Below are 72,089 nucleotides of genomic sequence, written 5' to 3'. Positions count from 1 at the left end.
GAAAAGAGACATTAACAAACACATAGCGTATGTAAACATCGTTTGGAGGATCAAAAAGAATAAAAAAAAAATAGTTTGCTTGGTTGAAGAAGCCAAGCAAGTACAGCTTATTGCTAAATCATTACACGTATACCACTTGGGCTGTCTTCACTGTATCAATATGTGCTTTGTTGTTTAAAGGAGAGTTATTTTGACATCTGATCTATCATTTTTTAGTAATCCAAGCAAAGCTAATGACTGAGATGTTGTTAGCTAATTGTTATTAAGAAGGCTATATCTGTTGTGGTTCTGGTTGACAGTCAGAGCTCTACAGCATCCAGTTATTTTCCGGGCCGCGTGTCAGCTTCCGGTGGCAGTGACACTTGACAGAGAGTGAACTTCCGGACTACGAAAGACGTGCAAACTGACAAGCGTGACCTGGGTTGTGAGGACGAGAGGAGAAGGAAATGACTAGTTAACATTGTAACGGTAGTTCTTTATTAAGTATATCAACAGTGATGCAGTTTGATATTGCATAATATGACTCCTTAATTTATCTTTCTGCTTTTGGAGATCCAACATCAACTCAGTGTTGCATTTTGTAGCACAATTAAGATATTTCTTCTCTGGCATACTGCCTACTCATCTATATACCTTGCTATAATCCGGAAGAACAGTGATATATGTTTACACAAATCAATTATTTTAAAATTATAAGAGCATATCGACTCAGAAGTAACGAATTCGCTTCTAAAGGAAAGGATATTTATTTTGACGCTTGTTCAGATGAGTTTGCAAAGAACATTATGTATGCAAATCGTTTTTCTTCAATCTAGACTCACTTTCGCATTCTATTTGTTTCATTTATTCTTATAATTCACTTCCATTATCGTTTCCTTGAACCTCTAGAGTACTAACAAAGAAATATTTAACTGAACATTGCTTTATATTTTATCATAAATGTTTGAGGGTTTTTTTCTTTTCTTTTTTTTTCAAAACACATATATTTCCCAAATTCCGGATTCAGAAGAGTTTCCATACTTAAACCAGTTGAAAATGCTCCAAGAGCATTGCCAGAACGAACTTAAAGAGAATGGAGATACGGAGCGGGAGGGATAACTGTCATTGTTCCTATAAGTACAAGTAAATCTTTTTATTCGCACCTTCTTCTCTTTCTCGCAAAAAAATAGCAAAATATCATATCTCTATGACTTACAGTTTTCGAGATATGGCTGCTTAAATATCTAGAAATTCGAACTTTTTTGGCCAATAACTGGAGAACGGTGGCCAGTTGGCCAGTAGACAGTTAATCAGTGGCCACCGGTTACTATTTGGTACCAAAATGTTCACCATCCTCTTAGGTATTGATCAACATCAATATGATCTATGTGTGACTTACGGTTCCCGAGATTGCTCCTTAAATCTCCCGAAGTCAGAACTATCTTTTGGCCAATATCACGGGAACGGTAAGTCGTATAGAGATGATATTGGTGTTAATCAATCCCTAATAGAATGTGAAACATTTTCGTACCCATATTAATTGATGGCCAGTATTTGGTACCAGAATATTTACCATCCTCTTAGGTATTGATCAGCATCAATATCATCTCTCTACAACTTATGGTTCCGGAGATATGGCTTTTAAAATATCTAGAAATTGGTCTTTTTTGGCCAATATCACGGGAACGGTAAGTCATAGAGAGATGATATTCGTATTACTCAATACTTAAGAGTGTGGTAAACATTTTGGTACCGATAATAATGGGTGGCCACAAGTGAACTGGCCATTGGCCAAACCACTGGCCAGTTGGACAGTAACCACACGTTACTGTTTGGTACCAGAATATTTACCATCCTTTTAGATATTGATCAACACCAATATGATCTCTCTATGATTTACGGTTTCTGAGATATGGGTCCTTGAATTTCTGGAAATCAGCCATTTTTTGGCCAATATCTCGGGAACGGTAAGAGTGACTCGAAAAATTTAATCACTTTCTCTGATACATTTTGATGCTCTACCGAATGCAGTGTTCCAACTTGAAAAAAAAAAAAAAAAAACAGACACACACACAGACATAGAGAATTCAGTAACGAACTTTTTAAGTTCGTTGAAAAGATGTCAGTACATAAAGGAGAGGATTTTCTGAGATGAAACTACGAAACTTGAGGGAATGACTCCTGAAACGAAGACATGAAGAAAATTATATAGCATCTTGAGTGCACAAATGTATAGCTCGTAGCTCTAGCGATGCTGATGATTGACTGAGCGATGCGGAAAGGGAAAATAACTTGAGAACTAAAAGCTAGGCCAAAGCTGGATAAAAAGACTTGATAATTACTTTCAACCCTAATCATAGAAAGTCGAACTGAGGCAGCGGAACTATTATCGTCAAAGAGAAGAAATAAATTTTATGTCGTCTGCTATGAACAATATTCTAAATTCGAATCAGTTAGAATCGAATAAAAATATTTACTAACAATGTGAGCAGGTAGGGGTAATGATTCGACATGAACATCAGTGGTGAAGCGTGATCCCACAAGTAGGGTAGGCCCGATAAACTAATATTCCCATTTGTCTCAACTACACATATTTTAAAGTAGAGTTCATACATACATATATATATCCTCACCTCGTGTTTTCATTTCCTGCACATTTGCAAATAGAGGAAAAGAAAATGAAAGTACATTCTTACCGTTAGCTCTCCAATTTATTGGATAAGCGTTTGTTATTTGTATCTCCCATTTTAAGGTAAGTACAATACTGCATTTAATTAATGCATCACTTGATAATGACTTCACTAGAAATGTTAATGCTCAGAAGGAACTTAATTTGAATCAACGCAAGATATTTAATATTGTATTCTAGGCAGTGGCATATTTAACGGGATGGCTTCAGGGCTTAAGCACTCACGGAAATTTTATCGCATTTTTTACTGTTTTATACATATTGCAGAATTTTCACATTTCCAGGAATAAAGTTAGAAAAGCCTCTTCCGAAACAAGCAAAACACCTCGAAACAAAATCGTAAATATACCACTGATTCTATAAAATGGAAAACTCGAATAAAATTACACACACACATTATTATTTTATCCGGTACGTTAGCGTTTGGTGAATTTATACATATGTTTAATTTATCAGACTTACATTTTACAAGCTATTATGGGCCACGCCTCATGTAGAGATAAAAAAAACAGCTACTCTGAATAACTCCTGAGAGTATATACCTAAATTAAACAAGTTATACGCAACAGAAATACATAATTCTACAGAGAAACTACTTACTCTGTGTTAAGGAAATCATTTTACAACATATTATCATTAAAGATGCCTCCAACGTTAAAACTAAACTCCCAGAGGCGAGCCTTCGTACCTTCTCAAGAATGCGTGCAATCCCCAGCGATAATAGCTTCGCTCCCTGAGCAGCATAGCCCGTGAACCTGTCTATAGCAAGCTGGTGAGGCTCAGACGGAAGGGTTTTCAAGTGTTTCCAACCTACATTTTTACCGGGAAAACGAAATATTGAAGTATTGACTTTATTTTATAAGAAATCAAAGACAAAGAAAATATACGGTAGAAAAAAGGGGAGGCCCGGCCTCAGAGCCTCATAGTACGCTTCGCCACTGATGAACATTAATGACAAATCAATAAGGTTTGTTAATGCAACTAATTATTATCGTAGGGGACACGATGGTTCAGCTGTTAGCTCTCGTGCATGGGTTTGCTGTTTCGATCCCATGCCATGGAAACGTGTGATGGACATTACCATATTTTTTGGTTTTCTTCGACTTTTTTTCGTTTCTTTCCACATTCCCAGTTTAGCAATTCTTTTTTAGTCAATTACTACCATTAATCATGTGTGTTTTTTACTAAAGGACACAAGCGCAGGACGGCATTTTTTAAAATGCTTTTAATTATTATGGCGTAACTGATTGGATGAAGATACAACTAAATGCACGCACAGAAATGTACGATGTAACACAGAAGAACACACCTGAAAATCCGTAGAACAGTTTTCACTTGGATTGGATATGTAAAATGATTGCATACATGTGCGATGAAAAATTGTGGTAAAAATGTTGCGAAGCGCATTGCAAGACTATGCAGACATCAAACATTTTAGGCCTGAGGATGAAGTGTATCAAGAACCCATTTATTCTTCCGAAGAATTAGAGGTTCACATTATCACAAAATGTACTAACATTTATAAAGTCCGGCAGTTATTAATTCGTTGATGTGTACTAAGCATTGAGGTTCATGGAAAACATTTTGAATATTCACTATAATTTGAACAGGCAACGGGTAAATATAAAAACATTGTTTACATATATCACTTTTGAACACATGACCATACATATTTTCATTTAAGTCGTACACTACTTCTTAGACTTGTTTTAAGCTGATTGCTAATAGTTCTCTGCAGACCGCCATTGTAATATTATTGCTTGCATCCCTCGTAATAAAAGTGACGTATATTATTCACAAAGTCAATATTTAGTTGCTTGTATTGTATTCGAAAGAAGTAAATCATTCAGTTTATTTCGGACTAGGCTGTAAATTGCGTCTTTGTGTGACCGTCATTATGTTCGACTGGATCTATTATTAAAGTTATATTCTAATAGATTTAGACATTTATATTCTAATAGATCTAGCACACAGTACTTCCTATTCTAAGGTTTTAGTCAAATCTACAACTTTAATTAAGGTTTTCTACGAGACAAGACTTGGCCTGTCTCGTCTCGAAAGGGTACCTTGAAAATGAGTCTCCTCTCGGAAAATGTCTTTTATTGGAAGAATTACGTCTCGTATCGCATCTATTTATAAAACTTTTGTCTCGTTTCATCTCGTTGGCAATCCCAGCTTTGATATATAGTGTGTATCACAAGTCCAGTTCCAAAGACCAACCCATTTATGGGTAAATATACAAACAAATAAAGAAAAAAAAGGAACGCTGTTGGAAATAGGTGGTTTTCACTCTAAAATCCTCTTCTTCTGCTACTACTAAGATGTTTTCCTACTTAGCTAGGGTCGACTTTTCGGATTTATGATCTCCACTGTTTCTATATTGTATCATCCACTGTGACGCCACACTGTCCCATATCATTCCTAAAGCAATGCCCCCATTTCTTCTTTAGCCGGCCTCGCTTCCAATTTATTACTGTAGCATCCACTCGGAGAGCCATATATTCCGAAGGTTTTCTTTCTACATGTCCAAAACAACTCAACCTACTTTCCTGTAGTTTTTCTACTACTCACCTCACCGTTATTGTTTCCCCGATCACTTCATTCTTGATTCTCTCGTTCTGCGTCACTCCACATATTAACCACAACATATTCGTCTCCAACCACAACATGCAACTTTTGTTCCTCTCTCTTCTTCATCGTCCAACAATCCGCTCCATATGATATGACAGGCCTCAGTATTGTCTTGTAAACTTTCCCTTAAGGTGTATTCGTACCCTACGGTCTCACAATACTCCTGCAGCTTCTCTCCATTTTGTCCAATGGCTGATAATTCTCCTATTTACATATTCTTCAATTCCTGAATTTTCCTGCAGTATTGAGCCCAAGTACTTGAATTTCCCTCCTTGTTACCATCTCTTCATCATCCAGTAGTATTCTTGTATTATTATTATTATTATTATTATTATTATTATTATTATTATTATTATTATTATTTATTATTATTATTTATTGAAAGGGCAATGCAAATATTCTGTCTTGGTTCTACTAATTCCTAGCCTTTAACTCTCCAACAATTATCTCCGGATATCTAACTTATCTCACAGTGCTACCTCGGTCTCTCTCACGATCACGATCTTCTCTGCAAGTAGCATATTCCAAGGTCCTAACTCTTGGATATCCTTTGTAAGTTTGCCCATCACAATCTCCAAAATTTATGGGCTTAAACTAGATCCCTGAGGAAGTCCTAAGTCCTATTTTAACTGTGAACACTCATGTTATTGCGCACGTGTTCTTCACTCCTGTCTTACATACATCACACATATCTGCAATATACAGATGAATGTGTTCGGAACAAACTTCCTATTCAGCATCCACTAAATATAATCCAATAGTTCTCTATCATACGCTTTCTCTACGTCGACGAGAACGTCATGAAAATCCTTCTGGAATTTTCTGTACGTTTCCATTGGCATTCTAAGTGCAAATATTGCATACGATGTCGACTATCCTGGCATGAAACCAAATTTGTTCTATGTTATTTCTGTCTGTTTCCTCAGTCTGGTTTTTATCACTCTCTTCCAGAGTTTTATTGAATGGCTCATAAGTTTGTTCCCCTAAAGTATCCACACTCTGGCATATCTCCTTTGTCTTTAAAACTCGGTACAACGTAGCTAATTATCCATTCCTTTCGGATATTTTTTTCTAATATCTTATTTGACAGCCGAATAAACTACTGCATTCCTTCTTTACCTAATCGTTTCCATGCTTCGATAGGCATATTATCCGATCCTGGAGCTTTACCACTTTTCATCTGTTACATGGTATTTTCTACTTCTATCATGGTCACAGTCCGAACCAATCCCAGATTTGGGGATAGATTTCTACAACTTTCCCTCGTGTTTTCTTCATTGAGAAATTTCTGAAAATTATCTTTTCCCATTTTCTTTATCTTCTCCTCACTTGTCACAACCTTATTATTTCCATCCTTTATGCAGCACACATGCGAAATATCTCTTCCTTGCATCTATCTTACTTTCGAAAGCTTATGTATTACATTTATCCCTGTTTTCTTTCCAGGTTGTTGTACAACTTATCGTAAGTCTTGCATTTTGCTACAATAACTACATTCTTGCCATTCTTCTTCATATTCCTTCAGATTTTGTAGATTGCCAGAGTTCAGTCATTTGTTGTACTGTTCCGTCTTCTCTTTCACAGATGATTGAACTTCTTTCCCCCACCTCATGTTTCCTTATCACCTCGTGTTTCCTCAGACCCCTTTGGTTTTTTCTCCCACAACTTTTCTTATTGTTTCCACTCTTATCGTTTCCACAACTCTTCTTCCTTCACTTGCAGTATATGAAATGTAATTTCCCTTTGATTTTTTTCAGCACTTTTCCAATGTATTTTCCACACCATTTCGTTCAAACAGGAACATTTTGTCTTCTTCCTTCGTCTTTATTTAATCAGTTTTCGGCTCTTACGAGGCGATGTATCCCCGTTAGAATCTCTTCTGGCATTAATTTACGGATCTTTCCATCGCATAGGTTTTGTCTCCTCCATAATACAAAGTATATCTGAGACCTTGAGGTCCCACTCTCATATGTAATACGGTGTTTTCTCTTCTTATAAAAGGTATTCAGGATAGCTAGATCGTATGATTCCGTCACTTGTAGTATGTTCTCACCATCATTATTTCTGTTTTTCAACCCGAATCTTCCATATTCTTATCTTGAACGTCTTATATGTCCATTATTTTAGATCTTCTACTAGGACAAGCTTCTCATGTGATGAACAATTCTGCATGGTACTGTATAACGCCATCCGAATTTTTTGCTTTATCTCTTCATCACACCCAACTTGAGGGCATAGGCTCTAATTATATTCAAGGTTTCTCTATCTGCTAGTACGAACTTTACTATAACAATCATGTCGCTTGCTCTCTTCACGTTCACCAATTTGTCCTTTACATTATTATCGAAGATAATTCCAACACCATTACTTCGGTTGTTGTTCCACCTGTATATGAGCTTGTATCCATTCATTATTTCCTTTGGTCTTGAACTCTTCAATTTAGTCTCCTGGATCCATGCTATGCATACCCTTCTTCTTAACTTCTACCTGTCGAGGTGCTTATGTTCCACATTTCAATTCTGATGTTCTGCTGTTTATAAACTCATTTCTTTAGCCTCTTCCGTCCATTGATAATATGTATTATTTCTCACGGCCTTATGGCGACAGGTCTAGGGTACGACCTAACATTTTTCTCATTCACATTCCTTTCTCGATCTGTGTTTGATTTGACAATTGCTTTGGCAACCGGCTTCTTATCTGACGTCAATCCCCAACCTAGAGAGCTAGTTTTTTTTTTTTTTTCTGTTGGAGTTTCTCCCTTAATTTGAAAGTAAAATTTACCAAAATTTATCAATCTATGTCAAAATTACAAAAAAAAAAAAAAAAAAAAAAACTGCAATCTACGTTCAAAGTTACAGACCTGCTACAGAATTTACTGATATACTAATTAAAGTTACCGACCTAGTACTGGAAGTCACGAAATTATTTCTCAAATTGCTAAATTAATAGATGCAATGTAAAAAAAAGAAAAAAAAACTACAATGGACTGCCCCAATAATATTTGTTTTGGATAAATTTCTCTGCGAATTAGGAAAAGTATAGGCCTACTTATGAAAAAAAAACCTGACTACAAAGAACCATTTATTGCAACCACAACAAACTTTCTTATTTCATTAAAGTATATAACTACGAATAAGAAAGAAACAAAAACCATTTACAAAACTGGTTGAGATTGTGGGAGTTAGAATAATTTTAATGAAATATTGTAAAGATTAACCCATCAGATGAAAGAGTTTTATTGTATAAAATGGCGATCAATATAAAAATACACTAAGCATTTTTCTAAGCATTTTCTTTCTTTTCTTTTCTTCTCTTTTTATTTTTTATTTTTTTTTACACATTTCAGATATACATGTCTCGCAGGTATTTTACTGACTCGTCACTGAAACGTTTTTGTGAATATATCATTTTACTTATGTTAACGTGTCAGTAGAGTTATATATGTGAACCTTCCTGCTTTTCTGATACTTTACGATGATAATTGTGGCAACATACTGTATCTAACGTTTTTTCTCATATTTTTCCATCCAGTTCGAACTTTTAGTTAATTGAAATTTGTTCTGTGAGGACCATATGAACACTATTTTCCCAACACCACAATAGTAAAATTATATAAATGACCTTTGTTTGAATACTAAACATTATATACTGGGTAATGCAATAATATACCAACAAACTGAAGGAGGCGACAATAACCATGAAATCAACCCCCCCCCCAAACAAAATGCCACATTAACATGAGTCAAAAGCTGCACCGTTTCACATTTTTCCAATCCTAATAGCCGTTTGGGCTTTCACCATACCACCAATACAGCATTGTTGGGAAACGCACTCGAGATGTTTTGGATTCCGTCACACAATAATATTAAAGTACATCGTAACCTTACACAATAATATGCACGTTCAGCGTGCCATTTTTGCGTGTTTCTACGTTCATTCGAAAAGACTAATAAACTTGAATAGTTTGTCCTTCATTTAACACAAGGCGCGTTACCAGTATGGAGCTCAAACGGCTAATGTGATTGAAAAAAATGGTGAATTGAAAATAAACTACCTATCTTCAACAACTTTCTTCTTCTTAAGTATGATTATTCATAACGGAATTGGCCTATGGCCCCGACTTTTGATACACTTTGTATAGGTTTACCTCTGCATAATCCCTAGCACATGACGTAATTTGTATATATCAGAACTCCCATGCTATTTATATCAAATTAATTTAATCATAATACATTTCATGCAAGTGACTACACTCTTAGTGAATCGCCTAATATTTTCTTAAAATGATCCTCCGTGCGCACACGTACGAATACACGGAGTTCCTTTGATCATGTTCCGAAGCTCAAAGCTAGTTGGATTACAAAGGTCTACGATCGAACCTCGATGGTTCGCTTTTATTTATTTTTTTCTTTATTTTCCGATATAGAGTGATATTTCCCTTTCTAGTATCGACAGTATATAATATATGAACTAAAATTTAACATGGATTTTCGAATAACATGTACTCTCAAGGGAGATCATGTGATCGCATAAGACCTGAGAATGCTTACAATTTAGCCACGATTGAGCCCAAACCCAAAAGATAGATTGCAATTTAATTGAATATCGTATACTCTGCGATTTCGAAACAATCCATTTGTCTGGACTCCCCTCTAACTTTCATAAATTTCCATGAGATTCCGCAAGCATTGAATTTGTTAGTCTTCTTCACAAATATGTTATTTTCTCTTTCCAATGTATTCCTATCTATACAATCTACGTATGCAAGAGCCTTGTTTGAACTGTTTGTTTTAATTTTATATTGAATATCTGAATATGCAGTTGTATAAGTAAATGATATAAAACTGAAGTACGTAAGTACATTATCTTTGGCATATCCTAACAAAAAAAAATGCGAAGTAATGAGAAAATGTGTACCAATATGATTAATTCAATCAGTGGGGTTGTATTTTGCACCCAACTTTCTTCATTTTAGTATGATTTTTATTTATAAGAGAGAACTTCAATACATATATAAGATATCCTTGGTAAAATTAAGGAAGCATGCACTTCCTTATGTCTTATAATTTTCTAAGGCAGCTCATCTCTATATATGTTGATGAAATACACTGTCTCTTTGTGTAATATTTTCAAAACCAACGACTGTATGAAACCATGAAGTTATACAAATAACGATGAAAAATAAATATATGTTTAAAGCATCCTGGAAAATAACCTATATTAAAGTGGAAATATGTTAGGATACAAAACTAAAATTACTTTTGAATAATTTGTTACCAAATCCAACATAACATTCTTCTTGAGAATCGAGTATTTATAATTTAATTAAACTTAAATTAAAATGACTTAATGACGTTCTAAACTTTCATATTAGCACCAATCAGATACTCAAATATTAAAAAGTATTCTATAGTCATATTTAGTACATTAGTATTAATTCGAATTAAATCTTTACTATGGAAAAATAATAAATGCATTTTAGTTAAACGGTACTGTTAAATCATTATGTTTGCTTGAACAAAGTTCTGGCTTAAATGAAAGAATAGTTTATTTTTACGTTTTAATGTATAAAAACAAACAAACAAACAAAATCTTCGACAATCATCAGTGCCATACCCTTCCGCATATGCAACCAAACCAAGTGAAATGTATGGTTGGTTGCATACCATTGAAGGTGTGCATTAATCGTATTCAACATTGACAATGAAATAACATCTATACAGTGTATGAAGACAAATTCACGGCTGTTGGACTTTCAATCTTTGCTACATGTAAGTGTCGGAAGTTTTATAGAACAGCTTTGATTCAGTCTCAAGAAAGGACAGACATGAAATCTTTGAGTTTTACGTCCCACGATTATGCCGGTGAGGCTAAAGGAGACGGTAATGATGAGTAATGAATGAAATGGTGTAATGAAGAAAGTGGGAGGAAACGGGAGAACCCCGAGAAATTCCCACGCACACGGTGTTTGTCCACGACAAGGTTCACTTGGCGGGGGTTGGGATCGAACCCGGGAACCCAAGCACCAGAGGTGAAAGCTCTACCACTGAGCCACCGCGGGCCCGAAAAGAGGATAGAGTTACAACCCACAACACTCTACCAAAAAGGGAAATGGTTGAAATTTACTACTACTTCTGGTTTCATTGTTTATCGCCATGGAAATAAAGCGGTAACATATAGCCAGAAGCGGCTATTTGCAAACGAGTCAGAACCTCAAGGCAACGTGCCATAACTATCCCGAACACTCTACCAAGATCGTAAATTGTTCATATTTAATACTATTTGCAGTTTCAATTGTCAAAGAGCAAAAACGGTAAGACATTTCGAGATGTGTTTATCTGCAATCGATTCATTGACCATATAATATGTTTAGCATTCTTTATTAATTATCTATTCAATTCGAAAGTGGTTCAAATTAAAATTTCAGGTTTCAATCTTTATCACCATAGAAGTTGAGTTGAGTTGATTTTAGTTTAACGTCCCGTTCAGTAGCGAGGCTATATGAGACGTGGACCTACTGATTAACGTGGAATCCGTACCACATGCTACCGTATTACTGTAGCATCCACTCGGAGAGCCATATATTCCGAAGGTTTTCTTTCTACATGTCCAAAACAACTCAACCTACTTTCCTGTAGTTTTTCTACTACTCACCTCACCGTTATTGTTTCCCCGATCACTTCATTCTTGATTCTCTCGTTCTGCGTCACTCCACATATTAACCACAACATATTCGTCTCCAACCACAACATGCAACTTTTGTTCCTCTCTCTTCTTCATCGTCCAACAATCCGCTCCATATGATATGACAGGCCTCAGTATTGTCTTGTAAACTTTCCCTTAAGGTGTATTCGTACCCTACGGTCTCACAATACTCCTGCAGCTTCTCTCCATTTTGTCCAATGGCTGATAATTCTCCTATTTACATATTCTTCAATTCCTGAATTTTCCTGCAGTATTGAGCCCAAGTACTTGAATTTCCCTCCTTGTTACCATCTCTTCATCATCCAGTAGTATTCTTGTATTATTATTATTATTATTATTATTATTATTATTATTATTATTATTATTATTATTATTATTATTATTATTTATTATTATTATTTATTGAAAGGGCAATGCAAATATTCTGTCTTGGTTCTACTAATTCCTAGCCTTTAACTCTCCAACAATTATCTCCGGATATCTAACTTATCTCACAGTGCTACCTCGGTCTCTCTCACGATCACGATCTTCTCTGCAAGTAGCATATTCCAAGGTCCTAACTCTTGGATATCCTTTGTAAGTTTGCCCATCACAATCTCCAAAATTTATGGGCTTAAACTAGATCCCTGAGGAAGTCCTAAGTCCTATTTTAACTGTGAACACTCATGTTATTGCGCACGTGTTCTTCACTCCTGTCTTACATACATCACACATATCTGCAATATACAGATGAATGTGTTCGGAACAAACTTCCTATTCAGCATCCACTAAATATAATCCAATAGTTCTCTATCATACGCTTTCTCTACGTCGACGAGAACGTCATGAAAATCCTTCTGGAATTTTCTGTACGTTTCCATTGGCATTCTAAGTGCAAATATTGCATACGATGTCGACTATCCTGGCATGAAACCAAATTTGTTCTATGTTATTTCTGTCTGTTTCCTCAGTCTGGTTTTTATCACTCTCTTCCAGAGTTTTATTGAATGGCTCATAAGTTTGTTCCCCTAAAGTATCCACACTCTGGCATATCTCCTTTGTCTTTAAAACTCGGTACAACGTAGCTAATTATCCATTCCTTTCGGATATTTTTTTCTAATATCTTATTTGACAGCCGAATAAACTACTGCATTCCTTCTTTACCTAATCGTTTCCATGCTTCGATAGGCATATTATCCGATCCTGGAGCTTTACCACTTTTCATCTGTTACATGGTATTTTCTACTTCTATCATGGTCACAGTCCGAACCAATCCCAGATTTGGGGATAGATTTCTACAACTTTCCCTCGTGTTTTCTTCATTGAGAAATTTCTGAAAATTATCTTTTCCCATTTTCTTTATCTTCTCCTCACTTGTCACAACCTTATTATTTCCATCCTTTATGCAGCACACATGCGAAATATCTCTTCCTTGCATCTATCTTACTTTCGAAAGCTTATGTATTACATTTATCCCTGTTTTCTTTCCAGGTTGTTGTACAACTTATCGTAAGTCTTGCATTTTGCTACAATAACTACATTCTTGCCATTCTTCTTCATATTCCTTCAGATTTTGTAGATTGCCAGAGTTCAGTCATTTGTTGTACTGTTCCGTCTTCTCTTTCACAGATGATTGAACTTCTTTCCCCCACCTCATGTTTCCTTATCACCTCGTGTTTCCTCAGACCCCTTTGGTTTTTTCTCCCACAACTTTTCTTATTGTTTCCACTCTTATCGTTTCCACAACTCTTCTTCCTTCACTTGCAGTATATGAAATGTAATTTCCCTTTGATTTTTTTCAGCACTTTTCCAATGTATTTTCCACACCATTTCGTTCAAACAGGAACATTTTGTCTTCTTCCTTCGTCTTTATTTAATCAGTTTTCGGCTCTTACGAGGCGATGTATCCCCGTTAGAATCTCTTCTGGCATTAATTTACGGATCTTTCCATCGCATAGGTTTTGTCTCCTCCATAATACAAAGTATATCTGAGACCTTGAGGTCCCACTCTCATATGTAATACGGTGTTTTCTCTTCTTATAAAAGGTATTCAGGATAGCTAGATCGTATGATTCCGTCACTTGTAGTATGTTCTCACCATCATTATTTCTGTTTTTCAACCCGAATCTTCCATATTCTTATCTTGAACGTCTTATATGTCCATTATTTTAGATCTTCTACTAGGACAAGCTTCTCATGTGATGAACAATTCTGCATGGTACTGTATAACGCCATCCGAATTTTTTGCTTTATCTCTTCATCACACCCAACTTGAGGGCATAGGCTCTAATTATATTCAAGGTTTCTCTATCTGCTAGTACGAACTTTACTATAACAATCATGTCGCTTGCTCTCTTCACGTTCACCAATTTGTCCTTTACATTATTATCGAAGATAATTCCAACACCATTACTTCGGTTGTTGTTCCACCTGTATATGAGCTTGTATCCATTCATTATTTCCTTTGGTCTTGAACTCTTCAATTTAGTCTCCTGGATCCATGCTATGCATACCCTTCTTCTTAACTTCTACCTGTCGAGGTGCTTATGTTCCACATTTCAATTCTGATGTTCTGCTGTTTATAAACTCATTTCTTTAGCCTCTTCCGTCCATTGATAATATGTATTATTTCTCACGGCCTTATGGCGACAGGTCTAGGGTACGACCTAACATTTTTCTCATTCACATTCCTTTCTCGATCTGTGTTTGATTTGACAATTGCTTTGGCAACCGGCTTCTTATCTGACGTCAATCCCCAACCTAGAGAGCTAGTTTTTTTTTTTTTTCTGTTGGAGTTTCTCCCTTAATTTGAAAGTAAAATTTACCAAAATTTATCAATCTATGTCAAAATTACAAAAAAAAAAAAAAAAAAAAAACTGCAATCTACGTTCAAAGTTACAGACCTGCTACAGAATTTACTGATATACTAATTAAAGTTACCGACCTAGTACTGGAAGTCACGAAATTATTTCTCAAATTGCTAAATTAATAGATGCAATGTAAAAAAAAGAAAAAAAAACTACAATGGACTGCCCCAATAATATTTGTTTTGGATAAATTTCTCTGCGAATTAGGAAAAGTATAGGCCTACTTATGAAAAAAAAACCTGACTACAAAGAACCATTTATTGCAACCACAACAAACTTTCTTATTTCATTAAAGTATATAACTACGAATAAGAAAGAAACAAAAACCATTTACAAAACTGGTTGAGATTGTGGGAGTTAGAATAATTTTAATGAAATATTGTAAAGATTAACCCATCAGATGAAAGAGTTTTATTGTATAAAATGGCGATCAATATAAAAATACACTAAGCATTTTTCTAAGCATTTTCTTTCTTTTCTTTTCTTCTCTTTTTATTTTTTATTTTTTTTTACACATTTCAGATATACATGTCTCGCAGGTATTTTACTGACTCGTCACTGAAACGTTTTTGTGAATATATCATTTTACTTATGTTAACGTGTCAGTAGAGTTATATATGTGAACCTTCCTGCTTTTCTGATACTTTACGATGATAATTGTGGCAACATACTGTATCTAACGTTTTTTCTCATATTTTTCCATCCAGTTCGAACTTTTAGTTAATTGAAATTTGTTCTGTGAGGACCATATGAACACTATTTTCCCAACACCACAATAGTAAAATTATATAAATGACCTTTGTTTGAATACTAAACATTATATACTGGGTAATGCAATAATATACCAACAAACTGAAGGAGGCGACAATAACCATGAAATCAACCCCCCCCCCAAACAAAATGCCACATTAACATGAGTCAAAAGCTGCACCGTTTCACATTTTTCCAATCCTAATAGCCGTTTGGGCTTTCACCATACCACCAATACAGCATTGTTGGGAAACGCACTCGAGATGTTTTGGATTCCGTCACACAATAATATTAAAGTACATCGTAACCTTACACAATAATATGCACGTTCAGCGTGCCATTTTTGCGTGTTTCTACGTTCATTCGAAAAGACTAATAAACTTGAATAGTTTGTCCTTCATTTAACACAAGGCGCGTTACCAGTATGGAGCTCAAACGGCTAATGTGATTGAAAAAAATGGTGAATTGAAAATAAACTACCTATCTTCAACAACTTTCTTCTTCTTAAGTATGATTATTCATAACGGAATTGGCCTATGGCCCCGACTTTTGATACACTTTGTATAGGTTTACCTCTGCATAATCCCTAGCACATGACGTAATTTGTATATATCAGAACTCCCATGCTATTTATATCAAATTAATTTAATCATAATACATTTCATGCAAGTGACTACACTCTTAGTGAATCGCCTAATATTTTCTTAAAATGATCCTCCGTGCGCACACGTACGAATACACGGAGTTCCTTTGATCATGTTCCGAAGCTCAAAGCTAGTTGGATTACAAAGGTCTACGATCGAACCTCGATGGTTCGCTTTTATTTATTTTTTTCTTTATTTTCCGATATAGAGTGATATTTCCCTTTCTAGTATCGACAGTATATAATATATGAACTAAAATTTAACATGGATTTTCGAATAACATGTACTCTCAAGGGAGATCATGTGATCGCATAAGACCTGAGAATGCTTACAATTTAGCCACGATTGAGCCCAAACCCAAAAGATAGATTGCAATTTAATTGAATATCGTATACTCTGCGATTTCGAAACAATCCATTTGTCTGGACTCCCCTCTAACTTTCATAAATTTCCATGAGATTCCGCAAGCATTGAATTTGTTAGTCTTCTTCACAAATATGTTATTTTCTCTTTCCAATGTATTCCTATCTATACAATCTACGTATGCAAGAGCCTTGTTTGAACTGTTTGTTTTAATTTTATATTGAATATCTGAATATGCAGTTGTATAAGTAAATGATATAAAACTGAAGTACGTAAGTACATTATCTTTGGCATATCCTAACAAAAAAAAATGCGAAGTAATGAGAAAATGTGTACCAATATGATTAATTCAATCAGTGGGGTTGTATTTTGCACCCAACTTTCTTCATTTTAGTATGATTTTTATTTATAAGAGAGAACTTCAATACATATATAAGATATCCTTGGTAAAATTAAGGAAGCATGCACTTCCTTATGTCTTATAATTTTCTAAGGCAGCTCATCTCTATATATGTTGATGAAATACACTGTCTCTTTGTGTAATATTTTCAAAACCAACGACTGTATGAAACCATGAAGTTATACAAATAACGATGAAAAATAAATATATGTTTAAAGCATCCTGGAAAATAACCTATATTAAAGTGGAAATATGTTAGGATACAAAACTAAAATTACTTTTGAATAATTTGTTACCAAATCCAACATAACATTCTTCTTGAGAATCGAGTATTTATAATTTAATTAAACTTAAATTAAAATGACTTAATGACGTTCTAAACTTTCATATTAGCACCAATCAGATACTCAAATATTAAAAAGTATTCTATAGTCATATTTAGTACATTAGTATTAATTCGAATTAAATCTTTACTATGGAAAAATAATAAATGCATTTTAGTTAAACGGTACTGTTAAATCATTATGTTTGCTTGAACAAAGTTCTGGCTTAAATGAAAGAATAGTTTATTTTTACGTTTTAATGTATAAAAACAAACAAACAAACAAAATCTTCGACAATCATCAGTGCCATACCCTTCCGCATATGCAACCAAACCAAGTGAAATGTATGGTTGGTTGCATACCATTGAAGGTGTGCATTAATCGTATTCAACATTGACAATGAAATAACATCTATACAGTGTATGAAGACAAATTCACGGCTGTTGGACTTTCAATCTTTGCTACATGTAAGTGTCGGAAGTTTTATAGAACAGCTTTGATTCAGTCTCAAGAAAGGACAGACATGAAATCTTTGAGTTTTACGTCCCACGATTATGCCGGTGAGGCTAAAGGAGACGGTAATGATGAGTAATGAATGAAATGGTGTAATGAAGAAAGTGGGAGGAAACGGGAGAACCCCGAGAAATTCCCACGCACACGGTGTTTGTCCACGACAAGGTTCACTTGGCGGGGGTTGGGATCGAACCCGGGAACCCAAGCACCAGAGGTGAAAGCTCTACCACTGAGCCACCGCGGGCCCGAAAAGAGGATAGAGTTACAACCCACAACACTCTACCAAAAAGGGAAATGGTTGAAATTTACTACTACTTCTGGTTTCATTGTTTATCGCCATGGAAATAAAGCGGTAACATATAGCCAGAAGCGGCTATTTGCAAACGAGTCAGAACCTCAAGGCAACGTGCCATAACTATCCCGAACACTCTACCAAGATCGTAAATTGTTCATATTTAATACTATTTGCAGTTTCAATTGTCAAAGAGCAAAAACGGTAAGACATTTCGAGATGTGTTTATCTGCAATCGATTCATTGACCATATAATATGTTTAGCATTCTTTATTAATTATCTATTCAATTCGAAAGTGGTTCAAATTAAAATTTCAGGTTTCAATCTTTATCACCATAGAAGTTGAGTTGAGTTGATTTTAGTTTAACGTCCCGTTCAGTAGCGAGGCTATATGAGACGTGGACCTACTGATTAACGTGGAATCCGTACCACATGAGCTCCCGCCGGGAATCGAACCCGGGTCTATCACCATAGAAGGAAAACAGTAAGGCATAGCGAATAATGACTTCTTAAAAATAATTCAGCATCCGAGGAACGGGTTCTATCTTTGATCTTATTAATATATCGCAACCAGTAGTTATATGCGTACTACTTCAAGTTTGAATATCGCATTCCCATAGTTTCGAAGTCGGACGAAGTTTCACACTGTGAAACGAAACTTACCACTTTATGAATGAAACCTTTTTGGATATTCCTGAAGTTTTTTTAATCTTGTTTTGTTTTTGCTTTTTAATATATAACTAACATTGGTTCAACGGTTTAAAACAATTAAATTGTCAACTTTTGTTCACGGACGATTGATTCACTAAATTAACTTCAACGTATATTTTCAGAGCCGAGGTTATACGAGACAGGACATCTACTTACAATAGGATTCGAAGTACGACTCGGAGTTTTAAGATGAATATATTAAATGACAGAAGAGCTGAATTTGAATTTTCTTTAGTCATATATGATTTACTAGTATAAAAAAAAAACAGTTTGTCAATCAAATATTAGAAACTTATTTTTTTATTAAACTTAAAATCGAACAGGGAATTAGGAATTAGGATGGAGAAGTAGATATAACGGATGACGTCAGTCGGTGGTCACACTGTCCAGGAATCGGAGAGGAACAAACGAATGGGGAAGGAAGGAAGCGGTCTGAAGCTATTATGTTAGGTGCCATCCTTGCATTTGCCTGGCGTGAAAGTGGAAAACGCAAGAAAAACATCAGTCAAGATGGCTGGCCAGAGAAAGCTGTTACTCTTTTTTCGACCGAATGCCCCACTAGGAATCGAACCTGATAATGCTCGTACCAAAGACGAAAGCGTTAGCTACTTAGCTACACTGGACCACTGAAATCGAACACAAATTAATCTTCACTTGAAGGGTGCATCGTTGGGTATCTTCATGCAGTATTTACGATGTCGTGAGGATGATTACAAATATATATATATATATATATATATATATATATATATATATATATATATATATAGCAAAGAAAGGTCACTGAAACCACCACTAGCGGCGAGAGAAGTAGATATGCTTACCACTTATCACTGCACAGACATAAGTGTCAAAAACTTTATAAAATTACAGGATATATAATATACGGTTATGCAAATATTAAACTATGGTATATATTAAAAAAAAAATCTCACACTAGAAGTTTCAATTTCGTTCATTATATGCTAACTACTGAAGGAATTTTACAATTTTACTCCCATCTAACGGAGAGATGTGTAACTTCTACTAGCCTTGTTTCAATAGTAGAATATAGGAGTCGGATACGGTTATTCGAGAATATGCTAACTGATTGGTTTCATTTACTACTTCTGCCGGAATAATCGATATAGCTATCCACTGTTAAAAAAAAAAGTCATGTTAAGTAACGGACAGGCATAAACCACTTTTAGCTTAATATATTAAGGGATTGACTATAATAATGAATTCGGTTATTCAGTCGAAAAGATGTAACAGCTTTTTCAGGCAAAAGGCCGGTTCCTTCCTGACCTATTCATTTCTTTCTCTCCAATTTTCCAGGCAGTGTGATCTGCGAGGAACATCATCCCTCATATGTGTGACGGGCTAGCACAATAGATGTCGAAACTCCAGAAATCTAATCTCTCATCTCTGACAAATTCGATGAAGATAATTGCTCCACCTATCTACTACAAACAAGACAAGTTTCATAAATTTGTTGTCATTCAATAGTTATCGTGTGAGCTAATGCTAAGACGTAAGTCACGTTACCCGTTAACGTGCTAATGGATTGATTCAGTTAACAAAAATATGTCAACATAATCGTTGTAGCTGTTTAATGCAACAAAAATATAATAATTCGATTTCGTTCAAGAGTTATTATAAGGAGTAACGTAGGACGGCCGGCCGTGCTAACATTACAAGGTTATAAGCCTCACTTGTATGATCCTAATAAAAGCTATCTTAGAAAATGGAATAACTTAATTAATACAGGGTAGGATCAGCATTATCCTGCAGAAAAGCTCATATTCCTTGTGAAGTCATCATCATCAAGGTATTCTGCCATTATTGGCAGGCCATTTGCAGCGACTGAGAAATTTCCATGCTCCACGATCTCCCGCTAATCTCTTCGTCTCCATATACGATTTTCCTGTTTTGATATCATCCACAATTATAGTCTTATTATCTTTTCCCCCCTCTCTTTCCTGCTGCCATACCCTCTAGCACTTCCCTCCATACAAATCATGAATGGTTTCCAGGGAAATATTGTAAGTACAATTCGTCATCTAGTGCAGCGTTCATTTCCGTTAGCGCGGATGGAGCAGGATACTGCTTCGGAGTCTGAACTATGTAAGTATCACATGTATTAAACGTGCTGACGTCTGGGGATTGGGCGGGTAAAGATAGGGGTTGGCGTACAATTAACTGGTAATCTCAATCCGTACACTTAACTGACGAAAAAAATTGTGAATTGTGGGAGGAAACGGACCGCAACAAGACTTACAAACATGATGTTTTCCACTACAAAACTCACACAACATGAGATCGAACTAGAGACCATTAAAGATTAAAAATGATGACTTTCCTTCTGTTGCCCAATTTCAACTTCTACTGGACTCTACAGACTACGAACACAGAAACATCATGAACAGCTGAAAATGCCTACGCCTTTCAGAGGGATTCGAACTCTCAATGAGTTTGAATCACAATCGTCAGTATAACGTATCAGACCATCCTACTGCATCACATCGATTATCACTGAACCATTGTGCCCTTTCATGGGAAAAGAAAATATATAAGATGGCTAGTTGGTGTAGTGTCGTTCAGCGCCGAGACTAAAATTAGACGTGGAATTCAAATCACATGAGCTTCCACCGGGAATCGAATACGAGCCTCCCACAACAAAGGTATGTACGGTAACCATATAACCATGAGAAAGTTCAAAATATAAAGGAAAATGCACAATATAGTTTAACCAGAATATATTGACTAACTAAGAATATAGTTTTTTTCTTATCTAAGAATTTTGGACATGATCTAGTTAATGTTCTACGGTTTTATTTTCCTTTCTATAAGTAAATAAGGGCAAAGAAATTCGTACCCGATAAATAATTTGAAAGATAAAGTCATCGAGACTTGCGTAGACTTTTTGTTTTAGATCTTGATTCATACCTGATATAACTTTATTAAGTTTAATACTAGAATAATTTGAATTGCATTAATTACATAGTTCATATATCAGACCTAATCTTTATTATTATTTTATTGAATTCCAAATAAATGACGATCACGGCAGATAAGAATTAAACTGCCATCTAAATAATTCTACCACCGTATATTTATGCTGAATAAAATATACCTAACTAGCAGATATTTGCAGAACAAATTATTTTTTAAAAGAAAAAAATGTATGTAATGAAACAAATATATATATAAGAACATATACAATGTTACATTTGAGTGCCCACACGGACTTTCGCTTTCTTCTCCCTTCTATTAGATGGTCAACTGTTGTCACGCGTAGTTACTTTTCTTTTTCTGAAATGACAAAAGAGTGACATCCTTCCACTTTAATCAAACTGCTACCAGTACAGTTACATTTGAGCTCAGGGTGTGAATACTCGATACTACATGTAGAGAGAGGAAGTTGTGTGTGTGTTTGTGTGTGAAAGCATGTATGTGTAGTATAAGGAGGAAGGCGTCTCCCTCCAAGACGATATAGACTGACTGACTTATAGCCTTCACACACGCGCGAAACAGCTGACTTCGCCACGAGACCAAAGTTTTTCTTGCAGTGATTTCAACAAGCGATGGGAAAACCAACGTCAGATACACTCGAAAGGAAGTCACGGGACTTCAAACATACGCATGATGATATACTTTAGATCTCATTAGAATCCACTTATTACCCTCCCTACTTTCTTGGTCTTCGCTGTCCAATAATAACTTAGTCGGCGTGTGGATGTCGTGGTGCCATTTCTGCCGGCAAAGTCAGCTGACACGAGGAATGCCATTACTCTCACCTCCTCTTAAACCAAAAGCATCTCTTCCATTGGTGTTCTTCAAGCGAAGCTGTATGCTTATTGGTTCTGCGTGACATCACGGTTATTTTTAATCCCGTGATAGAAGCAGCGTTGCCTGTGGTGGTTTCCTGAAGAGAAACTAGTCCAATAAGAACAGGTGTTATTGTTGCCGCGTAGCCATTCTAACAGTGAAGCTCTTGAGACAGTGCGAGCGAGAGAAGCGCCCCGTAGCGGACACGGGAAAACTCGCGAGGAACTGCGCATGTCCACGTTACTCCAAAAGAAGAGATAGAATAGTGGTGAAAACTGGCCGTCACCGTCACACCCACGCAGCAGCAGGCAGCTGGTGTCGATCTTTGGTCTTCGTGATCTGAGATGGCTGATTTTCAAGAGGTAAGGTACACGCACGTGACAGTGTTCCACATTTTCATGTGTTGTTTATTTTCTCAACTGGATATTTTTGAAACACTTTTATTTTCTCATATCAATGATCTGTCCTGTGATCTCTGCATCTTTTAAGAAATCATCATTACCATTAAATATAACACAGCTTAAAGCTCGTTAGTATCATAAATAAAATATGTTATTACATTTCATCCATATTTGAACAAATCCACAATACTTTGATACATTCATTTTTCTCTTCTGCATTACATGAACCTATGCATGCTTTCCGAGAAAGGTAGAAACGTAGTAACAAACTATATATATATACATATTTCGAAATTATTAAGATAGCAAAGTGATCATATCCACTTGTATTATTAATAATAATCCCTATTCTTTCATGACGATTCATATGTTCTAATTAAAAGTTGACCCCAACAAGTATTTTGAATTAATATTACGGAGCGAAGTTCTTACTTCGACCTCTGTATTCAATATTTCTTTTACTCCCTGTATCGTCAGAATGCAGCTTCAGATTTGCGTGGAATCATGTTTGAAAAAAGGTGAATAATATGGCCCGCTTCCATGCTTAGTCTGGAGTTGCGGCCTATTTTAATATGCTTCAGAAAAAAAAACTACTCAGAGCTCTGGAGCAAAAAATAGTAAATACTATTTTCCCTTTCCGTGTAGTTAGATTGATATTCTAATCGGAACGTATTTCATTATGTTTTATGTCTGCATATACAGAAAGTTTTATATATATCAACTTAGTGATTTCTATTTGTTTTATTGTGATTTATGTTTCTTATATCAAGAAATCAAGCTAGTGATTTCCATTTGCAATTTATTTATTAATATATTTTTCAAGTACAATGTTTTCTCCTTGGTTGCTTGAATTGGAATTTAGCGTCCTTTCGAGGAAGCGGGGCTATATTAGACGCGAACCTACACCTTAACATATGATTCGAACAGAATGAACTCCAGCTGGGAATCGAACCCACATCCCCCTCGCTGCAAATGCATACTTTAACTTTACAGTCACTAGGAAGTTCATTTTTTTCTGTACTGACTCTTTTCATATTAGAGGTAATTGGCTGTAAACATGTTTTTTTTCATAATTATTATATTTAATATTTTATTTATTTGCTTATACTGCAGTCAGCATTTAAATAATATTCATTTCACTTCTTAAACGAGAGCCTACATGCTGGAGGTAGAAATACAAGCAATCTCCTGATACGCAAATAACATTGTAATACATAAATAATCTCCTAACAATTCATTTAGATTTTGTTCTCACTTTCTTAAGAAAATAATCATGCAAATTATAAAAAAAGAGTAAAGATAGCAACGTATTATGTATGCTAGTAGTTAGTATTCAACATATTATTATTATTATTATTATTAATTGTGCGGCTAAACAATTAATGCACATTATATATATATATATATATATTATAGTCTTCGTTTACTTCAATAGTCCAAATTGTATTATTTAGAATGAATACATAATTTGCTCGCCGATTTTTTCATACTTGAATGTGCACGCACGCGCGTAAATATAAACATATTTCAATTTATTTCTCTACTCAAATTTGCTCATCTCCTATTGAAGACGCCTGCTTCATAAAATGGAACTTGATGAATCAAATCAATATATCTTTTTTATTCAGTTTTGCTAAGCTTCAAACCAGAGCTAATAATATTATTTACGTATTGTATGCAAATAGATGATGTTATAAATGTGTGCAGACATAAAACATTCCACAATCGAAATTGTTAGTCTATGCTTATTCTTATGTAATTATATAATTTATGAAAGGGAAGTGCCAAGACTGTTGTTACATGAGTACTCAAGCGCATCCGGCAGCTAAGTAGCTCTTCATAACCTCTTAAATGTACAAAACTAAACTGAACTGCATTTATTGCGTTTTAAGGCTTTGTAACAACCATATTGTTAGCTCATAATCTTTAACAGTTTGCTAATTCAGTTAACCACTATAGAATAGTAAATTTCCCTCAAGATGTGCTGATTATGAAGTTGCAGTGAGTATTTAATTAAACATACATGCAAATTGACACTTTAGTGGGTTTTCCTCGTAATGAAGTGATATTGGTTTGTTTTTATTTACTTTGTTCTATGTGATTTTGGTGAGCTGTTTCTAAATAACTTGTTATACATAGGGAAACATAATGGTGTACTAGTCTGCAAAGAGCGAATGCATAAAACATTTACCAATAAACGATATGTACGATGGTACATGAGCAGTCAATTTTGGAAAGGTGATATGTCCAGTCATACAACAGCTCTGGTAGGAGAAACGTATGAACTTGTCTTACACTATCAGTGTAAGAGACACCAATAATAGCATAGATAATTTTACTGGTCTCTATACTCTAAGAAAAAAAATAATAATGTTATTTTTAACTAAATATCAAATTGCATTAAATTACCAATTATAATAACAAACTAGCAAAATCTAACTTCGCATTTGGTGGATATTTTTTTTATAAAGTGTTTTATTTTATACATGTTTGCTCGTAACGGTGACAAATAAATTCATTGCTGTCGTCCCCATTAAATCTGATAAATCAGTCAATGGACATATCTTTTAACATTTTCAAATATCATTGGAATGCATTTCGCATAAAGAAAAAAACAGTTAATGAGTTTTAGAGGAGTCAAAACTAAAACAATAATCCTTTCCCGTTTCCACATACTTACCTACAAACATACACAACTGTTATATTGTGAGAATCAATGTTTTATTTCTTTATTTGGTACGCTTTATGTGTTGTAAAAATTCTTTACAAGCAAAACTAGAATTAAAAAGGCAGCATGATAGGGAAAATATTTCTCTCAGAATTTTTAAAGATAGATAGTATTTATAGACGCTTTTTATAATTGGCTTCGGAAGAAATATTTGACTTTAGTTAAAAATGATTTAAAACATACATCTTCAGAAAAAAATCATAGATCTTTGTACGTAGCTGTAATTCACAACATGCCATTAGAAAAGATACCGATTTGATTAGCTAATTACGTAAATTTGAATGTGCATGAAAACAAATTTTACCTTCAGACTTGAGGTAAATTAAAGAACAAGATGGTTGTCACATATAAGAGATATAGCCACTTTAAAAACAAAACAGAAAGGAAATTAAAGGAAAAAAAATAATAATACTTATACCCATAGTAAGCAATTTTAGGTTGAAAGTTTTATTACAGCTGGAGGCAATAGTTTTGACCTGCCGTCACTACCACAAATTACGGCTGCGGATTCCAGTGCGACAACAAAGAGCGTTAGCCAGCCAGACCGTTCTGTAACCTTGCTTCTCACCCCCGATCATCTCTCTTCTTTTTCGCTCTTTCGGAGGTATTTCATGGGATCCCCCGAGAAGCCGACGATTTCTGAGGAAGATTCCTATTATAGAAACCGCAAATGAACTATTATACATTAAAAATAAATTGTAAGAAAATTTAAAGCAAATTATACCCACCTTAACTCTAGTATTATTATCATTACTGTTGTGACCATTTTCATAAAAAATAAAACACGTAAAATATTAGCGCACTCAAAATGCTTACTTCCCTTGTTTATGAAAACACACCAACACGGAACATTATTCATATAATAATAATAATAATAATAATAATAATAATAATAATAATAATAATAATAATAATAATACACAATTAAATCAAGACAACTTTTTTGAACACTGTGTACTACTTGCCCATTATCTAATATTATAACAACTTTACATTTTGAGTGTAGCTTTGGTACAGTTAATTTATTTTCAAACCTGATCTGGTAAACATAATTTGTTTCTTATCATTTCCGCAAAAAAATTCACGTATGTGTTTAACTCATGCGAGAGTTAATATGTATAGGATCCGGAATATAATTGCGGGACACATAATAATTGTAACGCACATATATACAAGAATACATTACAAATAAACTAAATTTAAAATATGTCACACTATTATAGTCGCTTCATCTATTTAATGTATAGTTATTCTGCGGTAAGAAAAAAAGTGCTTCGTCTGTGTAATACAGGTATTAATTTCATATAGACAAATTTCATTTCATATTTTTTTTTCTTGGATTTAAAGTCCAATGTCTCGTCTCATACATAAAATTGCACTACTGTATGTACAGCTTACATAGGCTTCAACTTCCCAAACAATGTATTTAGTGGGACCAGGTATCTCAGTGGTATAAAGCTTACCTCTGGTGACTGGTATCCTTAGTTCGATCCCCGGGCAAGTAAGTTTTTGATTGACAACATCGTGTAGGTGGGTTTTCTCGAAGTACTCCAGGTTATTTCCACATTAGTATTTCATCCTCATTCGCTTGCCCTTATAATACGTTTCCTTTAGCTTAAAGGCATGATTGTGAAACGTTAAACTAAATTATTTCGTTTCATTTTCATTTTTTTACCGAATAATCCATTTAGTGTTTCATGCATGCTGTTCAACTTATGTGTATTGTTATTGTCAACTATGTTATATAGTACTGCATTAGTAGAACCAATTATATTATCAGTTTTAATTAGCAACTTTTGAATCAGAGACCAGATGCAATGGTGTTAGGAGTATTTGCGCTGGCTACGCATCATTCAGTTGAATGTGTGTCAGGTGGCTGATCACAATTCTTCACACTACCGTTTTTCTCACATTTTTAATAATACTAATAAGCACAATCCTAGTTTGCAACATTTTCCCAAGAGAACATTATTGGTTTGAAATAACGCCAAATAATGCACTTTCATGAATAAATCATGATATATTTCCTGTTAATTCATAATCATTTGCTATATTATTGCACGAAAGTTAAAGGAACATATGGAAAGCAAAGTAATGTATGCGCATATTTACTTTTAACATCAAATGATCTTTTCAACAGTATTCATAGGATGACTGACTGCAACACCTGCATTTTGGAAAACTAACAACTTTATGTAAACTCGACACCATAACAATGCTAAGTTTAGTAACATTTATGTCACTAACTTAAGTTTGTATATATATTAAGATTAGTAGCATGTAGTTTAATTAAAAGTGAAATCTGACCAAGCCAAATTACTTTTAATATTAATAGCGTTGCAGATTCGAGAATGTGTCATTCCCTTTATCAGACACATTATAAAATAAAATCTAAGTGCTACAACTTAAATATCTCACAAAATGAGAAAATATCATTTTTAACAGCCAATGAAATTCTTCCTTTGATTTTAACAACTTTCAATTGTTTATGAGTATCAACCTTTATTTCATTTTCTAATATATATATATATATATATATATATATATATTCACCAAGAAAAATAATACATTGCTTTCCTTTAATACTCAGATTTATTTACTTATGAGTTTAGTGTTCCTTTCAGCAGTGAGGCTATATATTAGACACGGACCTACAGCTTAACGGGGAATCTGAACCTCATAAACTGTCGGGAATCGAACTCGGGTCCCCACTCAAAAGGGTGTATTCTAACCACTTAGCCATTATGGAGCGTTCTTAAATACTCAGCATTGTATAAGAAGCGTCCCTATGCATTTCAAAATATAATGTAAGAATCAATATTACATGCATGTTTTTATACATAGATATGAGAGTCGATATACTGACCACTTATATGTTATTCAACTGAATGTCTACTCTACCATATGCTTCATGCTCTTCATAGATTGTAACTCTAGGGGGCATTTCCGTTACGTATAAATAGAGGTCTAAGTTTCACTTTATATATATATATATATATATATATATATCATAAATTTGATCATGACTTCATCGTACTTCAGGGTAAATGTTAAATGAAAATCATATTATGTATAGTTTTTATATATAATACGATTTTCATTTACCATTTACCCTGAAGTAGTATGAAGTCATGGTCAAAATTATGATACTTTTCATACGATGTTTAACTCGTTCGTGTACCTTTCTTTAAAAGTTTCAAGCACGAGATAGGTTGGACTCTCCCTGGGGTGCCCCTGAGGAAATTTTTGTTGCTTCGATGACATGCAAATAGGAAACTAAACGCAACCAGTAAGTCCGATTAAATACGGAACAGAAGCTTGGGAAATATTCCTATATATTGGTAATAATAACAGAAAATGTTAACATAAATTTGATAATTTTACTAAGTGACAGTAGCAGAACGTTCATGTCTGGTGCGTTGAGTGCTAGAGTCAGTCCCACGGTATATGACTTTTGTGATAAACAAGTGATGTGCTTCAAGTTATATCAAAGTATGACTTTCTGCATATCTTACAATGATTGCCTTAATTATTTGATGCAACACTTACTTGCTACTTTCTTATTTCATGTCAAAGTTATCGTACAAAAATCATCCGAGATGTCCACCCACACAGTGCTCGTTAGCAATCTCAAAATTCACTGGGCTCTCCAAGAAAAATAGTATAGGAGACACGTTGGTTGTAACAAAAATAATATAGTTTTGTTGGTAGGTAAATTGTATCTATTTTCGGAAATTTTCGCTGGTATTAAAAGCATAAATATAATACAATTGAAGTTCAATTAAGCCATCTTTGATTTAAAAATACTCCATCAAATTATTATGGGAGCAACATGCACCCTGAAACTCGCCTATGGGCATCCAAGTGGCGCAATCATTGGGTGTTCAAATCCATATGTCGTTTTCTGAATAGAGTGCACCCTACGAAAAAATAAAGTTATTCATAAATAGCGTATATCAATAAGATTACCCTTTCAATCAATTGAATGGTGACAACCATAAAATTATAAATAACATTGTAGTCAAAATCGAGAAAGGTTAAAAAATGGCAACTACTCGAAAAAAAATCGTGCGATAAACAGGCACAAGCAAAATAATGTCATTTGCCACATGTATAATGTTTATAATCACGGTTTGCTTAAGACTCACGGACTCGTCCAGCTTTAAACTCCTATTGTTCCTGGAACCATAAGTTACGTGTATCCCGTTATGGTTTTCATCCACTTAATTATTATACCAGTGGAAATGATCGAAAAATCTTCAATATATATTCTAAAGTTAACTTTATACTAATGATAATGATTTATTTATTTCAATATTTATTGTGACTACCTTCAGGAAAAATAGTGCGCATAACCGGTATATATCGTTAAAATGTTAGAAATACAAACTAAATTAGTTCGTAATACATTGGAAGACAGGGTCTAAGATAAACTCATTGGTGTTACAGTACACGATTTGCTTCAATCAACTACAAATATTTCAAACATACAATTGCAGTTGTAATTTATTTCAGACTTGTCACTATGATATGAAAAGATAATGATTCATACTTGCTAATATGTTTTCTTTGAAATAATATATATATATATATATATATATATATATATATATATATATATATATATATATTAGCCATGTTTCATCGTAATACGCATCCTTATGATATTGTAACGATGAAACAGAAGCATATTTGCCAGTTATTCGTGAAAATTTACTCAATATCTTTTACTCTAGGCCGTAGTCCATTCTATAATAATTCAAGATGCTTTTCAGTGCTTCCAAATTCCTAGTTAAGTCAGAAAATGTGGACTTATACACGAAATCGAACCTAGTCTCATCAATGCTCATCAGAAACAACACTAACTTTTAGGCTAGACGACAGCATGCAATGTACGAGCATACACTTCCTGGTTCGATTTCCGGCGGGAATTAATGCGTTTCGGACCCATCTTAAGCTATATGTGCACGTCTCATATAGCCTAGGTTCCGAAAGGCGCGCTAACTCAAAACAACCAAAACAACAATATATAGTCTGTTTACAGGCAGGGACTTCTTTATAATAATGATGATTATAATGAAGGAGCATTTAGTTCCAACTTTGAAATCAAAAGCAAAACTTCAGTTTCACATATCGTATGTAACATTAAACACTCTCAAAGTTTTCTTCTGAATTTATTCAGTGAGAGCATCAGCACAAAGTGTGTTTAGGATCTTCGGGCTACGACATAGTTGCGTTTCTACTTTTGGTGTGAGTCGGAACGCGCCCTAGGAAAAGCACAGTTTCAAAATCATAATCCAGAATATTAAAATATAACTAAGCCACAAAAAGGAGAATAGTAATGCAATCATGCCATATTGCACAACGTACTGTAAAATTCTTCCACTGCACATAACCAAACTAGTTGTCTTACGTGTTCCGTAAGTACGACACTAACGGTGTAAGACAAACACAAACGTCTGAGGAATTATTATTATTATTATTATTATTATTATTATTATTATTATTATTATTATTATTATTATTATTATAACAAAGATCAATGAATGTCAGCATTATGTAAGAAAATATAATATTAATAGTGAAATTTTGCAAAAAAATGATAGTATGAGAGATAAAGGAGTAAATATTTGACATTTCGTTTTAATGCACATATACAGAATATTTATAAAGAAGGGAAGAAAATAATTAATTATCTGTTCAATCAATGGTCTGCTTTTTGTCAATCATATGCATATATACCTTTACACAAACTGTTGGTTACATGCAAATCCGAATACGTATCAATTATTGGGAACAATTTAACACAGACTCAAAAATACAATCGAAATGGAACATTTTTTTTTTTAAATATTATTATTAGAATGCTTTATTTTAAGTTAGGTTCAGACTGTTATTGTAAGACATCAAAATGCGTACTGGAAAACATATTTTAAACTTGAATCACTTGAAGATAGAGGAATCTTTTTTTTCTTTTTGATATGAAATTTGTGAAAAAGATGCTTGACAACAACTGTTATTCAAGATATATATATATATATATATATATATATATATATATATATATATAAACTTGAAATTAAAAGTTCCAATATTAGGTACAAGGTGTAAAATTGTATTTCAACCAAGCAATATAAAACGTAATTTAATCTAAAGACTTGTAATAATCACTGTGTGTCTTAAAAGTAAATATTATTCATCTTGATTTAGCAATGAATTTTAAGAAAATACGCTGGGTTTATTGCTTAAATATTTGTTTTCTTTTTATTCGCCTATTTCGTATGCAATTTACATAATATTTCTTTTTCTGTCGATTTCTGATTTAATTTTATTTTATAATTTCATAATTGTATCGCTGAATTATACGACCAAGTGCTGTTTTTTAGCTGTTCTCAGCACGTTAATGAAGTTTGTTTTATTATTATTATTATTATTATTATTATTATTATTATTATTATTATTATTATTATTATTATTATTATTATTATTATTATTATTATTATTACCACTATTACTTGTTATGCCAGTGAGAGTTTTGAACAAATACCGTCGTCTGTCGAGGCTGTCATAATCCGAGAACCCCCCTGTATAATAGCATCATAAGGAAATAAATTGCATTATGATACTACCTTTTCAGTTCATTGTTTTTAAGTTCCAGTGAAATGTAACACAAGTCGTATTGTTCTTATGAGACACCTTTTAAAGATGTATATTCTGGACAGCGTGTTGTGAAAATTATGTCTGTTATCAGAAATTGAGCAAATTTTTACTGAAAGAACTGCTCTGTCTCGTCTCACGTTTCGTCACAAAAATTATATCTCGTCTCATGGGAAGCCCTAGTTGTTATAAAAAATGTATGCTTATGAATGTTAAGATAGCTATCAATCACAATAACGGTCAATAATTTGTTTTAATTTCAGTCTTGTTTCTGTTGCGCTTCATCGTAATTTAATAACGGTGTCATTTTTCAGTGATAGATTGTAACTTTGCTGAAAAATCTGACAGTGTAATTAGATTATTCATACCCAAATAACATGTTAATTCCATTACATGATACGTATGTTGCGTACTGGTCTTCGGGCAGTATATTCTCAGCACCTGTTGCTTGGTAGAAGTTTGCGTGTAGTGTAAACGGTTATTTAACAACCAACAGGTATAAAAGGGGGAAGTTTATTTCCCCCTCTGAGAGTTCGTTGATCACAGTGTGTAACAAAGCTTATTCTCGTTAAACAGGAAGTTGTATTACTCGGTAATAAAAACAAAATCAGGATTTGTTAGAAACCTTGGACAACACTGAACAATGCTTTTATTACTAATTGATTTCATAGAATTTTTGCACGAAATTATTTAAAAGAAAAGCTAAATATTTCGTTTTTTTCATCATTACTGATAATATTAATATGTATTACTATTATCTTTATTATTATTATTATTATTATTATTATTATTATTATTAATAATAATAATAATAATAATAATAATAATAATAATAATAATAATAATAATAATAATAATAATAATAATAATAATAAGGCATTCTGCCTGTTGGTAGGTCTTGGGACTAGTAGGATACTCCTCCCTTAGTTTAGAGTCTGGAAATGTATTTTCAATGTTTCTCCTCCTTCAATTTCCTCATTTAGCTCGTTTCAAATCATCGTTAAGTTGTGGTCTTCTTCTTCCTACTCCTCGCTTTCCTTCCACGTTACCATCCAATGTGGCATGAAAGAGGCTATTTCTTCGCAGGATGTGTCGAATTCGGTTGGCCTTTCTACAAAGGATCCTGGCTGGATAAGAGATATATTCTTCAATATGTAATTCAATATTTTGATGGAATCCTCAACTATTAGATTGGATATACAATTGCGTTATTGTTCTGCCCAATCCTTATATCTGGTGTATTATGTAAGTTAAAATTTTGCTTAGGTTATTGTTTGCAATTAACACATTATTATTATTATTATTATTATTATTATTATTATTATTATTATTATTATTATTATTATTATTATTATTATTATTATTAGAGTTACCACCAACCAAACCGAACCGCTAGTCATATGTAGTTACTTAAGAATTTCGTTATACAGAACAAAGTGTTGTTTTAAAGTGAGAGCACAGGTAAAATATATTTAAGTGTGAATCTTTAATATTATGAATTATCGTTATTGAGATCAATCATGGGTGTGTTGTTTATAAATATAATTTAAGATCATATCATTTAAGCTGATATCATTTAAGCTTAATGTGCAGTTTTTTAGAGTTAACATTTGCATTACCCAACAATTTAATAGGGAATTGCATAGTAAATTTATATACGAGGGTTAGAACTTTAATAGTGGTAACATTGCTTTAGAGAAACCACGAAGCGGAATGAGATAATGCTCCTCGTGCTACAGATTAGCCACTTCACATTAGTTACATACCTACCTTACTTAGGTACGAATTGACTCTGCTTTCCGACGCCACGCGCAGGTACAGTAGACGAGAAGAAGAGCGCCTCGTGTAACGGGCGGTGTAAAGCAGGACCATTGTTGTCATGATGTTTTAAAAACAAGAAAACGGAGTTGGATAAAAAAAAATGAATGTGCCAGAAGCCGTACAGCATATTGGTGTCATCAAGGTTTTCAAGGCCTTCGGGAATTATGCATTGCCTTACACAACAGTGGCAAGTTGGGTGCGAACTTTCAAGGATATGTGTCAAAATACGAAATATATGTAACGGCCTGGGTGTCCCTGTGTCAGTGAAGAAGATGTTAATGTTGTTACCGCATTACTGGTCACTGGTCAACGCCATACTAATCCTTAGCTGGCTCAAGTGATATTATTATAGCATATATCTTGCATATTTTGCACATTCTGAAGAAAGGCTTGGACAGAATAAAATTGCATCACAATGGGCTCCGCATGATTTGACGGAAATGTAGTAATGACTATGATACGACGCTGCTCGTACCCACTTGGAACGCTACGATCAGGAAACAGATCATTTCATATGCCGTACCATTAGAGTGGATGAAACATGGACCACAGCTGCAATTGAAACGCCAATCAAATGAATAGTGTCAGGATGGTTCAGTGCGAAAATACAAAGTTCGTCAGAATCTCAGCAATCTGAAAGTTAGGGCGATTTTAGAGTATGACTGGGATGACGTAATTCTAACGCACACTGTTCTCATTTTTGCTGGACAATGCTGGTGCATACTAAGCACAGGTGTCACTTATTTGTTCGATTGACGGTGATGATACTGTACCATCCACATTACTCCCTGGGATTAAGCCCTTCTGAATTTGACTTGATTCCTGAGATGAAGGGACCAGTTCGTGGCATTCATTTCAGGACTGTTCAATATATTTTTCAGACACTAGACCGGTCTATTACAACTATCAGCATAATACTATGCTGTTACAGGTATTCAACAACTTCCACATCACTGGCGACGGGTTATACACAATGCTGGTGAATACATTGAATGACTGTAAACATTTGTAGCATGTATCTATATTGTATCAGCGGATATAAATAGTTGTTACTATTGAAGTTCCAACTCTCGTTCATGCGTGTGTCATTCAAGGATTTTTTTTAAGAAGGTACAAACCCGATAATTGACGTAAAAGAATCAATGTGTTATTTGGTCTTTCTCTTGCATTTACCACGCAGTGCAATATTCGTGCTAGCTACCGCACATGCGCGGCGCGTGGTTAATATGAGCCATGCAGTGAGAAACGTGCCCTAGCCGTAAAGGGTAGCGAGTCATGGCGAAACAACAGTGTTGATGGTATGGAGTGAAGAAGATATTCGTTCTGTGATCCGATATGAGTAGGCAAATGGCCTTGCACCTATCGACAGACATAAGAAGCTGGTTATAATTTATATAGACTCTGTAATGTGAGTCCAAATGGTGCAAAGGTGGTGCAAATTGTTTTCTGAATGACGAGCAAGCAATTCGATAAAGAGTTTCCCGTCTCTAGTCAGTGGCGCAGCATTGGTTGACAAAATGAATTTTAAAAAAATGAAGTATAAGGATAGTATGACATTCGAAGTTTACTTTATCACACTCAGTCGGCAGCTTTCTGCTAACTTCCAAATACTTGAAAAAAATGTGTAACTGGTAGATGTGAACAAAAATATGATGAATCATGTTAAAAAAAAAAAAACTATTTGGCGGAGGAATAACCCACTTCAACATACTCAAAAAATATTCTGCTCCCAAACAGCAGATACAAAAATAAATTGTGATAGTGATATTGTTGCTTTCCTAAAATCTTTCATTGTGATTCATTGTGTGTGCATACAAAAATTGCAGGCTACTAAATAAAGGAAGTGAATAGAATAACGTAATTAGATAACGTACGCATTTTGGTCAGAAACTATCTTACCCGGTATAGTGTTTCATATTTTATTTTTTACGCCAAAGTTCAGGCATATGACTAATGATGTAATAATAGCTAACTAGCTAATCCCTCAATTACAAAATGAACAATATTTACTCTCGCCTTACTGAATAAAACTGAATTGATAATTGTTTCAGAGTTAAAAAAAATATATATATAAAGAGAGAAGGGATGTTACATATTATTTTCCTTTCTCATTTTGTATTCATAAAATGGCTATAGGGAGGAAATGATTGAATGGTTTAAATTGTATTTGTGAACATAGTACGTGGGTTGATAATTTTTTCTATCCTTACACTTTCATTGCAATGCATTTCTTAAGAGCAAGGTGAAATAATGTTCTCGTATGCCTTTCAAAATATATACATATATATATATATATATATATATATATATACTTATATGTGAAGAACGAGTATTTCACGTATGCTGTATTCTTAACTAAATTAAAATTAATTATCTGTGAGATAAGTCTTGAGGCAATCTCTTCTCAAAAATGTTTTGAAGGTGATGTCTTGTCTCAAAAACCCCATTTATAAAACACAGAACTGAAAAGTGCAGCATGTGCTTTTAGGATATCCTTTCTGATAGTGTCCCTCTCTCGTGGTCTAGTAGCTGGCACATATGTTTATTACTTTATCACGATATTATGGAGTTAACTTAAAATAGTAATGTCCTTAATATTGTATAACACGTTTTTTTGGCACTCTAGTTTACTCTGCAAAGAAGAGTCGTGAATGCAATTTTGAATTTTTCTCTGAAAAATCGGAGGGCAATATTTCTAAACTGACAATAATTAATCTATTTCCCCATGTAACGCAAATACAATATTGTACAGTAAAACCCATTAATCCATGGAATCATGAAGATATAATTCTTTGTCATATTTTACTCTGCATGTTGAAAACGTACATAAACAGAACATCTGTAGGTGATGACCAAATATGGTTTTCTACATATAGACCTATGTATAGTTTAAGTGCTTTCCTACTTCTAGCTAATTATGTTCGTAAGTAAAAATCGAACTGTTCCACCTGCACAACGGATTAATAATTCTACTTTGAAAGCAGACTTTATTTAACAACTAGTTCAGCAGTTTTCTTAATATGAAATTATTAATAAACCGAAAACACAAATGTTCATTAGTTTCTGAAAGTGATTTAATCCAAGATGTTGAATTAACAAATTACCCACTAACATATATAAATTAAATGCATAAAAGCAGATTTACTTACACATTTTTTTTTCTTCATGGAGTTATTTTGTCCAATCTGGGAGTATTTGTTTGTTTGTATGTAAACGTACACCGCGATGTATGTGATCTCTGAAAACACTCGATCGATTTACTTTACTGTCCCATACTTGAGATTGTTCACCATCTATAAGTTTCTAGTGCATAGGGATGCGCACGAGACGAGTCGAGACAGGATTTTCCTGACAAAATTCGAGTCGAGACACGGCTCTTCGAATAGATAAATATACATTTTTCGAGTCGAGACATCACTTTTACAGCACATTTTCGAGACGAGACAGCCACAAATCTTGTCTCGTGCGCATCCCTACTGGTGCACAATTTCATTCTCTGCTATAACTAGAACAGTATTGTCTTATTCAGATATTGCGATAATTTCAGCTGCATTAATTATAATTGCTTGGAGCTTATGCAATCCGTCATATTACTTTGTTAGGTTATATAAGTTTCTGGATAAGGTGTTTAGGATCTCTTTATCGGAACGCCTAACAAACTTGCACTATTTAGAAATAATAGGACATATTATTATTATTATTATTATTATTATTATTATTATTATTATTATTATTATTATTATTATTATTATTATTATTATTATTATTAGTGTGTATGTTTACTTGCATATTGCATATATACCCACTATTAAATTACAGCAACTTATGAAGTAACGTTTTAATCTTTGAACCATCTGCCACTATTCAGTCTACAATAATGGTCTCTTAAAATTGCTTAAAAATATATGTAAGTCAACTTGAAAACTTACTTTTATAAGTACAATTCAATGAAACAAGCGAGCTGTTGTGTTAATTTAAATGTATATGTCATTATTATATATATATTTTTTTTCTGAAGGGCATTCAATCTTTCAAAGCATGATGTAACTTCCGGTACAATAAGCACGTAAAGATGAAAGTGAATTACATTTACTACATCATGAAATCTCCGTTTCAAATTGCTATTTTTTTATATAAATATGCTGAGTTGCAGTAAAACATTTACTGTCACTTCTAAAATTGGAAAAGAAAAATAATGCTATCGCTGGTTTGATATTATTTATAAGCCGACAGCTATTTGCATTTGTTTATTTTTTTTAATATAGTTTTATTTATCATCTACTACGTAACGCAATTTGACACGCTGTCTGCTCAACTTTTTCCCCACCAAATAGTTGTGGATTATATGCTATTAAAATAAGTAGCAAAAATGCATTAAAGGTTGCTTCTTAATTACAATAAAATATATTATAATTCTTCTTAAAATAATGTTCTTTGTTATGACCGAATTTGCAAGAACTAAAAATATAATAGTTCCGTTTGTATATAGTTAAGCATACCGATGTATCATCTAAAATAGCAATTTGAATGATGAATAACATATTTGTTGTAGTTACAATGGGTGGGGAAGGAATGCATTTGTCTTCCTTTCTTTCTGATCAGGGTGGAGTTCTTCAGGAAGGAAGATCCAGCATTCTGGATTATGTAACAGTTCTACCAATCAATTCCTTAAAGGCTCAACTTACATCATCATTGTTTGGCATGTTCAAAATATTGCAAGGAGCAATATTTACTGTCACTATATATGTACTTCCTTCCTAGTTCTTTCACGCTTACAATACAAACAAACGAGAGAATGAAAAATAAAACAATTTTACTGGTTGTAACTGATACAAAATGAATTAAATGGTGCGAATCAGATTTTAAAATACTCTTCAATTTAAAATGGTTTGAAAAAATATTTACAACGGGTTATTGTTTGTGTAGAACTTCCTGTTTGCATGACTAATATTATAATGATGCATGATGTTCAGCAAAATTAACCAATAATAAATTATATGTATTTTACTCTCACAATTATCAAGTAATATTATTCAACTGAACCTGTATGACTACTGACTACGTTTGCAATAACAAAATATAATTGTATTTGGTAATGACACTTTGTCTGTCATAGCATTTATTTTTCTTACCTGACTTTTTTTTTTAAATATCAGAACTGCTATAGACTTGGTAATATATATTGATAATATATTTAAATAATTCAATGACATACTAATATATATTGTAGTTGTTTTATCCTAACATTTATTTCTCACTGAAATATTTTAAGAATTAAAAAGAATTTCGATCTCAAGGAACGGGAAATGATTCAGTTTCTGTACCATTGAAGGTGACCGTAATACCCATAATATCTGCCCGGGTTCAAACCCTGCTCCCGCCAAGTGAACCTTGTGGTGGACAAACACCGTGTGCGTGGGTTTTCTCGGGGTTATCCCGTTTCCTCCCACTTTCTTCACTCCACCATTTCATTCATCTCTCATCATCACCGTCTCCTTTAGCCTAACCGGCATAACCGTGGGACGTAAAACTCAAAAATTTCATTTTATTTTTTTCCATAAGATCTGCAATGAACTAACTCACAATGTGTCGGTGGATTTGCCCTGATATGATTATGTTTATTATCCACATTAGTTTAATGTCTAAGTGAATACATATACATTGAATTAATTTTTCATAACGAGCTCCTCTGTGGCTAAGCGGTTAGCGTACGCGCCTTTGGCGTGGAAGGCCCGGGTTCGATTCCCGGCGGGAGCTCATGTGGTTCGGATTCCACGTTAATCAGTAGGTCCACGTCTCATATAGCCTCGCTGCTGAAAAGGGACGTTAAACTCAAAAAAAATTGTCATAACGTAGAAACGTGAATAGAATACTAACATGCAATTAAAATAACACTATCATAGATGAAGTCCTACAATATTATAAAAGGAAAAAATCAAAGTATAGTATATTTACAAAACTCAACAAGATGTTCACAAGACTATTTTAACCTACTACAAGTCGAAACTGAGTGAAATTCTTGTAATTTTCAGTTAATTTTACTTTCAATTAAATATACGAGCGGTTCAGGCGAACATTGGGCTAAGCGACACTTCCGGCGAAATTGATTTATTAGATAAAATGGGTCGGGATTCAACCATAAAGCAGTATATTAGTCCTTAAACTTCGAAAATGTACTTACAAATGGCAGGAAAGTCTTGTTTGGTATGAATCATTGCGTTAGATAGCATACTCAGGTTAAATTTTCTTTCACAGTTTACTCGAAAGCTAGAAAATGAGACATATCATTATATTTCCCCGAGCCTCTCATATGTAGTGCTTGCTTCTTTTTCTATATTGATAACATCATGACAAGCAATACTGTACGAATATAAATGTAATTCTGAACAGCCAATCGAAATGTATCTACATATGGCATGTGTAGATCATCATAGATATGGTGGTATCACTAGAAAATCACTTCTTTCAAATTGAGAAACTTCCATTCATCACAGTTCTCCGCTCTTAAACGTGGGAATTAGCCACTTTAAACCGTTCATAAACAGAGTCGTCTTCTCTTTGTCCATTGTTTACCTTCCGTAACACCGTATATCACGTTTTTCGCAGTAGCATATCCTCTTAAAGACCTTAAACAAGTATATTACTGTCCACTCTCCCTAACTTTTGATAATGTTTACTCGTCATTTTCCTCTTCTGTTGTATACATTTCCCTCTATTCTTCTCCAATAATGAATGAGAATAAAAAGTCGGTGTTTTGCAAATAATTCTGTTTCCTGTGTGTTGATTCATGAAAAGGAATTGGGAACTTGCACACAGGATGCATTCTAGTCCGCAAATGTTTCCAAAATACGCATAATAATGTCCCAAATGTCCGTTAAAAATAAAGCAAATAAGATTCTTGTGAAGGACTTAGGTATTGATGTGCTATTCTTCTCGTTGTCAATACAGATTTTGTCACTTAATATGTAACAGCTAACTAAGTTAAGTCAACAAGTTTGCAAAATATTCACGTGTCTGGCTCTTCAGTTATAAATTTACTTGCATGGTATACAGAAAATTCAACTAAAATATTTTAAATTTCCCAAAACATTTGCGTATATTGAGATTATGATTTGTGTGCAGCTATAATATAAAATTCATATCTTTGTTATGGCTTGTTTCTCAGTTATGCAAGTGATAGTAGCAAGTAATGATCACTTTTTTTTTGGGGGGGGGGAAATATTTCGAATTTAACGTATTTAAAAGATTATGTTTTTTTTTTTCTTTCTTTTCTTTTCTATTCTTTATCGCTACAAATGGCATTAAACATACCAGGTCACAATGTCTTTCTCAACATAAAGATGTAATACATTTCCCGATACTAATAATATAATTTTACGAGAGTAATAAATTTATTTTTAATCAATTGTTAAGAAAAAATATTGTGAATGACGTAACTAACAATTTTTTGAATTGTACAGATTATTTTTTAATAACATTGCTTAGATTCCAGGTCACACAGTTACTTACTGTGATTATACTGTTCTAATGTTTTGTTCTTTCTTCAATCACATACATACATACAGATATTTTTGTAACAATATACAGCTGTCAACATTAATGTTTCTGTTAGATTTACAGGTACGCGGAATTATTATTACAAATCACGTTGAGTTTTATTATGTATTTCAAAGCAGCCTTCGCCACTGTTTGACACGTATAAAGTAATGCATTCTCTTATATCTTAATTAATGACATTTTCGATATGTTATAGAGGGTGATTCATTTATATCGAGTCCAAATTAATGTACAACTTTACCGTACATGTGAGATTGTCATGGGACACACAGTAGTGTCTCGTAATTCCCGTATTAGAGTATTACGGTCGAGCGTAGTTAGATGGTGTCGAAACTGAACAGAATCTGAAGGAGGTTTAATTAAGGTATTTTCATACGCTAAGTTCACGGTGTCACACATCGTAGAAATGTGGCGAGTACGTAATTTTCGTGTAGATTGTGTCACTAGAAATCGTATTATACGTAATATGCGGCATTGAGTCCTGGACCTACCACACCGACGCAATCAGCTAGAAATCGGCCTCCTGTGAAGAGGACCCCGCCGCTATTGTGGTTTGTAGAATGACGACCTCTAAAATTCCCTCACATAGCGTGAGATAGCCAGTTAATGCTGCATATCGCAGGCGACAATTAACTGCGCCATTCACAGGGATGTAAACCTCACGGTCGCTCGCAAGAACAGTGTGTGCGCCCTAAAACCGTGTCATGTGGCTGAGTGAAAGAAAATAAAATACAAGAAGATGTATGAACATCATCTCACGGATGATTATTGGAAGTTTATTGCTACGCTTGAAGAGGCGTGGATTTATCCCATAGAGAGTGGTAAATTTCGTGCCACTACACACAGATATGTTGACACCAAGGATCAAAACATATTCTTCCGTCAATGTGCAGAGAGTTTCCCGAAAGAGTTCATGATTATAGCCAGCTTTTCGTACAGAGGCAAACTGTGTCTCCGAAAGGTAGAGCGAAACGTCAAAATCAATGCTGCGTACTAGTAGATTTGTGTCCTGACTAAAATGTACCAGCATACAATTCCATCATTGAACGGGTAAGACGTGAATCAGGTTGATCTGTACCAAGACAAGGCATCCAACCACATAACGAAAACATCGCTGAAATTCTATCGCCATAAGGAACAGGAAACTAGTGTTGCGTCAACTCTGACATCCCTATCAAGAGTCCAGATGCCAGCCCAACGGACTATTGTGCTTTCGAATTCACCAAGTGGCGTCTGTCACATCTTTGAGTCCCCAGCTTCTCTGGCCTGTGGAAAACTGCGGAGATGAGTGGGATTCATTATTCATGGTCCAATTGCAATGCAGCTTCGTGGAATAGAAACTCCGATGTCGGGAATAGTAAGCAGGGGTGTCTTTCACATAGAACACAACCAGTGGTGTAAACACGACAGGTCTTAGGTAAAAGGTACATTAGAATTCGGCTCAATATATATGACTCAACGTCTGTATAATCATATAATTTATTTTTTTTTTAAATGTAGCGGGTGTATTCATAGCATTGCATATATCATATGAATACAATTTAGAGCATGATTTTCTTTATGAGCTTACATTAGTTTATTTTATAAGTATTAGCTCATTATTTTACCAGTACCCTGTTTTCATGCTTTCTATATATTGATGCACTATGACATAACATGTAATAAATAACCGAAAAATCTAATCGCAAGGATAATAAATAATTTGTTCTTGGCTCTTTTCGAACATTTTTTTTCCACATTCTGGACTTAAGCGTTTTAATTATTGCCAATATATCCTATACCAAGCATCAATAATGTTTTTAAGGCGATAGATAATCACTCATGTTAGTACAGGTTTCCGGGGTTGACCCAGCGCTCCGAGTCTTGTGGAATATCCGACCTGGGAATTTGGGGACTTTTGGTATAGAAATAATGAAAATCGATGTGTTGGCCATATATCGTCAAACTAACATATGGGGACATCCTTCGCGGATTCATCCGCTATACTGTAAATGAAGATAAACAAATAGTAAGGATATATATATATATATATATATATATATATATATATATATATATATATATATATATATATATATATATATATATATATATATATATATATATATACTTCTATTTCTGTTAAACTAATTTGCATGTTTCTATTATAAAGCATATAATAACGCATAGATGCATAGAAAAATAATCAGATATAGCGATACGTAATAGTAAGCGTTGGCGGTCGGTGCACTGAGCAGTTGCCGCCACGATTCCCGCCGCAGAGCGCGTCCCTCAGCCAGCAATCCTTGAACGCCTCGCTGCTTTAGCATTCCGTTTCCGCTATTTTACTTCAATAATAATAATAATAGTAAATAAAAGAAAAATAACTTCCTTTTTGTTGTTCACCACTTTTCCTACTACATAACTGCTAACAACTTCTACATGAACGACAAGAAGTAAAAACGACAAGGAGATAGGGAAGAATACGAGCGACAAGGGAACAATAGCGGAACAGATTCAAGCAACACTTGGTTCTTCGTGAAGGCGAAGGGGAGGCTGTGTCTCAAGGAATGAATTGATCCACTGGCATGGCTACATTTTCTTGTCGCGTGGTTGCTCTCAACCAGAACCATCGCAAACTCAAAGGACAGGAACGCGTTTTTTAATCTTATTATAGTTTCCTGTTTCTCTTTGTAACGAACACGTGTTCTTGGATATTATATACGTAGCATTTTCTGTTAATTTTAACGATTACACGACAGTTTGTTTTTAATTAATTTAATTATATTACAACCCATAAAGTGAACTTATATCTTACTTCTTCAAACCACTGAAAGAAATAAGGACTTGTGTAACCATTTTTATCCTCGATTTTTTTTTTTCGATAAATATAAGAAGGAATAAAGCTAATATTAAAACTAGTAAATTTATTTATTTCGGAAAGTATTTATCGTTGAGTGATTATATATATATATAATCACACACTATATTTACAATATAGACAATTCTCATGCTTTACTTTCCCAGCCCTAAATTAAAGTTGCACAACAGGTTTCTTCCATTTTTGCTTGCTTTTGTTCTGTACAGTAATTGCATATATTTAAGAAAATTCAACTAAGTGAAAACTCTCACTTTGATGATCCCTAAGTCGATAACAAAGGGTTTACACACCGCAACATTTTGCATATATACCATGCACGTAAGCATGCACTACCATGCCAAGTATGTTTAATAATGCGTAAGTTTAGTTGATCTTTTACGATATAAGCTTTCATTTCAGAATAATCAAATGATAGATAAAAGATCGAACACGAAACTTAAAATTTTGGAAAAATATATCCTAAAAATAATAGTACCACTATTAAAATATCGAATATGAGGTGTTATTCAAACTATTTGCGAGCTCCTTCGTGGCTAAGCGGTTAGCGTACGCGCCTGTGGCGTGGGAGTCCCGGGTTAAATTCCCGGCGGGAGTTCATGTGGTTCGGATTCCACATTAATCAGTAGGTCCACGTCTCTAATAGCCTCGCTGCTGAAAGGGACGTTAAACTCAAAATGAATCAATCAACCAAACTATTTGGGATTAGTACTACTATCCCTACTAGCACTCATCGTTAATACCGATGACATATTTCATGTTCACGTTCGACGATAATGCTATGTAAACTTAATGAGTTGAACGATCAATGAGAGTGAATGATTATGAAATAATAAGTGGAATGACTTTATAGGAGGAAACGGGAGAACCCCGTGAAAACTCACGGACACAATGTCTTCTACCAAGAAATAGCGTGACCTGGGATCAAACGAGGACACCCTCGCACAAGAAGTGAGCACTTTACCACTGTACCACTGTGATCCCTACTCATGTTGGAGTTATGGGTTACAATTTTCCGTGAAGAAAGTCTCACTCAAAGTTAACTGTCAGTTCCAACAATCCTGTTCGCTTTTAAGTGCGTACAAAACTTGTTTGCTGAAGTTTCACTTTAGAGCATTTCAACCTTGCGTTTCAGTTTGAATCATCTCAACCGTAGTGTTGCCACGAGACGAGACGTCTCGTGAAAATCATGTTTCGTCTCATGTCTCGTCTCGAAAAGATGTATTCGTCTCTTCTCGTGTCCCGTCTCGTGGCATTACTACAGCAGCTGAGGCCCATAGAAAGAGCTGTTATGCCAAGTAGTTAAAATTACAACTTTTAACAAAGTTTTGCTAGGTTATTTACGGTATAACACGACTATAATCTTCCGACAATGACTGCTTAGTTTCGACTGAACCAGTAATGAATTACTACAACAGGAATATTTGTCAATACTGTCGATACAGTCGAAAGGTAAGCCTTCTCCACTTATTCGGAAATCCTTTTTTCAGAACCTCTGGCGCCACTTCAACAAATAAGAATAAATACATGACTTTCTATTTCAAAATGAATTAGGTTCGAGTAATATCATATAACAATAAAATAAATTAAAAAAAAAAACTAAATATTATTGTCAAACCAGCATCCTTTCAAAACTCAGTACCGAAAAAGGCTGACGCGTTTATATCTTTGTTCGGAACGAAATAGACCACGAAACACTGTTTAGTTACTGACAAAACTGCCATTAAGAGAACTTGTACTTCTATAAAAGGATTTTTGTACATATATATCCCCACAAGCCCCTATAATGAAATATTCTGAAACACTGGTTGATTGAATCTGAATGATTGAATCTGAAACACTGTCACAAAATAATTAAACTTAAATCGATAGAAAAAATGAAAATGAAAGCTTTTTTAATAATCATTTAAAAAATAACTTTAGGCTTTCTCTGTTCTTTGTAGGATAGTCCTCATTTGAAACAATAAACTGTGGCAAATAATGTATCCCACGTTAAAAAATTTTTAAACAAATTCAGAAACTGTGTTTGCATTTTCGAGATACGAGACGAGACATGACATTTCAAGAAACGTCTCGTCTCGTCTCGTGTTTCACCTCAGATGGTTCTGTCTCAGCTCGTGTCTTGTCTCGTTTAATAGACGAGTCGAGACGAGACATGATAAATGTCTCGTCTCGTGCCATCATTACTCAACCGGGTCAAAATTAACGTTTTCAACTGAACCTGCGATCAACAAATAGGGGAAGATCAGGCAAGTAAATTGGATGAGAATTGGATTAATGCTGCCATTGGTCAAAATGTGTCTAATTTTACTTATTTTTAGTATCCGTCTCAAAATCGTCATGTATCATGACGTAAGATAATAACTAAATGCTTTCGTCCACTGAAGTTAAATTTGGAACATTGACTTTCAGGTATGCTAGTGCTACAATCTGCTTTGGCATTGTAGCCCTACTGCTACAATTGCAGTTAAAGTGGCATAAATTTAAATACCACCTCGTACATAGTTTGAATATTTGAATATGAAATCATTCCAATTTTATAGCACTAGTAATATATTCAATTATTCATTTGTTAGAAGATTGAGTTAAGATTCCTTTCTTCTGAGGCTGTATAAAATCATTAAGGTATAATCCCAAATCATTACTCGGGGCTTGTACTCGAGGTGTACAAACCCGGGGTCGCATGCATAGAAGTACACGCGTTAGGCAATAGCCCGTAAAATCTATTATACATATTGCTTTTGATAAGAATGCATCAATTAATTGATGATCTAAAATTGAGAACATCAAATCAACTTCCCTTCTCTTCATCAAGAATGTACAACACGGTTGAAAAAGCTGTGTAGACATTTCTAAAATAACCTTACTATACGTCGTAATTCACTTATCCCGAAATAATCCAGAACGGATAGTATTCAAGCAGAACACAAAGTACATCAAATAAAGATGTTACTGCATATGACACAAGTTCACTGCAAGTGACGTTTTTTATGCTTATTAATATATTATGGCGGCAGGGGCGGATCCAGGGGGGGGGCGATCGCCCCCCCCCCTAGAAGAGGAAACTTTATTATTTTATATATATAAGTAAAACCCATACCAAAGTTTGGAGCCCTTGAAAGTAGCAGTATGACAACCCACCGCCCCCCCCAGAAGTCGGTCCTGGATCCGCCCCTGGATGGCGGGATCAAAAAGCCATGTTGCTGGCGTTCCATTAAACACCTAGTATTCAGTATTATTATTATAAGATTAGTGTTACAACAATAGGTAGTCGCAAACTTGCAAAGAACAACGAATATTGAAATTATCGAAAATGAACAACACTTCCGTAGAGCCTAAAATATGTTTTAAAATATCACGATGTTGCATTAACTCGTGCATAAATCATAGTCTAGTGGGTTCTATTTTAGGCAAACGTCACTGCGTCATGGTCTTCATTGTTGTTGTGGTAAAATCCATAGTAAATCAAATTGTAATCGTTGCTGATAAAATTTATTATTATTATTATTATTATTATTATTATTATTATTATTATTATTATTATTATTTTGGTTGATTGATTGATTCATTAATTTTTTGTACACACAGTTGTACTTTATTTATGAATATAAAACAAGCTTTTTTGCGGTAATTTTGTTTAGGCATGTAAGCACAAAACTGTGAACCCGTTATTTTTTGAAAATTATGATTTCAAGCAAATAGCACTTGAAATATAATTAAATATGTAACATTTTATGTCCAGTGGACATTTGAGCCTACTGCATTACAAATAACGTTTAAAAATGTTGAAGTTGGAAGTATGAAAAATGCAAATTGTCATTCTTTTTCAAGTTACAAATGTTAATGAAGAATACAAAACTGACCATTAATTATTCTTTCTACGTATATACTTTGTGATATACTACTTCCAACAAAATATCTGAGATCTTTTTTCTAAAGTCTTTAAACATTGTGACTTTCGAAATCGAATATGCTCGTCTGCAATGAGTTGAGTTTATTTTGAGTTTAACGTTCCTTTTAGCAGCGAGGTTATATGAGACGGGACCTACTGAACCGAACCAGATTAGCTCCCGCCGGGAATCGAACTCGGATCTCCTACGCCAAAGGCGAGTACGCTAACCACTTAGCCACAAAGGAACTTTGTTCAGCTGCAATATCTCAGAGACGCACTTGAAAAATTTCGAATGTTAACAAACCAATTGTTATTTGCGTAGTAATATTGGTTAAATTTTGGTTACTGAGATAATTAGTTTTTTTTTTTTTTTTTTAGTTGTGGTTTTGTCTCATGTGGAGAAATTCAGTTTATTAGCAACTAAAGTACAACCAAGTTGATGATTAATTTTACAACCAATTATATGCGTTATTCATTATACCATACAGTTCAGTTCAATTTTGAATTGTGTGTTATTGTATTTCTATGGCAAACTAATTGTTAATTTTGTTTTGAAGGAAATAATGATTTAAAACGCTGTTTTTCCTTGTAGGTTTTGAGTTTATGCAATTCATAAGGTAGTCAGGACCACACTCTAATAGCGGTCCAGCTTAGCTTACTGTTTAAGCAAAAATATGTATATATACTCTTTAAAATCGGCTAAGCAGTCCTCAGAAAACTGCCTTTATATTGACATCTATGACATCTTCCGTCGACCACAACTCTTCCAACAACCCATAAGCGGCATGTATGGGTGATGTTTCGGTGACATGATGTTACAATTATTTAAGTAAGACCTGATATGGGAACATCGCGTCATCATTGGGTATTTTACAGACTATTTCTATATTAGCATGAAAATATACTGGATATATTGAGGCATACCAGTAAGCACACTACACACACAAGAACTTAGTGATTATTGCTTTGAATTCATTAAGCAAATGCTTATTTACTCAATTCCTATATATGTGGTATAAGACCCTCTATAGTGAAGAAGCGAGATCATTAAAAGATATATAAGTTTTTATACGAATAATAATATGGTGAATTGGGAAAATTGAAGAAACAAATGAGGAAAACAATTACCTTTCTATTGTTTCTTCATCACATGGATCATGATCAAAATGTTAGATGTTTTCAAGGGCGATGAACATTCGAATTTCATATTCCATAAAACAAGTAAGTCACAATCTAAAATCATTAACCTTAGTTGAGCGCGAAAATAAGAATGCTGGAATCAAAATCTTTATTTTCTAATTGTTATCCATATTATTGACAAAATAGATATAGATTGTTGTATATTTCAACCTTAACTATGTTTATTATTCAATGTAGCAGTTAACTCATTATTATTATGATTATTAGCTCTTCATGACTGTGATTTATTGGATCAACGAGGACAGTGTGCTATGAAATATGATGATATAATGAATCGCAGGATTACGACGAACATCCGTATTAGAGCAGTATATCAACTTAATCTTGTTCTTGTCAACATAGCTCGGATTAGTAGATTATATCAACTGACCATAACTCGATTGATATATATATATATAATATATATATATATATATATATATATATATATATATATATATATATATATATATATATATATATATATATATATATTACTTCCCGATAGTTGTTTTTTTCTATGAAATAAATAGCATTTATTTTAATTTTCCTTCCCTTAGCTTGTTGTTATAAAATTTCATTTTTATCGGTGTGACTTTCGTCAAGAACTACCACTGCATCAGAAGAAACATTAACAAGAAAAGCTAGGATGTAGTTGAAAGTGTTTATTACATTTGCACAAAGAGTGGTTTACGTCAAAATAAGTAATATTGGAATGCAAAATTGGTCAAACATAATGCCTCTCGATTATATTATTCTTGTTATGGCAGTATTGTTTTAGATAATTGGATGGACCATAGAAAATCAATAAACTTTCTATAACTAGGATTAGAAATAAGTAAAAAACATAAGTAAAAAGTAAGCATTTTTTTTCTTTGTTTAATTGCTACATGAAATGAATCTGCCATCATCAATCTACCTGTAGAAGTAAATTAAAATTGTAAGTGTCTCAGACGCAACCATTCCTAGTTCATGTATTTTAAGGTGATGACATTGTCTATATATAAACGATTATTATATAGATCATGTTGGTTGTGGGTCCAGTTATTCTTCTTGTTTAAACTGCTTACACTCTTTTATTCTGAAATAAATAACTATATGAAAATATGACCTGGAAAATATATGAATCGCCCAAGACATATTAAATTCTTAATGTTACATTACAATTCACTAAAATGCATGTGAATATTCAAAAACTGTGAATATGATAGGTTTCAAAATATTAATATGTAAAGATAATCTTGCGAACAGCTTGGAAGATTGGTAAGCTCAGAAAAACATATTTGTCAAACAAACTCTTGTCAGAAAAGTAGAGTGCAAATTTATATATAATAATGTGAACAACTCCTTATTGTAATAATTAATTATAATTAATGCTTACACAAGTCTTTATATACACTTAATAAAGTCCAGAGAACTTGGTGGAACATAGTGTGTATGAAAAATGAAATATTACAGAAAAAGAAGTGATATGTATTACTGTTAGATTACTGTTTTGTTTCGCATAAAGAGTTACTATCAAATCAAATGCGCAATATTTGATTTGTTAAATCTTAACATTTTATGTGGGAGTGTGGAATGAGGAGGATGCGAAGAAGGAGCCAGAGAAAAAAATACCCATGTAGAGTTGATCTTAATCATTGGATAATCATTCATATTTGAAGGTTAACCAGAAGTACGAAAATAAACAGCAACAAAATTGGCAGCATTGAGTGGCAGGTGGAGTAACCGCTTTAGAACAAGGTTAATATATATATATATATATATATATATATATATATATATATATATATATATATATATATATATATATATATATATATATATATATATGCGCCTACCATAAATGCACTATTCTAAAACAAATACGAGATTGGCGTAAATTTGGAGTATTTCGATACTTACGACGCATTTTTGTAATACTCAGTACTCATTGCATAATCTAATTATTGTTGTTTTACTTGGTGTTCTTAAATCCTTCTTCATAATTGACTATTGATCATCAGAAGAAGCTACGCTTCAACTTATTAGAATCACTCAATAGAAAATTATAGTATTGTTATGTTAGTGTGTCCGTTGCTACACACGATAACTTTTGAAAGAAGGTGATTTTTTGAGTAGTGTTTATTTATTTATCCGCAAATTTAGTAAAATTTCACATCTTAAAGTTAGATGGCAGCAAACATTCTGCAGCTGTTTACATGTAACGGGCGAAATTGAAACATCTAGTGCATGATCATTTTTATTGTATACCAGAGTTTATACTATGATTTAAATTTTTGTGATGTAATTATTCTTATATATGATAGGAAAACGGCCAATATATTCTCCCGCTTATGAATTATGTGAAAGTGTAGACGCACACCTTCATTATTTTTGTCATAAATGTAAAATTTTGACCCCCCGAAAAAAAAATCATATAATTTCCAGTTTTGTCTTTGTTCAAGTCATCTCGGCAGTTAGACTTTATGGTTCGATCACAAATAATGTAAGTTTATCGTAGCCAACACCATCTTCGTGAACATTGTCGTTTCTTAAACTTTTAAATTATGCTATGCATAATTATAGAAAGTCATAGCACGGTCATGCTTGTACTCTAATCCGTCTATCGTCAGATATGAAATATTATCGAATTCATCACCACAATAATAGTCTTGTCATTTCCACTCTTGTTTCTGCGTTCAAGTTGGAAGTGATGTTGTATATATATATGTAGGGTTTGCTGATAGCTGTGACTGTCGTCTTGGCCGTATGAGGACGTGCGTTATCATGCAGGATGATGACGCCATCCTTCACCATCTGTGACCGTTTCCTTCTCAAAGTCTCTTTGACTTTGGTCCAGAGGAGGTTGCGGTAGTACGCCGCTATCATTGTGGCAACGAGTGTCAGGAAATCAGTACATATCGTCCTGTTCTTCTCCCAGAATATGGTCAGCACCACTTTTTTTTTTTTTTTTTTTTTTTGTATGTGCGTGTGGGTGTGTGTTTGGTTGCGAGTTTGGATGCTTCCATTCCAAGTTGGAGAGTTTTGAGTCCGGAGTATGATGATGCACCCTGTTCTCATCTTTGCAAGGAAGCTCTCGTCTTCTCTCTGAAACCGCTGCAGATGCTGAGACAATACTTTTTCCTTACACTGCTTTTAGTCGAACGTTAGCATCTTTGGGACCCACCTGGCTATGATTATCCGGAAGTGCAGGTATTCGCGATTGATCGTTTCCACACTCCCCACGCTGATGTTTGTTTTCGCATTCAAATCTTTCACACTGATGCATATATTACTCAGAATGAGTTGCTTAACCACCATTCATCATATATATCACCACCATCCACAGTTTCTGAAATTCGAAACAAGGCCTGTTGAAATTTGGCTCTTTCGCGATTTTGGACAGCCTTAGCTCTGAAACTACGCACATTTCGCCATAGATCCATATGAACTTTTTTTTCTCTTATATCGATATGAGAAATCGGCTCTTACAGTTTGTCGGTATAGTTCATTAACACCCTATCTATCTATCTATCTATCTATCTATCTATCTATCTATCTATCTATCTATCTATATATATATATATATATATCTATATATATATATATATATATATATATAGATATAGATAGATAGATAGATAGATATAGATATATGCATGTATATAATTGAGGGACTTTAATAATAATTTTAATTACAGTTTTTTTTTTCAATTGAAACTTGAAGTAGTATAAATCTGTTGCAACTTCCGATTTTAATATTGTTCTCATAAAGCATAAATTGCAAGAAATTTCTCTTTAGTATTTATTCAGAACCCGAAGAAACAGTTCAATATCCAACCTACTACTTCTTATATTGAAACCGGAATTAATTGCATCACGTACTTCCGGTTTCAAGATTAAATTATCATAGTTTGGAAATATACCGTAGTTTCTTAGTGAAGAACGAGATCTACTTGATTTCTTACATTTCTTTCCATTAGTGTTTAAACCACCAGTTCTCTTAACATCATCCATAAGTGTTACCCCATGGCTATGTGAATAGCGTACGTGTCTTTGACGAGGAAAACCCAAGTTCGATTCCCGGCGAGAGATCGTGCGATTCGGTGCATGTCCAATGCAACTTTGTTATTGAAATACGCTAAATTCAACTCAAATAATGTTAATTTAAGGCATCATTTACTTGCATTTGTTGTAAATCATTTAGCTAAGAAAATAGTCGTTTCGAAGTGGCCGATGATTGACGTCTATCAGTACTGCTCTTGTTAATTCTAAGTTTCTCGGTATGTTCGCCCATCACTTTTTTATAATGATATATTTCTCGGTATAAGTATTTGCCTATGGTCTCTGTCTTCGTCAACGTCAGGTTTCTCAATGTGTTTGCTCATCACCACTGATTTTGATGTCAGGAATTTAGGTATGATTGTTTGTCAACCAACACTGCTTCTCTCAACGTCATGTTTCTCAACACACGAGTTTGCCTATCACCACTTTTTTTTTAATGTTAGTCTTGTCGGCAAGCGTGTTCGCTTATCACCACTGATTTTATAATTGTCAGATTTCTGAGTATGGTTGTTTGCTTATCACCACCGATTTTATCAGTATCAGGTTCCTCAGTAAGTGTGTTTACTTATCACCACTGACTTTGGAATTGTCAGGTTTCTCAATATGATTGTTTCCTCATCACCACTGAATTTTTTTAATGCTAGGTTTCTCATGATTGTTTATGTATCAATTTTAATTCTGTCAACGTCAGCTCCATCAGTACGTTTGTCTGCCTATCACTAGTCTTTGTTAACGCTAGGATTTTCTCTATGATTGTTTGCCTATCATAACATTTTTTTTGTTTTCTTTTTGCCAGCGTCTGGTTTCTTGATAGGTTGCTTTGTCTGATATCGCCGCATCTTTCAACGTCACCACTGTTTCTCTCAATGCCAAACTAACGTCATTATTCTCGGTAGGTTTGCCTGGCCAGGCTCTTCTCTCAACGTCATTACTGCTTTTGCAAACGTAGTTTCTCAGATCATTATTTACATATCATCACAGCCGTGCTAATGTTACGTTTGTCAATATAGTCCTTAATTTAATTATGTGATTTTATGAAAATGAGACAAATCGTGACAACATAGAAAATCAAATTGAAAAAGACTAATATATGGCAAAACAATTAGACATTTAACTGAACTTCATGAAATTTTCTCTTTGTAATAATAATAATAATAATAATAATAATAATAATAATAATAATAATAATAATAATAATAATAATAATAATAATAATAATAATAATAATAATATAGCTTACCAATAAATTTCGAAAATATGGAAGAGAAAATATTGAAAAATAATCAAAACCTGCATATATAATGGAATACAACAATACTAAAAGAAGTACTATACCTCACTCGACATAATATACATTAAAAACGTATAACGGATTGATCGGAAAATGAATAATTCACAAAGAACGTGAAGATCGCTTAGGTGTTGGCATAATCAAATGCTGAAATTGGTCAACTTTAAATCTTGTTTAGATAGGCTTGATGAACATTCACTTTATAATTTTTATTTTAAACTGGGATTTTCGATTTACGATATTCGAACTAAGCTGGACCATAGCTGTTTTATATTATGTCCTTTTGAAGTAATTAGAAAGACCATATATTATTATTAGTAGTAGTAGTATTCCGGAAGAGGAAAAAAAATGCATTGCATGTCATTTTTCTTAATTACAGTAGAATCCAGAGGTATAGTGGTTCAATATCGAAACCAGAAAGTATTTAGCTAACACTTCCCATTTGAATAAAGTCACGAGAACAGAGAAAATATATTACATAGACATGCAATTCATTTTTAAAGAAAAACAAAGAAATAGAAGAAAAAAAGAGATCCATCTCTTACAGTTTTTGTTCCATAGAGATTCAATATTAAGACTGCAAGAGATTAAATCCACAACATTTGATTTTAATAAAGAAGTAAGGGCATATATGAAATGTATTCTTGGAATACTGAATTCATAACAAAATAGCTGTTTATCGCTGTCTCGTTCCGTTGTTCCTCTAATGCCAGTCGAGAAGACGGACTTTGCATAATTCTTCTTCTACTGTAGTCAATGCATAGTTTAGGAGTCTAAAGCCGTTCTTTACATGTCAGGGGTATAGAAGCAAAATCTGCTAAATCCATTTTTCAATTTTGTCGAGAAACGAAACAAAAGTGACTCCTTTATGTATCAGAATTGTTGAACAATTGTTTTTCTTTAGTGATAGATTTCACTAATAGCGGTGTCTGTGAACAAAAAATTTCAGATCCAAATTGAAAGTGACTATGTATGTGACTCTTAATCTCTTGAACCACCACACCAATCTCGATCAATTTTATGAAGTAGATGCAGTTTTGGCCTGGGAGTGTTTTAAGCTATTCACTTTGATGGTAGAACTTAAGGGGGGGGGGGAGGAGGGTAAATATATGAAAATGAATAAAACTTAATAACTCTTGAACCACCTGACCATCTCGATCAAATTTTCAACATACATGCCATTCGGGCCTGGAATATTTTTTTATCAAGCCGTGTCCCGCAACATGGGGTTTGAGATTGAGAGGGATATATATAAAAGAGAGGGATATGTTGGGGATTGAGAGGGATATATATAAAAGTCACCGAAAATAACCAATAACAAAGAGCGCTTTAGTGATAGTAAAAACAAAACATATTACTATTTTTTCTTAATTTAATCCAGCGAAATCGCGGTGTGTCTTAGATTCGAGGACGTGTTAAATTCAGTGACCTGCGCTTGCGCAGGACGTGCGGATTTGCTAGTCTGGATTTAATATTGACCACTAAAATGTTCAACAATTCTGGAACATAAAGGAGTCACTTTTGTTTCGTCTGCCGATAGAATTGAAAAATGAATTTAGCAGGTTTTGCTTCTACACTCCTGGTGTGTTTTAGTTCTTCTATCTGTGATTATGCTTCAAGGGCCCTATACTTCAAGAATTACACCAAAGATCGAAAAGAACCGTCGGCCTGAAAACAGGATTTGAAGACTTGAAATCTCCATTGACGATTTACGCACTGTTCTCAATACCTTAACTAGTCCACTAATATAATTTTGAGTTGACAATACCCTATTCTGTTAAAGTTCCAGAAACCGTGCCACTGAAGTTTGCATGTATACCAACATTGCTTACCTTTATGATTAGTAAAGTAGATCATATCATTTCTGATTGTGACTTTTTACAGATGCGATACTGCTACATATCGTACAGCCTATTTCGCTCATTTCTACAGAACAATAATTCAAGTGGATCTGTGAAAAGGATGTTTACTTCACATAGGACATAAACTCCGGATGCATACATACATCGTGTTATTCAACCCAATGCGACGGTACATCATGCCACCGGAACTGTACAGACAAATTATTATTCAGAACTAACGTAATGAAAATGTACGTGGATAACGGTTATTGATTTTTTATACTGTTGTAAACATATTAATTTCATGAAGTTATGCACCTGATAAAAATAGTTTAATATATAATGGTCACATCGAGCTGGTTGAAGGAGGATAACAATATACGGATTGCGGGGGAAAAAACGTGGAAGATAACACAATAACACTGGGAAAACCAGGAATATAATTTGTTCAGCAGAAACTCACTTGGTCTGAGATGAAAATAAAAATCATTCACATTAGAAGTGAGCACTATACCATAGAGTCACCGCTTACCAACTTACTAATTTCGTAGTGCAAATGTGTACACATGTTGATAATGTAAGCCGTTCTCTAGAATTCTGCTACGTTATTTCAAAATTTACACATAATATGTAACTAGAAAAAGAAAGAAAACTAAACGTTCAGATTGAAATCCAGAATTGCTGGTGGTGCTCCTTTATGTTATTTTCGTATTCAGCTACATAATAAAATAGGCACTGTAGGTCAGAGGAGCTAATTACTGGATAAATACATTTTGAATCAATGTAATATATAAATTATTATATAAAAAATGAATGTAACTTTGTGTGCCTGATCATAACGGCCAAATTGCAAAGTCAAATTAAATTACTTTTGGTATATAGTTAGGCCTTAATCCAACTGGGATATTATATTGCTTTCATTATAATGCATAATATCCTAAGGAGATAGTGAGGATCCGAATTTTTGCAGGAAAAAAAAAAAACATTGAGTATCTCGCAACTCGTTAGACTTACGGAGCTGAAATTCAGTGTATTAACTCTTTATTGAAAATAAACAGAATGTGTCCTAGCATTAAAAAAAACATCTCCTTTATGGGGGGTGGCACTTTCTATATATGAAAAATTGGTAGTGAGTTGGTTTGTAAAAATGGTTTAAAACGATCGATACTAGTTAACAAAAAATCAGAAACAAAAAATACAGTGTTCTGCTTCATATATCCATTGTTTTCTACTATAATAATTGCTGAATCATGTGTTTATTATATGGAGCGCTTACAGCACAGGGCAATCAACTGATAAAGTCGTGAGAAAATAGACTAAAAATTGTACTGTAAACTTAATTACACGGAAATTTTAAGTTTGGATTGTATGCATAATTAAATTGAAAATTTTACACATTTTTTTTTTCGTTTACGTATGTCTACTTACCTTAATTTGGGACTTTCAAATGCCATCCCTTTTCCCCCTGAAAAGTATCGATAATTCAGCAAAGAAATAATTATACTATGATAATTTAATTGAAATTCATCGCAATTTGGCCCATGACAAACAGCAGTGTGGTAATTGGAGTGGAAGAAGGGGGAAATTTCAAGGCACCTCTGAACAATTCCCTGGAGCCTCGTTCCCTTTTGCCTTCTAGGAGGGAGGAAACTTGGTAATGGCATCAAATCTTCATATGTAATTGCAAAAAAATAAAATAAAATAAAATAAAAATAAACAAATAAAAATCATCAGTTTATGAGGTTTTAATTGATAATTTATGTACAAGATTTCCTATCGAAGATGTGGTAGATGAAGTTTCTGTTCTCCACGAGTCGACATTCCAAGTGACATAGTCGACACGGAAAAGATGTTGTATTGTGATAGAGAGGTATTCTTGCTGAGTATTTTAAAACTGACCAAGAAAAATCGTTATCAGACGTAAGTCTAACAAGCAGATTGTCGATGAGGAGATGAAGAAATTTCTACGTCGGATATAAGTATTATCAATTCCCACGACAGAGTGCGATCTGAGATTTCCCCTTATGAATTTACAGATGACTGATATTAGAAATAGACTAAATGCTCAAACATTGTCTGACTTGTTGTTCAGCAATGTTAATGACCACTGGTAGACAAGTTCAAAGTAGACGAGCTAGTTAGTTCTTGGCTGAAGGATGGACATCATTCTGCTGCGGATGATTTACCACGAAAAAGTCCTGGAGGCCAACGGGAAATAAACCAGATTTCAGATTTGTTTTAAGGTGGCAAATTATGAGTTATGGCAAATTATGTTACTAATCGCTTATTTGTGTTATTCAGCTTTGTTCCGAATTTTTAATAAGTCTCTTCTTTCATTTTTATAAACTAAAAGGTAAACTAATTTAAATAAATATCCATAATAATTGCAATTATGCATATTTGTAATTTAAATTTAACGTGGTATTTTAGTGATTACACAAATTACAATTATGAACATACTTTGTGGAGATGCTCTCACGGAGGGTACCGGAGCACCTTTATATGCTATGAAAAACTGATTTTTCAAGTCTTTTGGAGAAACATAGTACGAACTGAAAAATCATAACCTTTTCCATATTGTACAAAAGTATTTTCCTGTGAATAAAAGTTTCCTTTCGAATGCGTTGAGAAATTTACACTTGAAAGAATATTCTCTTTGCACAAGTACATTTTATTCACACACTAATTTCCCCACACCTCGAAGGGCTTCAATTTCCTCAGTGGCAAACACTTTACCATTTGATATCGTAAAGGTCAGATCCATCGTTATTGTAATAGAGTGGTGCTTGAGTGATTGACCGTAGAAATTCAAACTCCGATTAGTAAAAATTTCACAGTCTTGTTTTATTACAAGTGTAAACTCTTTTGTCAGTAGAGAAGAGGACGTGGATCACGTGTCAGAGTTGATGACGATGGATTTTGGTGAGTCAGAGTAGGTCACAGTGGATGAGAGTGGTTCATGGTGGGTCACGGTGGGTGGTGAGTCAGAGTGGGTTACGGTGGGTGGTGGGTCAGAGTGGGTCATAGTGGGCCTTGGGTCATAGTGGGTCATAGTGGGCCGTGGGTCAGAGTAAGCCGTGTGGGTCAGTGGGTCGTGGGTCACGATGGGTGGTAGGTCGTGGATCAAGTTTTCATTGCGATCTGCGATTACCCTCTCTTCATTTTCACTGTTCTTCCAATGATGATGTCCAATTTAGGTCATTCCATTTACAAAAACACAACTTTCTCTTGGGTTGATAATACTGTTCATTCGGTGATGTTTGTCAATACAAGGGCAGATATTCTCAATTCTCTATTTGCTTCGTACAATCTTTCGTTTCTCTGTCTCTTTTAGTTTCTCCGTTTTCAGGTTTAGACATTCTAAATTATATTATAATGTGGAAATGTCATTTCATGACTTTGTGGTCAAGTCAGTACGGGTTAACGTTCTTTTAGGGAGCTGCTATTTCACTAATGCATGTTTACGGTCACATAGAATACACATAGAGGGTGTGCGTATCGCAGCATGCAATAACCCTAAATAAGTGACACACTAACTTATATATATATATATATATATATATATATATATATATATATATATATAGATAGATAGATAGATAGATAGATAGATAGATAGATAGATAGACAGTGGCGGATCCAGGGTATAATCAAGAGAGGGACTAAACCATAGTTTGACGTTTTATCCAGTGTAAAGCAGGATTGAAGGCAATTTTATCCAGTGTATACCTGAGCCTCAAGGGGGGTTTATAGTCCCTATAGCCCCCCCTTGGTTCTGCCCCATATATATATATATATATATGTGTGTGTGTGTGTGTGTGTGGATAGAGCGCCACACAATTTTGAATACAAATAGATCTTCGCTAGTCCAAGTCGCATACGAACCCTGCTTTCTTTTTCTATTTTGCTTTTATTCGGTATAAATTTGGATGTATGCTAAAATATATGCTCGTTTCTCGCAGTTTCTAAGTCATTGTCTGTTTCATCTCACACCATATGCTGCTTACGTGGGCGTACATAGCAGCAGAAAATACATACCCGGGCAGTGAAATTATAGGACTATCCGCACAGTATTTTTCAAGACAAAAACAGGATTAAAATATTGAAAACATAAATTTAAACGTTTCAATTTACCTCTCCCTATCTTTCTCTCTCCGTGAGAAATGATAATAGCTTTAAAAAATCTGAGAACGTACTAATCAATGTTATGGATTCATTACAGAAAGATGTGTTAATTGTTAATAATAATAATAATAATAATAATAATAATAATAATAATAATAATAATAATAATAATAATAATAATAATAATAATAATAATAATAATAAAACTGAAGTTTGAGCAACTAGGTTGTGTAGGACGACTGAACGCTACGTAATAACACATATCGATATAACTGAAAGTGCCTTGAACATTTTAGATCCATTTAGCACCAACCTTTTGTCAGGATATTGCAACGTTGTCTTTATTATTGCTAAACAACCAACCGAATAAGTAACAACTAAAGGTTCCAAACACGCGGAGAGTTAAAGCAAACTTCGACTAAATTCAGTTATTTACTGAAAAAAAAAAACTAATGAGAATCCAGAAACATACTCCACAGCATCAATGATTATATATATATATATATATATATATATATATATATATATATATATATATATATATATATATATATATATATCTGCTTTCATAATCTGAGTAGACGCATTTTCTATCTGTTTCTCTTTGTAGCTGATACTAATTAAGTACAGCATTAATATATTTGTAGTAATGTTAAAGCAAATGTTTAACGGGTTTAAAATCAACTTATGGTTGACCTCATAAGATGTAGGTTAATCTGTTGTAGACCATTTTTAAATGATAAATGCAGATTCATATCAAAACATAAGTCTAACGACTATTCTCTTTTCATGATTTTTTTTTATAATGCATGTATTTTTGATGGATTACATATTAATAATGATTTTTAAATAAGGCAGGTATTCAACACGCTATTATAATTGTAAAAAAGAAATTTAGGCACCATTACTTTCCAGACAGGCACATGGGCACATAACCTGTTTATTTTGTAAGCATGGGTGTGTTTGTTATTTTGCTCAATTAACTTCCTTCTTCTTTGTCTTTGCTGGTATCGTGACGATTCATAGAACCACATCATTACATTGAAATAAAAGCTAATATTCAGAAAAAAAATCTAAAGTCCCGGTCTTATTAAACGTTACCACACAGAATCTCTTGAACAGAATACAAAATTTCAAATTAGCGTTAAGTAGCCCACGCGAGTTAGTTTGTTGTCATTAAAATGCAAGGTGATTAGTGGACTTTAATTGCCTTTTAGTTTGTCGAATGTGTCGAAAGAAGTGTTGTTGCTAGAAATGAATAACTAATTGCATGGTTTCGTTGCACCTATGTCTAGAGTTAAGTTATTCCACATGCTCCTTACAAGGTATAGAAGACCCATCGTGCTTGACACCGCATATTAATAATAACCCTAGATTGTTTCTAATATAGGGTGAGTGGAGGTAAAAAATATGTGTTATTAAATGCATTGACCGATTTGGTAAGTGGAATTGTGGTTAACATATTATGATGGAGAGAATATACTGTATATATATATAAGCTATACTAATTAACTCACAGTTTTTTTTTTTTTTTTACTTATGTGGCCTTGAATTAGAATACATAAAACTTATAAGAATGAATGAATGAATTGAAATTTAAGGAAACATGTCTCACTTGAAATACTGTGCATTCTATATTGAAAGCTTGGGATGTGTTTTGATATTGAAAACTTAATGTTCTACTTGCAAATGTTCAATTATGCTTTGTACATGGCTATAAAACATCTAACTTATATATATATATATATATATATATATATATATATATATATATATATATATATATATATTCACATGTGGGTTGTATTTGGCAGTCAGCTTCTGTGAGAGTATCACCATTCATTTCATCGACAGCGAAAACTGTAGATTTGACACTGATATCGGTCATTTTGGGCTACCTTTTCATGTCTTGGTATCCCCCCGCACGCTAACCCCTGGCATGCATACAATGGTAGGTGAATTTGCAAATCATTGTTAATGGTAGTGTCACCATTGATCTCAACGACAGCAAAAAGAAAGGATTTGACACTAATATCGGGCATTTTGGAGTACTTTTACCTGTCTTGATATTCTCCCCCCGGTGACCCCAGGCCCGCAGCCGAATGGAGTGAATGCAATCGAAGTTTCACCATTGATCTCAGCAACCGCGAAAACTATGAATTCGACACTAATATCGGTCATTTTCTACTACATTTGCATGTTTTTGTAAACGCACTCCTGAGACCCCCTGGTTCGATTTTTAAAAAGGTTCGTCTTGGCCTGGGGCCTGGACCAAGGTACCCGTGACCAAAATTTGGCCACTTTCAACCCAGACCCATGGCCGGCCCCGGTAAACACCCCCCTGAGACTCCCCTGGTTCGAAATTTGAAATAAAACGCTTCGTCTTGATCTGGGGTTTGGACCAAAGTACCGGCGCTGACCAAAATTTGGTAACTCTCGGTCCACACAGACAGACAGAGAAACACATAAACAAACTCTTTATATATATATATATATATATATATATATATATATATATATATATATATATATATATATATATATATATAATATTTTAAATTATTGGTCTTTGGTTTCTTCTGGAAGTGTTTCAGTATCAAATAAGTTATCTTTCGATTGCAGGATTCAACTTCTTACATTTATATGGTTTAAACTTTCCCTTCAAACAGTCGACAGAATTAAAGATTCAAACTTAGAGAAATGCAATTTGCCGTTTACTTCTCTATGCCATCATGGTACATTTGTAAAGCTTCCATTACCTTTGATAGATTTGCAGCTATAGGTTTCATTGTCTGAATTCGTACACGGAGCTCGCTTGTGGTTATGCAGATACTGGGTGTGCCTTTGGTGTGGGAGACCAGGGTTCGATTAACGACAGTGATTCATGTATCTTAGATTCCATGTTAAGCTGTAGGTCCAGGTCTCATATAGTCTGCTTCTGAACGGGATGCTTAGCTCAAATCCATTCGAATTCGTGCACACTCTATATTGTTTCAGAAAGGTTATGAAAGGGTTGTCCACCCGTGTATTTTAATAATATTTATAGTAAACTCTGTGAGCTTGAAAATAGCCAAGTAACAATATAAAAGCCACTAAATGTTTGTATTATCAATGAAATATAGTTCCTTCCTCTCACTAAAGGTGTTTTAAAATGTGCTAAATTCACATATTTAAATATAATTTTGTTTTATTTAATCTCTAGCAAAGCTATGAAATATTAAAATAAAATATACATTTTATGAAGCCCCCTCCCGAATATCCGGGTCCTCATTTGTCAGGATTTCCACACACCCTCCTTATGGGTGGTCTTGATGACAACCTAGATTCAATGTTGCCTACACATTTGAACAAATTGTATGCCACATTAATTTTGAAAATGCATTTGGGGAGTTTCTAAGCAGACGAATAATCACCTCGATCTCAACTCAGCTTGAATGAATTTAAGTGTGGCGTTAACAGCTGATAGCGTACTAACTCAATAACGTTCTTGCGTCCGTTTGTATTGCGTGTATACTTTTTAAAAAATATAACAAGATTTGATTGTTACAATATGGTCATCTGGTAACCCTCAGCTTATGAGTCGATTGTGTGTAAAGCTTCACGATTATGATATAAGATAAATCAGAGAGAACAACACCATGGCAAACAGCACCATAATCGAGTCGTGGCAAACAACACGTAATTTTCACCTCTTACTGATAAAATAAGAAATCGCCTGTGACGTCACAAAACATTCAAATGGAAACGATTGGTCTATACCATCATCTCTGTATATAGATATGCATAATGCATAGCGGCTGAAGGAGGCCCCGGAGGGTAAACCATTATATAATAGTTTCGCTTTATTTTGACCTTATGAATAATGATCTGTTGGCCGTGGCATCACTTTTAGTACATCCGATATATATATATATATATATATATATATATATTATTGTTTAACGCATTCACCTGCAGAAATAATTGTACAACATCATTTATTTTTGCATATGTGTGTTTCTATAAATTAAAAAAAACGTAAATAAATACATAATTAAAATTATTATAGTTCTAAGGTTATATGGACTAAATTCAATTAATTATTTGAATAGTATTGATTTTAGCCTTTGGTTTGAACAAATAAATTTTGTATAATTTGAAAACCAAGCTGTGAGAGTGATCTGTTTCTTTGAGTTATTAACCAAGATGCACTCAAAATATTTCTCTCGGGAACGACAGACAGAAAATAACGTCAGCAAACTAATGACTGAAAGAAAAAGAAGGAAAAAAATATTTTCTGTTTATAGAAGATAAGTAGCTACCTATTTCCGGAAGCCAGTTGTATTGACCATGAAATTTGTGTTGTTCAGTGTTAAAATCCCCAAGGTTACTGGATATAATTAACTACATCTAAACTGGATAAAAATTGACTGTCATCCTTGTGGTGTTTCTTTCCTTTCACTGCAAAACCAAAGGTATGAGGCAGTTTCATTGCTAGTTGCAAACAAATATACAAACACATTACAGTCATAGTTCTCTTAGACATCACTTGGAGCACGGAACTCTCAAATTACACAAGCAAATTACAATTATTTATAAAACGATTGTGCCGTATTGTTGCTAAGTATTTAGTAACCCACTTATAAATATATACGTAAGTGAAATAGTTACTAACACCAATTGAGAAGTTGTTTTAATTTGTAGGCTAACAAAGAAGCCTTAAAAGCTTCAAAATTCTCTAGAAAGTTAATCTTTGGTTTATTTAATCGTATTCATGTATCTTTGGTTTATTTAATCGTAGCTTGTCAGTGTAAATAGAATGTACTTTGTGATTTGAATGTGTGTGTGAATATTTACACTTTAGATTTTTCGATAATAACGATATAATGGTCGATAAAACACTATCATAAATGTATATATTCTACCAAGGAAACCCATGTGTCAGGCTCATATTTTACATACTAATGTGGTAAGAGATCCTCGGATCTCTGTGATCCCCACCAGCCCTCTTGAAACCCCCAATTATTTGTTGGTATGTGTATTTGAAAACACAGTGAACTCAATTCCCTCAAAAGAAAATATCTCAGACCACCCTGTACTAATCTGTCGGCTACAGGTATGTCATGTACGATATTGGTTCACCAAATTTCATATATTATACAACCTTACCCTTTCTCGGTTATTTCAGGGCACCTTACATAAATCATAAATAATCACAGCTGAAGTCATCTGACAAAACTATTTTACCAAAAAAATAAATAATGATTTGAATTTACACCATGGTCTAAACATTCACTCTGTCATTGTTTAAAATAAGAAATAAAACAACCTATTTACCTATGTATGTATTTCTTTCGTTGCAGATGTGGCAAGATATTGAAACAGTTATACTCGGAGTGGGACCATCTGCTCATCCTGTTGATTCTCCTAACGTCTCTGAAAGCCCATGTCCTCCATCATCGAACCCTGACAGTCCTGGAGCACAAATGATGTTTAGCAATACAACTACGAAAGGAAAGCTAGATTTGATTAGAGAAAACAACAGTGAAATGGATTGTATTTTTCCTTCTTCATGTTCTCCGGAATCAGGTTATTATAGTGAAACTGGTGGCCCTTGTCAAGGATCAGAGGGAAATAAACCTGGAAGTGGTGATCAACAAGTGCCAGTTGTCTCCCCATCGAATTTCTTTCTTCATTCTAGCGAAGATCCTGGAGGTTTAACGGAGATACCTAAGCCCGAACCTTACTTTCCCTCCACAAAAATTAAGGCTGAGTCTAATTTGGAACCAATTTTTTCACACAGACAACATACAACATATCCAACACCTTATCAAACAAATCATATATTGGTGCATCCAAATGTGCCTACGTCTGTTCCACCTTCGTCAATGCATTCTCAGCAATTTTGTCCTCAATACTCTGGATCTGGACCCCAACATCAGCTGTATTCAACAGCACCGAATGGCACTATTCAACCAAGCGTCCCATTTGGACAAATATCTCCACCATCAACTCCAGAAAACTGTGGAGGATTTTACAATCCAGTTCATTCACAAACAGCTGCACAAGCAGCAAATTATGATCTCTATAGACATCACCAGACTTTTGTAGCTCAAGTTTCTCATTTTAAAATTCTAACTCCTCCATCTTCTCCACATCTGACAAATCACTTACAACCTCCCACAGGATTTCTTCCTGCTCACCACCCTCATCATCATCACCATCCACATATTCCTCCTCCACCACCAAACGGTACTCTTCCTCATCATATCTCACAGCCAGCTACAACGGCAAATATTGTTCCCGGATGCCCTCCAGTGCCAGAACAGCCCAAAACTAGAAGAAGACGGAACTGGAGTAGGAGGAAAGTGATTGTTCACACGTGCTCACATCCCGGTTGTGGGAAGACATACACAAAATCGTCGCATCTAAAAGCTCATCTGAGGACTCATACTGGCGAGAAGCCGTATCAGTGCAGTTGGAAAGGTTGTGGTTGGAAGTTTGCTCGTTCAGATGAATTAACTCGTCACTATAGAAAGCATACAGGTGACAGACCGTTCCAGTGCAGATTATGTGAAAGAGCTTTTTCAAGATCAGACCATCTCTCACTTCATATGAAGCGGCATATGACAATGTAGTGTGTTTGTGTATATGTGTGTGTAGAGTGAAATGTGCTAGGAGCCATTCGAACTCATTCGGAAAATTGATAATATATATATTATCAAATTTAAAATTTCCTCATATGCAAATCATTAGAGAAATTTCAAATGAATGCTGCGATTGAAGCCAATAAAATTAATGGGAGTTAAATTCAATCACAACGTAATATATGTTTCATAACATTTTTAAATGCATAAATTAATTCGGAATTCACAATATACGAAAAAAATGTGTATTTAACGCATTCGTAGCTTTATCTTAGGACATTGCTAATTGCATAAACATTAAGCTCCTCATAAGAAAACGCACAACAATTGTCGAAGATCTCGCTAGCTCTTAAGAAAAAAAATCCACCAGATAATTAAACCAATGTGCCGAGTTTTATTAATATATCTACATCAATGAAATAAGAGTGAATGGACATATAGTGCTGTTTCATTTGCTAGAAGACAATGCAAAGTGAAAAACGTGTTAAGCGATGGTATAATTACATTTGTACATAGTAGTATCACGCTAGTCAAAAGGGCCAGATTATTCTTTCCATATACAGTATATGTTTTTTTTTTTTTATTTTAGATGTACCAATGACATGAGTAACTATTATGTTCCTTTATTTGACTGTCAAAATATAAATGCGTTATTACGTGTTAGAGGTGGTAAGTCATTAAATATTGATTCCAAAGTTTGTCGGACTTTATATTAATAAAAATATGCATTATTGTTCGAACTTCATTACAAATAAACTATGAAACGTAGTGCTGAAGTAAAATTTTACCTACGATTTAAGTGTTTTATTTATTTGGCTTTGAAGAAATCGTTTCACATCTATAGGCTTTGCAAGGGAGATTATGTCGGTGCGGGTAGCGCCGACTGCCCCAAAAATTACTGTTCCTAAAATTTATATGGTCTATGAACTTTTTCATTAGCAGTTCAGTATATACTCAGTAGTGCGTTTTGCTAAAGTTTACAACTCATCTATATGACTCTTTTTTTTTTATTTTTTGTAATGTCACTGTAATTATTTATATAGTTGGTTTGTAGATTGATTTGGAATTTAAAGTTCCTTTCAGCAACGTGGCTATATGAGTCGTGGATTTATAGCTTAACATTGGACCCAAACTATGTGGACTTTCACCGGGTTGAATCTGTGTGTCACGCGCCGAAGGAAATGATAACATAGGAGGGAGTAAGGCGAATAGGCGTATGACTGTTGGGCCATATAGTCACAAAATGGATATAATTATAGTGTCACTACAATTTATAAACAATTATTTGTTATCTACAGTGTGCTGTGAAACCTCTCAGGATTGGACAACTACTATTACTTCATAAACTGTTCAACTTACAGACGTATTTCGTAAACGGTTAAACTTAAATAGGTTTCAAATTAAATTCTAATGTGCGCCTGGAAGTTTTCTTAGTTTCCAAAATTAAATAAAGCAACAGAAAAAAATATGAAGTATAATGTTGTCATATTTACAAGCATATCCAACTTTGGGAGTTTTGTTGTACTATTCAGGGCTATGTTTTATTAGTAATTATATTGCTTTACTCAAAAATAAATAGAAACATTATGCATCTGTAAATCACTAGTAATACTATGTGAGAAGATTCGCTTGTATGGCGAACACAAAATTTTCAGAATGAGTTACCACACTTGAGTACCACCAACCTAATGGCGTCACAGTTCAAACCTACTGTACATATTAATGCCAACTCTTTTTTTTATCTTTCTTCGTTAAAGTCAAAGTAATTCGTTACACAGATAGTCCATTGGGTTTAGTTATATTTCTATACGAGGATGGCAAAACATGATTTTTCTTTTACTTCGGTAGTTGGACATACCGAAATCTATGCATTGTCAAAAGTTGATAAAGACTTAATTAAAGAGTTCTTATCTAGCAGTTTCTTTTTCTGCGAGTTAACTGAGCAGCAATTTTAATTTAAGCCAAAATTTTAAAAATTTGTTTTCGTGTAAAAAATGTAACCCTACATATCGTTTAGCCATCTCCGTATAGATTTCATTACTAAAATCAACAAATAAAAACGTTATTAAACTGCTGAAATCAACGACAAACAGTAATGTTCTGACTGTTCATTCTACCAGAATATAAAATAAGTATATTTGTATTTAATTGGTGTTCAGCTTTTTTTCTGTCTTTTAATAGTCAAAACAAATATTTGAAAAATAAAAAGTATATTATTATCATTAATTTCAATAGTCAATTATATATATATATATTAAAAACAACTTGCAGTCGTTTGTTAGGACAGTTCATTTCGTATATGTGCCATGACTACTGTAAATATATTGTATATAATTTCAGTTTTCAATAATAGTAAATACGTTTCCATCTATGAATGGCAAATATTCGTAACAACTGATTTGTTATTAAGATAAAACACTTCAGTTTTTTTTTATTATCTACATTGTAAAATAGATCATTTCAAGATGCACATCTGTAAATATCATTAAACATTTAAGCAGTAATAAATATATTGTTTAAAAATGTATGAGTTTTCGTGTTACGAACAGCAGTATTCATTGGATAATAAAACCTAGAAAGTATTCTTTTTCTGGCTTGACGTTTATCAAATATGTTTTGAACCAAACTGCTTATTGATTGTGCAAAAGGTAGCAACTATAGTTTAATTTTAAGTATACAGGGTGTTTCAAAAAGCATGACCCGATTTCATAAGCCTATTTTTATATGAATAAATATAAAACTTGGTGGTAAATTTAAAATGTCATAAAAACTCTCATTTCTCTTCATGTCAGCTAAAATCTGCTGATTCACGTGATTGTAGGTATGAGACACTCTGGTACAGCTAGCTTGCTCGCTCATGAGGGTTTGTGAAAGACCCATGTTTGTATGATTCCCCTTCGTACAACTGTGGGCGAATTGCTACACCGCATAGTAACAGCAGTGATTACAGTAACACCATACATATTGCACAAGTGTAAGATGAATTTGACTATCGCCTACGTTGTACCAGGAAGACTCCTATTGACACCCAAGTGAACCAGCAATTTATAACTGGAGAAAAGGGAATATTTGAGTTTGAATCCGTATTTGAAATGTTGCCGCAATCTTCACGTATCTTCATTTTGCATCTGAATTCATATTAAAGATATAGTCTTATGAATTGGATCATTGTTTTTGAAATACCCTGTATATTGAAGGCATATATATCATAACTGCTTGACAACTTGAACATTTTCACTTGTATTATGTTCCCTCTTTTCGAAAAGCAGATTTTGGTAATAAATACATTGCATTGAACAAAAAAAAAATAATAATAATACTGTGTTCACGATATACGAAACATCTTAAATGTAAAACACTTAAGATTACTTATCTCTACACAATAAAATATATCCTTTGTTTTTAACCTAATATATATACAGGGTGATACGGTAAGGAATGTCCAAATTTCTGTCGTCAATTCTGCAGCTATCCTCAAGTAAGATGATTCCTCTGGAGATAGACAACTAAAATGCTTGTATCAATACATGCATGATGTTGCGTCGTTCTTAAAATACAAAGGGTGAACAAAATGCATGGCACACGTCGCAAGGTATGGAAGCAGTGTGATCAGGACATCAGTGAACCTGAAAACGACATCTATATACTGAAAGCATAGGCAACAGTCACCAGCATATTGTATGTGCAACAAAGGGGGTGAATAGAATGACGACCACGAACACTGGGAGAAACATTTACTTAATGTAATCTTGGAAATGACACCTCTCGAGAGAAGTTATTCACATGGTAATAAACTAGGAACAACATATTTACAGATTGTCAATTCTGCAGCCATCCTCAAGTAATATGATTTCCAGTCAGAGTAGATTGTGTTCAAAGGAACTCAAGGTACTCCTAAATGCAAATGCTTGATTTTCAAGAGAGCACTTCTCACTGACAAGCAAACGTTCTGGTGGGTTAGAAAAGACACACGTTTTGTTCTATTTGATTATATTCATCGTGCCAAAATAGTGCTCATCCAAAGTTTTTGAACCCATGACTGCCATTAGTTTGTCAGGGAAATATGCAGAAATATTTGCATCCTCTGCAATATTTCTGACAAAAATCACAGGACAAAAATGCCTGTAACACAACCGTAATTAAAACAGGAATATGATGTATACCTTATTTTCTAAGTGTTAAGTATGTGAGGTCGAAAGAGAACCGTTCTGTCACGAATTGAAGACAACACTATACTGCTTTCTGCTGCAAAAAGATAAAATAAATAAAATAAAATAAAATAAAATAAAATAAAAAAGTAAATTTAAAAAAAAATAAAAAGAAGCTTACTTTAGTAAGAAATTACACAGAGAAAAAAAGCAACGTATGTGGCACATGTAAAAACGTAGGTTACATAAGTAAATCCTTTTT

At 33.9% G+C, this 72,089-nt stretch overlaps 1 protein-coding gene across 1 annotated transcript; it reads left to right on the top strand.

The window, feature by feature from the left end:
* The first annotated feature begins 22,748 nt into the window (after positions 1-22,748).
* On the top strand, positions 22,749-67,750 carry LOC145688151 (uncharacterized). The gene is made up of 2 exons (XM_081761966.1): positions 22,749-23,019; positions 66,396-67,750. The coding sequence occupies exons 1-2, from the start codon at positions 23,002-23,004 to the stop codon at positions 67,668-67,670; spliced, it is 1,293 nt and encodes a 430-aa protein (XP_081618092.1). The 5' UTR covers positions 22,749-23,001; the 3' UTR covers positions 67,671-67,750.
* The last annotated feature ends 4,339 nt before the right edge of the window (positions 67,751-72,089 follow it).

This window comes from Thermobia domestica, chromosome 6, assembly GCF_964235325.1.
Source record: "Thermobia domestica chromosome 6, izTheDome1.hap1.1, whole genome shotgun sequence".
NCBI lineage: Eukaryota > Metazoa > Arthropoda > Insecta > Zygentoma > Lepismatidae > Thermobia > Thermobia domestica.
Note: the sequence above shows the minus strand (reverse complement) of the source record. Positions and strands in the feature narration are given on the sequence as shown.